The sequence below is a fragment of the Pelophylax lessonae genome, assembly GCF_965119305.1.
Source record: "Pelophylax lessonae genome assembly, chromosome: 1".
Lineage (NCBI taxonomy): Eukaryota > Metazoa > Chordata > Amphibia > Anura > Ranidae > Pelophylax > Pelophylax lessonae.
In genome coordinates this window covers 317,112,169-317,184,257 of record NC_138768.1, presented here as the reverse complement: position 1 = coordinate 317,184,257, position 72,089 = coordinate 317,112,169, and the positions used below count along the sequence as shown (strand labels likewise).

General features: G+C 41.9%; 1 protein-coding gene across 1 annotated transcript; it reads right to left on the bottom strand.

The window, feature by feature from the left end:
- Nucleotides 1–41,041: 41,041 nt before the first annotated feature.
- On the bottom strand, nt 41,042–71,774 carry LOC309545374 (T cell receptor alpha chain MC.7.G5-like; the record flags this gene model as incomplete). The annotated part of the gene is made up of 7 exons (XM_082244547.1): nt 71,637–71,774; nt 71,248–71,549; nt 50,387–50,435; nt 49,652–49,909; nt 44,606–44,677; nt 41,584–41,695; nt 41,042–41,063 (listed from the first exon to the last, which is right to left on the bottom strand). Exons 1-7 carry the CDS (start codon nt 71,677–71,679, stop codon nt 41,042–41,044), a joined length of 858 nt encoding a protein of 285 aa, XP_082100673.1. The 5' UTR covers nt 71,680–71,774.
- Nucleotides 71,775–72,089: the final 315 nt, after the last annotated feature.

Sequence of the window (72,089 nt, the reverse complement as noted above, 5' to 3'; positions counted from 1 at the left end):
ACGAGATGCCCAGAAGGGTCACGGCCAAACACTCACTTCCTCTTTTGTAGCGGCGAACGTGCGTGGAACGTAGTAACGTCATTTTCTGTCGGCAGACAAATGTGTCCTGGCCAAGTTTTGAGCACTTTTCAACAGACAAACAACAAACACGGCAGCCTCGAACATTTGTCGGACGTTCTGTCGGCCGACGATCGGTACGTGTGTGCGGGGCTTAAGGGTTAAGAAAGTGAGATAAGTGCAAAAGGTTGAAACGGCGCTACCTTCCAAGTGATAGAGTGCCAAGTATATAAATAAATAAATAGTGGTACGATTATCTTTTTATCGTAAAAATTAAATAAATATAGATATAAAGTGCACTAGTGATTGGTGGTCAGTGAGGTAACCAATTTTTTTAAAACCCCAGAATAATGTGCAATAATGAGGTGAAAACGTGCTAGTGCAAATAAATCAATGAAAAAAGTTAAATAAATAAACAGTGAATTTTATTTCAAAAGAAAAACTAAATAGTTTACAGTGTAGTTGCACCAGTGATAATGATAGTGGATTATTCATAGATCAATAAGCTCTTCTTGGTAAGAAGTAACCACAAAATCCACTAGGAAATGAACCCAAAGTAAAATTATGAGTGAATGGACAGGTGAAACAAACAGGTATAAAGAATTCCGGTTGCATTCCCCAGTGTGACCACTAGGTGTCGCACCTCTCATACGACCTGCTTTATAATAGATTCCGTGGGACAAAGATATATCCAGGGGTTCCTCCGATGTCATCCCTTCTTAGTTCCTCAGAGATAAAAGAGAAAGGGGACCCCTTGGTATAGTACAAATAGCAATCGGGAATAGCGGAGGTAGTAACTCACAGTTGAAGCTGTCCACGATCAGTAGTAAGAAGAAGCCGGGAAGCTTCTGCGTTCCACGGCCCTAGCTCCAAAAATCCGGAAGTAACATAATGACGTATGACTCCACCCTACGCGTTTCGTCAGAGGACGTCTGCTGGAGCGGCGTCAACGCGTCGGACTCCCGGCTATTAAATAGCTGTACCGTCTCCTAGCGACCATACGGCCTCCCCTGCCGCCATATTGGTACTCACAACTAGAAGCCGGTCAGAGGACATATTGTGCCTCTCTGCAATGCCCGCCTAATTGCGATAATGGAGTGACAGCTATTTCCTCATCATTTCGGGACAGCTTATACCGATCATAGTTAGAGCAAAGATATTCAAAAAGTGATATAAAAATCTTTATTATGAAAAACAAAAAAAGTTAAAAATATTAAAGATATACGGCAATAAAACTTTTTTTTTTTATTTAAAAAATAAAAACCTTTTTTCGGACTCTATGTAAAAATGGGCGTCCCCTCATTGCAATCATTAAAAAGGGGAACAGAGGGGATATCCATACAGCAAGAGTCTAAAATAGGGGAAAAAAACAAAAAGGTTGTATTTAACATTTAATAGACAAAGGGTATTAAAAAGGGTATTAGAGGTTGCACAGAAACAGGTGCTTATTTTTTGCAACATGTTTTTAATGTTCACAAAAAAGGAATCACAAAAAAAAATTTGAACGGATCAATGCCTATTTCATGTCGATGTTGGATGAGAAGGGTTTTGGAAATGTTTATGTTCGGACTCCATTTTGGAGTAAAATTTGGTTTGATGTTTTGATCAGACCAAAGTACATTCCATCTATTTGCATAATGATGTTGGATGAGAAGGTTTGTCAAGAAAAAAACCTAACTTTTCATTCTAGATTCTGCTCATAAATAATATTTATGAAAAACTTAAAGGATGATGAATATACCAAAAACAGGGCTGAAACATTATAAATAGATTCCGTAGGAATGTCAGAAACATGAAAAAGCAGAAAAAATTGTTTTTGACATATGAGTTTGTTGCATGGAAACCACATGTATATTTTATGTATATATTGATGCAAATTTATACTTAAACGGTGAATGTATTAATAACCTTTCACGTCCTATAGGTGATGTTGGACGAGAAGGTCCCAATCATTTGATGGGATGATCAAAAAAAAAAAGGGGGGGGAGGAGTTTACATAATTGAATTCTATGGCAACATACCAAACCTGGGATGCCAATCTTATTATTCTTTCATTGGGATAGCAATTTTTTGAGGGAGAATTTTGTAGACCTGGTTTTATAAAGGGTCATTTCTAGAATTTTTTTAAAAGAATTATGAGAATCATAAAAATCCTTAGAAGCTCATTGTAATTGGTATAGTTTTAAATTCATATGGGAAGATATTACTTTTTAAATAGGAAGAAAAAAAAAATTTTTTTAATTTTTTTTTTTCCATATAGGAGTAAAATGTAAACGGATAGAAAGGCCGAATACCCGGGGACATTTTATTTTAAAAAACATAAAATATCATTGGGATAAAAGGCCTTTTTTTTTATTTTCATATTAGAGGGACTTTCCTGATGGGTGGAGGGTCAGCGGAAGCCATTTTGTGATCATTTGTTTTGTGACTCACTATATTGGTGTGCAGTCCTGGGGGAGCATTTGCAGCTGTGTGGTCTGGCTTGACGTGCTCTTATCAGTGACCAAGCACCCAGCTGGTATATCTGACAGGAACATTTGAGCAGTGCTGCTTTTCGTTTGATTCATAAAATGATTTCATATCAACATGCAGAACTGTATGCTGTTTTGATTTTTAGACAAAGGTTCACTTTAATAATTTAAAGTGGTTGTAAAAACATTTTTTTTTTACTCTAATCCATTCCCTGCATTTAGGTAAAAAATGTCCCAATAGTTGTATTGCCCCTTCACCCCCTTATACTCACCTGAGTCCTCTCTTGATCCAGAACTGGGCCCATGTACAGCAGCACTGCACTCTCTTCCTCTCCTCGTAGGACTCAGTGAGAGCAGTGGGGGCCATTGGCTCCTGCTACTATTAGTCAAATCATGTGAGGAGGGAGTGGAACTGAACCATGCTGTGTATGTCTATGGATGCACACAGCCTGGCTTGGCAGTGAACCCGCAGGTGTGCCACCATAGGAAGTGGCTCCCTGTGTTAGCACTCAGGGAAGTGGAGGAGTGGAGAATGGCAGTAGAGGACACCAGAGGAGGAGGTTCGGGGCCACTCTGCAATACTGATGCACAAAGCAGTAATAGTATACCATGCATAATATTTTAGACAAATAAAAACAAAGTCTTTACAATCACTTTAAGTTGGACAATAATGCAAACTTTCTGCATTGATCGATGGCCTATAGGGGTACAACACTCTAATACTGATATAGTCTCTAGACTCTAGCCTCAGGATTTTATCTCAGTTACTGTGTATGTAAGAAACATTAAAATGAACCACCTTTGTTATATGCATTCAGATCTTTTCTCTGGGCATTCCTAAGAAAGCATACCCAGATGCCACTAGTGAAGCTCTGCTGCAATCCCATTAATGCAAAATAGTATAGTGGTCGGTTGCGTGCTCCCAGCAGCTCAAACTGTAAACACAGGTAGTCTTGAGATCTGTCAGTGGATGTAACGGTAGCAGCTATCTTGTTAGGAGAACTTACCACTGTAGCTGCTTATTTAAAATGATGCTCCTGCCTAAGGGCACCTCCACACTGGTCCGCTTCAAAACTGCCAGTAAAACGCCAATGCGTTAATAGAGCATTTTTGCTGCCATTTTGCAGCGTTTGTGGTGCGGTTTTTGAAGGACACCTGACTCAAAAACTGCACCAAAAACGCATAGCTAGGGCGTTTTTGATGTAGTTTCCATTCATTTCAATGGGGAGGAGCATTTTAGTGGCGTTTTTTTTTAAACTCCCCAAACATGCTGCAAAAATGATGCAAGCAGGATTTTTTTTACATCACAATGGAAGCGCACTGCCCCAGTTTGAACACAGTCATTGATTTTAAAGGAAAGCATTTTTTCTGAGCTTTTAAGCGCAGAAGTGCTTGAAACTGCTGAGCAGGCGGATGACAGCCCTCCGCTCTGTGTACGGAGATGGAGCTGTCAGGTCCCCACTGTCCCCTATGGGGGAATCGGATGAGAATGGTCCGCCTGTCCGTTCTCATTCGATCCCATCCGCTGGATGGATGGAAAACAGGGTTTCCGTCCGTCCGGATTTGACGGACAGGATCGGATGACAGCGGGTGTCAGCGGTCATGTCTCCGCTGACATCTGCTGCCCCATAGGGCTGCATGGAGCATCAGATCAAGGCGGCCTGAAAAACTGACAGGCGGATCTGATCGGACCGTATGTGTGAAAGGGGCCTTAAAGTTGTGAAACAAGTCTTCACAGGGCTGATATCACAATGTGTGTGTGTATGTGTGTGTAGCTGTTGGTGATGTATCATTTTGGGAGGTATGCCTTAGAATTTGATCCCGGGACACACCAATTTCATGACAACTAAGCAAATAGCGGGACTGTCCAGGCAAGTCTGGGAAAGTTGGTAAGTATGAATATACAGGTGCAAGACCTCAAATGGTTAATTAAATACACTGAACTCTATAGTGTCCTCTATAATAAAGAAAGGTACTCAATGTATTGTGTGCAATAACACAAAGATAGTTTAAAAAATGTGACCCAAAAACAAAAGAGCCAAATCTTGTACATATCATAGATACAGTATGTCCCAAAGCAGAGTTCTCCAACAGATTTTAGCTGGAGGCCGGGTTCATGCTAGCTGCAGCCGGGGCTCACAGCAGGGGGTCTGGTGCGTCCCTGTTCTCCATTTCAGGTGCGATTCAGGTCCAAATTGTGGGCTGAATTTGGACCTGAAATGGACCAGGAGAAGCACAGGGCACTTTTCCAGTGTGGACCTCGGCCCCCCAGAGCTGTGTGAACCAGCTCCATTGAAAGCCGGTTACACTCTACTGTCATGCAAATTGGATGTGGGGAAACCTGCATCCAATTTGTATATGTGTGAGCCCAGCTTTAACCTGTTTTGGACCGGAAGGATTTGCCCCTTTAATGACCAAGCCATTTTTTGCGATTCAGCACTGTTTTAATTTAACGGAAAATTGCACAGTCATGCAACAGTGTACTAAAATAAAATTGATGCCATTTTTTACCCACAAATAGAGCTTTCTTTTGGCGGTATTTGATCACCTCTGCGATTTTTATTTTTTGCACTATAAACAGTGGCGGCTGGTGCTCAAAATTTTTTTTGGGGGTGGGGGGGGAGCAGAGATGTATAGTAACGAAGTAGAACTACTTAAGTACTGTACTTAAGTACCGAAATGCGGTATCTGTACTTTCCTAGAGTAGAATTTTTTTCTCCTACTTCTACTTTTACTTCATTACATTTTTTCGATGATTTCGATACTTCTACTCAAGTATTTTTTTTTTGTGCTGCATAGTTACTCGTTACTTTTAAAAAAATTACCACTACCAGAACAGTAGATGGCAGGTTGCATAAAGCTCAAAAAAATGTGTATAATGTCATTTGTAAATCAGCGCATACGAAAATAAAGGCTGTGTATAATAAAAGCTGCTATACCAAATCTTTCCAATAAAAAGAAAATATGAAACAAACAAATAAATTGTGCTACAGAGCTTAAAGTGCATCAATAAACTACTAACAAACACAACTTGGCTGTGCGAATAAAGTGCCTGTGCAATCGATATAATATCATCGTTGCCCCCAGTGCCCTGCCCACACTCCACACAGTATCAAAAATAAAGTGACATGAATGTGCTAAAGCCTAAATGCAGTGAAAATAATTATTCCCACAATGTAACAGTAAATAAATTCAATTCATATAAAATATGACAATAAATCACAATAAAATAAGTTATGAAATAAGTTAGGTCAGGTGCGTGCAACAAGTTGAAGTGTGTAAACCTATCTATAACGAAAAGTCCATAAATTAATTCCAGTGTGCAAATCTAAAGTGTCACTTCACTTGTCAGATGCTTCCACCTCCTTTCGTGCTCGAGTGACCGACCAACACACTTAATGGTGGTGGCACTGGTGGATAGTGTCTGGGTGGCACTGTGGCACTGGCACTGACTGCACTGGTTCAAAAAGCCATATATATTTAATTATTTTAATTCTCAATCTCATAGGTCCTCTCCTCATAAGATATTAATAACTTAAGATTAGGTGATGAACTTCTTGGCGGCCCTGGCAGGATGACGGGGACACCCGCCACTTCTGGAGCTGAGCCGATGTGATTCCCCAACATGTGACAAAGTGACGCTTTTATATATAAAAATGAAATAAAATACACTGACTCACAATTTAGTAGTAGTAGTAGGTAGCGTGTAGCAGTAGGCAGTACAACTCAATTCAATCAATCCCACAGCCTCGCTCGCACCGCGGCCCGTGGAAGCACTGTCATGATCATCAAGTTAAGACCGCACTGGAGGAGCCGTGCTGCCGTCTTCCCACTCGAGGTCTCCACCTCTAAACGTGTTGTGTGTCACTCAGACTCCACCCCTTAGGGCACTTACTGAGAGGAGTTGTGACGCGGGCGGCGGGACGCAGGAGCAGGACTCTGAGCATTTTCTTCGTTATCTCATCTTCTTCTCTATGAGGTGAGTGAGGTGGACCGTGGAGAGGGCCTAATCCTTGCCATGGCAAATGTGCCATTTGAGAATCAAATAATCAATATAAAATATTAATATATTATATACACACGGGTCATGGGTGGCTTTTTTGAACCAAGAAGAGTGAGACTGACGGCTATGATGATTATCCGACCATCCATGGTCCATGGACCATAAGTGTTGAGTTGGTGGTGCGGCCTGTGCTTCCTGCGGCCTGCCTCTGCCTGTGCGGCTGTGCCTGCACTGCAGTGGCCATTGGCAGTGGCACTTGACTTGAGCAAAGCAAATGAGCACTACTAGTGTGAAGGACCGGTGGTGGAAGCATGTTCTGACAAGTTCTTATAATGAAAATAATATAGACAGCTTTTTGAACCAGTGCAGTGCCAGTGCTACTAAGGTGAGAGGCAGAGAGAGAGGCTATCCAGTCCACCACTTTACTTGAGCAGATCACAGAAGAAAGGTGGAAGCATCTGACAGCAAGTGACAAGCACTTCTTAGATTGCACACTGGAATTCAGTTATGGACTTTTCATTATAAAGTTTAGTTTACACACACGCACCTAACTTATTCACAATCACAACTTATTTTATTGTGGTATTGTCATATATATTTTATATGAATTAAATTTACATTGTGGGAATAATTTGCACTGCATTTAGCACAGACATGTCACTTTATTTTTGATACTGTGGGCGATGATTTTGAATACAAGAAGAATATATATATATAATTGCAGGCACTTTATTAGCATTTTTAGCACAGCCACTTTGTTAGTAGTTTTTGATGCATTTTTCACTTTAAGCGTTGTAGGTTTGATGAAGCTGGCCTGGCACATCATCATCAATTGAGCAAATCAAATCAAACCGCGATTAAGAAGATTGCGCATGCTCCTGTTCTGCCTTTTGATCAGCTGAAAAGATGGACGAACCAAAAACACCACCTTCCACCCCTGGCCCTTCAACTTCAAGTGATCTGCCTGGCTGTGAGAGTGAGGAAGCTCAGGAAGGAGACCACCCTTGGCTTTAAAAGGGGAAGGGAGGGACATACTTTATCTGTTTTTGTTTACAAAAAGTTACAGCCTAAGGAATTGTGATTGTCCTTTAGGTTAATCATTTGAAATAATAAAAAACAATATGATGTTCAAACTTTTGACTTCTTTCTTTAATAACTACATAATACAGTACTTCTACTTCTACTTCTACTTTCAGTACTTGAGTAGAATTTTTTTTTCAAAACTACTGGTACTTTTTACTTTTAGTACTTAAGTAGCAATTTTTTTGAAAAAACTACTTGCAATACTTAAGTAAAAAAAATGTTGAATACTTTAGTACTTCCACTTAAGTAACTTTTTCTGCGAGCACTTCCACTTCTACTTAAGTCACTTTTTGATCGAGCACTTGTACTTTTACTCAAGTAGAAATTTTGAGTACTTTATACAAGTCTGGGGGGGAGGGGGCGCAAACAGAAAAATGTAATAGGCATTGTGGTAAAAAATTGCATGACTTTGAGGTCACAAAAGTGTGAAAGGGGCCTTCAGTAATCAAGGTATAGTGTGTCCCCTTTCAATGCAGAGAGACCAGCGTGCCCCCTTTCAATGCACAGTGACCAGCATGCCCCCTTTCAATGCAGAGAGAACAGCATGCCCCCTTTCAACAGTGACCAGCGTGCCCCCTTTCAATGCACTGTGACCAGCGTGCCCCCTTTCAATGCACAGTGACCAGTGTGCCCCCTTTCAATGCACAGTGACCAGCGTGCCCCCTTTCAATGCACAGTGACCAGCGTGCCCCCTTTCAATGCACAGTGACTAGCGTGCCCCCTTCAATTCAATGACCAGCGTGCCCCCTTCAATGCAGTGACCAACGTGCCCCCTTCAATGCAGAGACCAGAGTTCCCCCTTTCAATGCAGAGACCAGCTTGCCCCCTTTCAATGCAGAGACCAGCGTGCCCCATTTCAATGCAGTGACCAGCGTGCCCCCTTTCAATGCAGAGACCAGCTTGCCCCCTTTCAATGCAGAGTGAACAGTGTGCCCCCTTTCAATGCAGAGACCAGTGTGTCCCCTTTCAATGCAGAGACCAGCTTGCCCCCTTTCAATGCAGAATGAACAGTGTGACCCCTTTCAATGCAGTGACCAGCGTGCCCCCTTTCAATGCAGAGTGAACAGTGTGCCCCCTTTCAATGCACAGTGACCAGCGTGCCCCCTTTCAATGCACAGTGACCAGCGTGCCCCCTTCAATGCAGTGACCAGCGTGCCCCCTTCAATGCAGTGACCAACGTGCCCCCTTCAATGCAGAGACCAGAGTGACCCCTTTCAACGCAGAGACCAGCTTGCCCCCTTTCAACGCAGAGACCAGCGTGCCCCATTTCAATGCAGTGACCAGCATGCCCCCTTTCAATGCAGAGACCAGCTTGCCCCATTTCAATGCAGAGACCAGCGTGCCCCCTTTCAATGCAGTGACCAGCGTGCCCCCTTTCAATGCAGAGTGAACAGTGTGCCCCCTTTCAATGCAGAGATCAGCGTGTCTCCTTTCAATGCAGAGTGACCAGCGTGCCCCCTTTCAATGCAGAGTGACCAGCGTGCCCTCTTTCAATGCAGAGTGAACAGTGTGCCCCCTTTCAATGCAGAGATCAGCGTGCCCCCTTTCAATGGAGAGACCAGCGTGCCTCCTTCAATGCAGTGACCAGCGTGCCCCCTTTCAATGCAGAGATCATCGTGCCCTCTTCAATGCAAGACAGGAAGGGAGAGATTGCGTGCTCCTACTAATGAGAAACACCGATCTGACTCTTACTGCAGTCAGTCCTCTCCCCCCACAGTTAGAAAGCACTCCCTAGGGGCACACTTAACCCTCTGTCGCCCCTGATGTTAACCCCTTCCCTGCCAGTGTCATTTATACAGTGACAGTGTGTATTATTTAGCACTGATCACTGTATTAGTGTCACTGGTCCCCAAAAATTGTCACTTAGTGTCAGATTTGTCCGTCGCAATATTGCATTCCCACTAAAAATCGCTGATCGCCACTATTATTAATAAAAACAATGAAAAAAAAAAGTCCATAAATCTATCCTATAGTTTGCAAAAGTTTTGCGCAAACCACTTGATATACGCTTTTTGGGATTTTTTTTACCAAAAATATGTAGCAGAATACAACTTGGCCTAAACTGATGAAGAAATTCGAGTTTTAAATTTTTTTTATTGAGAATGTTTTATAGCAGAATGTAAAAAATATTTTTTTTTTTTTTCAAAATTTTCGGTCTTTTTTTGTTTATAGCGCAAAAAATAAAAACAGCAAAAGTGATCAAATACCACCGAAGGAAAGCTCTATTTGTGGGAAAAAAAGGACATCAATGATATTTGGGTACAGTGTTGCACAACCGCGCAATTGTCAGTTAAAGTAGCACAGTGCTGTATCGCAAAAAATGGCCTGGTCATTAAGGGGTAAAACCTTGTGGGGCTGAAGTGGTTAAGGAGATTCCCCCTCTCTTTTTGTCCTGTTTACAATTATCATGGAAAGTAAAAGAAAATTCCAAATTTTGGGTTGTCCCCCGAAAAGTAATAGAGGGGAAATCTTCCAATGGGGACACTAGTTCTGGTGACCTGGGGGTCCCCAAGGAATTCTCTTATTTGCAGGGATTTCCTCTCACTTCCTGTTTGGCTATGGGACAGGAAGTGAAGGGAAATCTCTGCAATGGGACACAGATGGCGAAAAAAATCTGATGGGTTATAACCCTCCCTTACTCTATTCAAAATGAAGAAAAAAAAAAAAGCTTTGCCTATAGTTTTACTTCAATGCACATAGCAGCAACATCATCGCCAAATAAATGAAAAGAGAGGAAGGTCTTGCAGCTCCATAAAGCAGATAGAAGAGTGGATGATATAACTAGTAAAACAAAAAACAAGAAGAATAGAAAACACCAACACAGCGAAATTAAAGCGGTTGTAAAGCTTCATTTTCCCCCTAATGAAATAAATATGTTATACTTTGCAATGGTTTAGCACAGAGCAGCCATAAACCTGCTTTTCTAAGGTACCCCACTGGCCCTCTCTGCTCCTCCTCTTTTATGAGTGCCCCCATAGCAAGATGTTCCCGAGCTGGACTGTGTGCATCCATAGACACACACAACGTGGCTCACCCCCACCCTCCCGCCTCCCTCCTTACAGGATTTGACTGACAGCAAAAGGTGCCAATGGCTCCCCCTACTGCCAAGTCCCCTGTGAGGAGAGAGTGGGAGCAGCGTTGCTGCAGACAGGCACAGCACTGGATTGAGATTAGGCTCAGGTAAGTGTTTAGGGGGACTGGTAGGAACAGCTATTGAAAAGGCTTTTTTATACTTTAATGCAGAGAATGCATTAAGGTAAAAAAAATAAACCCTTTTGCCTTTAACCACATAACGACCGCCCACCGCAGATATACTGCGGCAGGCAGCCGCTGCTGGGCAAAGTGACATAGGGATACGCCACTCGCTCAGTCGCCTGTGGGGGGCGAGCGCGCGCCGTCGGCTGCGCGCTCCTGCCCCGCTTGTTACCTGGGGATCTAGCGTGGGTCTCACGATCTCCCGCTGCAGAGGGAGAAAGACAGACGGCTGATGTAAACACAGCCGTCTGTCATTCACACTGAAGTAAGCACAGAGGCTATGCGATCCTGCTATATAGGATCGCATGTCTCTGTGGTTACTTCACAAGCCATGCCCCTTGACAGTTAGAATCACGCCCCTAGGGTCACACTTAACCCCTTGATCACCAATAAAGTTAACCCCTTCCCTACCAGTGTCATTTTTACAGTAACAGTGCATATTTATAGCACTAATTACTGTAGTAATGTCACTGGTACTCCCAAAAGTGTCAAAAATGTCAGTCAGGAGTCCGATCTGACCGCCGCAATGTCGCAGTCCCACAAAAAATCGCAGATCGCCACCATTACTAGTAAAAAGCAAAAAAAAATAAAAATGACATAAATCTTTTCCGTAGTTAGTAAACGCAATAACTTTTGCGCAAACCAATCAAAATACGCTTACTACGAATTTTTTTTTCTGAGAATTTCACATAAAAAAATGTGAAAATTTTGTTATTTTTTCTAAATTGTCGCTCTTCTTTTGTTTATAGCGCAAAAAGTAAAAATCGCACAAGTGATCAAATACCACCAAAAGAAAGCTCTGTTTGTGGGAAAAAAGGACGTCAATTTCGTTTGGGTATAGCGTCGCAGGACCGCGCAATTGTCCGTTAAAGTCACATAGTGCCGAATCGCAAAATAGGACCTGGTCTTTGAGCAGCCAAATCCTCCGGGGCTTAAGTGGTTAAAACCACTTTTTAAAACTTTGTTTTTAATTTATTAATTTACACAATGCACACCTTTAATTGAACAAATTACTACTTTTTATTGCACTAAATCAGTGATGGCGAACCTTGGCACCCCAGATGTTTTGGAACTACATTTCCCATGATGCTCAGCTACACTGCAGAGTTCATGAGCATCATGGGAAATGTAATTCCAAAAAATCTGGAGTGCCAAGGTGCTCTCAGTTTTCTGCTTCTGTTATATTAAAGCAGGACTAAACTCTCAAAATCAGAATGATCTAGTTTTAATCTTTATGCTGCTAGCATTAGTAAATAGATAGGATGGTATATTATATTTTCTTGTTTTAAACTTTTTACATTTCTTTAGTTGCTTCCTGGTTTCTGACCTAGTCCAAAAGGATGTCATACATTGCAGGGGACTTCATGGGCATTTTTTTCCCTTTCATCTGGAGGAAATGAGGAAGGGTTTTCTGAGCTAAGCACACCCTCCTGCCTGCATGCCGGTGTTCCGTGAGAAAAACCTACCCCCGTCACTTCCGGTTCACGGCAGTCTGTGTAACGCGAGCAGTTACATTAAAACAGCTGTGCTGCACCATGAGTCCTCTCCGCTCCTGTCCCAGTCACTTCCCTGCTCTCGGCTACTAAATATAAAAGCGGCGGCGGCTGTATGAAAAGATAAATCACGGAGCCGCCAGCCGCTTTTATATTTACTAGCCAAGATCAGGGAAGTGACCGGGACAGGAGCGGAGATGACTCATAGTGCAGCACAGCTATTTTATGTCACCGCCGCGTCGGTAGGTTTTTTTAACGGACACCGAGATCGTTTCAGACTAGTGCGCATGCGCACTACTCTGATCCTCAGCTCTTCCATTAGGTATCCGGGGCTGTGAGCATGCGCACTGCTGCGCTGCTCAGCTGTTCCTGGCCGGAAGTGACGAGGGGTAGGTTTTTCTCACGGGGTAGGTAATTCTCACGTTACACCGGAGCTAAGGACATGGGATCCAGGAAGTAAATGCTACATGATTCACCTGCCCTTACTCAAGATGGTTTGCGGCTAGAAAGGCTAAGGGAGAGTTTTTCAAAGTGATTTCTCAACAAAATCAAGCATGGGGACATGGATAGATGGGTGAATTTGCTTTGAATATTAAAAATGAATTAACCACTTGCCGACCAGCCGCCATAGTTTTACTGTGGCGGGTCGGCTCTGTCCCGCGAAACGGCGTACGTAATGTACATCGCTTTGCAGGACCGCTAGTGGGGGCGCGCACATGCGCCCTTTGGCCACAGGTGGAGCCAATCAGCGGGTCCGGTGGCCATGATTGCCGCCAGGCTCCCGCGATCGCTCCCTGTGGAGACAGAATAACAATCTGCCATTGTAAACACAGCAGACTGCTGTTCTGTCAGTAATGAACACAGGGATCCTGTGTTCCTCTTATTTAGGAACACAGGTCTCTGTGTTCATGCAGCAAGCCCACCCCCCCCACAGTTAGAAAGCACCCCCTAGGGAAACATTTACCCTTTGATCGCCTCTGGTGTTAACCCCTTCCCTGCCAGTGTCATTATTACAGGAACAGTGCATATTTTTAGCACTGATTACTGTAGTAATGTCACTGGTCCCCCCAAAAGTGTTAAAAAATGTCTGTTAGGGGTCTGATCTGTCCGCCGCAATGTCGCAGTCCCGCTAAAAATCGCAGAGGTGATCAAATACCACCAAAAGAAAGCTCTATTTGTGGGAAAAAAGGACATCAATTTTATTTGAGTACAGCGTCGCACGACCGCGCAATTTTCAGTTAAAACAACACAGTGCCGAATCCCAAAAAACGGCCTGGTCATTAAGGGGGTAAAACCTTCCGGTCTCAGTGGTTAAATAGTGTTTTTAGTTTGTGGTGCTCACATACAATTGAGTTTCGCTTTAACCAAGTCACCTACAGCTTAGGCAAAATGAACTATGCATGTGGGTGTTTCAGGTCATTAGGCTCCATGCACACTGGCTTAACCACTTTACCACCGGAGGATTTTGCTGTCTTACGTCCAGGCCACTTTTTGGATTCGGCGCTGTGTGACTTTAACTGACAATTGCGCGGTCGTGCGACGCCGTACCCAAACGAAATTTACTTCCTTTTTTTCCCACAAACAGAGCTTTCTTTTGGTGGTATTTGATCACCTGTGCGATTTTTACTTTTTGCGCTATAAACAAAAAAAGAGCGTTTATTTTGAAAAAATAACAATATTTTTCAAATTTTTTTATTCCCCCCAAAAAAATGTAAAAATCTAATTTTTTAAAAATTTTTGGCCAATTTGTTTTCTGCTACCTATGTTTGGTAAAAAAAATCACAATAAGCGTATTTTGATTGGTTTGCGCAAAAGTTATTGCGTTTACTAACTAAGGGAAAGATTTCTGTCATTTTTGGTGTTTTTTTTTAACGAGTAATGGTGGCGATCTGCGATTTTTTTTGCGGGACTGCGACATTGCGGCGGACAGATCGGACCCTTGACTGACATTTTTGACACTTTTGGGGGTACCAGTGACATTACTGCAGTAATCAGTGCTATAAATATGCACTGTTACTGTAAAAATGACACTGGCAGGGAAGGGGTTAATTATATTGGAGAGGGAGGGGTTAATGTATGCTTGGTGCTTACTGACGTGTGGGGGGGGGAGGTGACTGTGTGACACAGGGACAGATCGCATGTTCAGCTATGCTGAACACTCCGATCTGTCACTCCCTGTCACTTAGGATATCCGCCCGCTCTGTTTACACAGGCGGGCGGATCTCCAAACTAGATTCCCCGACGATCGGGGAAGAGCGGCGGCGATCGCCGCCGCTCCTCCCCTGGCCCGACTCCCGCTGTGAATGAAAACAGCGGGAGCGCGCCTCCGGCGGCGCGCGAGTGCCGCCTACAGGGGGAGGAGTCCAGCGACTTAGGTCTACGTCGCTGGACGATAACGAGCCACTGTGCCGCAGCAGCAGCACAGTGGCCGGAGTTAAAGTGGTTAAAAATTGCTGCTTCTACAGGAGTTTTGTGTTCTGCCTGTAGAAGCAGTTCAATGTTATCCTATGTATCCATGCACATTAGGACGAATAGAGGCATACACTATATTACCAAAAGTATTGGGAAGCCTGCCTTTACACGCACATGAATGAACCTTAATGGCATCCCGGTCTTAGTTCGTAGGGTTCAATATTGAGTTGGCCCACCCTTTGCAGCTATAAAAGATTCAGCTCTTCTGGGAAGGTTGTCCACAAGGTTTAGGAGTGTGTCTATGGAAATGTTTGACTATTCTTCCAGAAGCGCATTTGTGAGGTCAGGCACTGATGTTGGAGGAGAAGGCCTGGCTCAAAGGTGTTCTATCGGGTTGAGGTCAGGACTCTGTGCAGTCCAGTCAAGTTCCTCCACCCCAAACTCGCTCATCCATGTCTTTATGGACCTTACTTTGTGCATTGCATCCGTCCCCCGACACCTCTGCACTGAGAACCAAGTGATCGAACACTGCCGTTCACTCGGCTATGACAGCTCCCCGAGCAGAGAGCTGCTGCCTGTCAGTCAGCCGCTCTCTGATCTGCCCCCTCCTCGCTCACTGGAGCGCTGGGCTGTGGAGGGACGGGAGCTGCTGGCTCAGGCTCTCAGCGGCTTACTGAGAAGCTGAGATGCACTGGAGTGCAAAAAAAAACTTCACGCCTGTGATCCATAGGAGATGTACAGCCAAACCAGCTTTGGCTGTACATCTCCTTTAAGTACATTAAGTCCTCATGCACACAGGGCGTCAGAAAAAATGAGCTGCAGAGCCACTTCTAACGCCGGGAAAAAGCAGCTGTAAAAACGTGCTTTCAGTAGCTTTTCCCATTGGCGTTATTGCACGTTTGACCACGTAGCTTTTAGCAGCGTTTTTTCTGCCTCCATTCAAAATCAATGGTTCCCTATGGGAGCCTATTGATTTGAATGGAAGGCGCATCGCAAATCGAATCAGGATGATCCAACTTGCGGTGCGACTTGCGATGTGAGAATCTTGAGGGGGAACTCAACGCCAAAATGGGAAAAAAACTGTGTGGGGGTCCCCCCCCCAGGTTCCAAACCAGGCCCTTTGGGTCTGGTATGGAATTTGAGGGTAGCCCCATGCCGAAAAAACGGCGTGGGGCCCCCCCCCAAAATCCATATCAAACCCTTATCCGAGCATGCAGCCCAGCAGGCCAGGAAAGGGGAGGGGACGAGCGAGAGGCCCCAACCCCCCTGGTCCATACCAGGCCACACGCCCTCAACATGGGGGGTGTGGGTGCTTTGGGGCAGGGGGCGCTCTGCACCCCCCACCCCAAAGCACCTTGCCCCCCAGGTTGATGAGGACAAGGGCCTCTTCCCGACAACCCTGGCCGGTGGTTGTGGGGGTCTGCAGGCAGGGGGCTCATCGGAATCTGGAAGCCCCCTTTGACAAGGGGGGCCCCCAGGTCCCGGACGCCCTCCCTATGTAAATGGGTATGGGGTACATTGTACCCCTACCCATTCACCGCATAAAAGGCAGTGTATGTAAATAATGACAGGAGACATTTTGAAAAGTTTATTAAAAATCTTCATCCGGTCTTCTCTACTCTGGTCTTCTCCTCTCCGCTCTTCTGGTCTTCTCCCCTCCGCTCTTCTGCTCTTTTGCCCTTCTGCTCTTTTGCCTCCTCTTGTCTTCTTCTTCCTCCGGTCCTCCTCCGACGCTGTCCCCGGTGATTATGCCAGTCTCCGGTCTCTGCAGCTTATTATATAGCCATTACGGCCTCCCGGTGAAGTCATTGGGAGGCCCCGCCTCCTTATGTCACAGACGACGCCTGGCTGTCATTATTTACATACACTGCCTATTTACGACCCCCACGCAGTTTTTTTCCCATTTTGGTGTGGAGTTCTCCCTCAAGATTCTCACAGCGTAAGTCGCACCGCAAGTCAGATCATCCTGATCCGACTTGCGATGCGCCTTCCATTCAAATCAATAGGCTCCAATAGGGAACCATTGATTTTGAATGGAAGAAAAAAAAAAACGTATAACGTGGCTTAACGCACGTTAAGCCACGTTATAGCAATGTTATTCAGCCTTTAGCAGCGTTAGACGTTTTTACAGCTTGACGCTGCAGCTCCAGAACGCACTGGTCCTGTTTTTTTTTTTTTTTGCAGCTATTAAACGCCTATGCCACTTGGAGCTCCTAAAAGCTCTATGTGTGCATAAAGCCATAGAATAACATGGATGGGCGTTCTGCAGCTGCAAAAAAAAAAACGTCTGACGCTTCTAACAGCAGCTGCAAAAACGTCCTGTGTGCATGGGGCCTAATAGTCTGAATTTTTAGTGAGCACAGCCAGCATTGGGAAAACTGTTGGAGGTCTGGGTGACACCTGAATACCATGTGTCTCTCTTTCTCACAGGTTCTGGCACATTAGGTGCACACCCTACTCTAGCAGCTTCCTTTTCCAGGCTTGTATCCCATATGTGACAGCGACACTGGAAAAACAACTGCATCTCAAAGTACACCAGGCACAGCCTGAATTCCAGGGTGCAAATTTAAAGCCAGTTACCAAAAAAGCTGCTTTTCCTGTGTGCCATTGACCACCTCCAGAAGATTTACCCCCTTCATGACAAAGTCATTTTTTGCGATACGGCACTAACAATTACGTGTGGTGGACACATTTACCCTTTGATCACCCCTGGGTTAACCCCTTCCCTGCCAATGTCATTGTTACAGTAACAGCGCATATTTTTAGCACTGATTACTGTAGTAATGTCACTGGTCCCCCCAAAAGTGTAAAAAATGTCAGTTAGGGGTCTGATCTGTCCGCCGCAATGTTGCAGTCCCGCTAAAAATTGCAGATCGCCGCCATTACTAGTAAAAATAAATAAATAAAAATGACATAAATCTTTCACCTAGTTTGTAGATGTGATAACTTTTGCGCAAACCAATCAAAATACGCTTATTGTAAATTTTCTTTTTTTTACAAAAAATATGTAGCCGAATACAAATTGGCCTAAAAGGATAATAAAAAAATTAGATTTTTACATTTTTTTTCTTTGGGGAATGTTATATAGCAGAATGTGAAAATATTGTTTTTTTTTCAGCATTGTCATTTTTTGTTTATAGCGCAAAAATTAAAAATTACAGAGGTGATCAATCACCACCAAAAGAAAGCTCTATTTGTGGGGAAAAAGGGACATCAATTTTATTTCGGTGTAGTGTCGCACGACCGTGCAATTTTCCGTTAAAGTAACACAGTGCCGAATCGCAAAAAATGGCCTGCTCATTAAGGGGGAAAAATCTTCTGGTCAGAACTCAGAACTCAGAAATCAGAACTGGTTAAATTGAAAAAAAATGTGACCAGCGCAAAGAGCAATGAAAAGCACAAGTGCCAAGCTTTGCTGCAAAATGATCCATGCACGTACAGTATAATAACCTCTGTATGCGGTTCACTGAAGCTTTTAACAGAATAAGGCTTTTTTTTTTTTTTTACAGTGTCCTTTAGTGACTGTTAAGCATACATGATATGGTAAGATAGATCCAACAAATTTGGAGAAAATCATAGCTCTATTCTAAGCACACATTTCTATGCACACTTCCTTTAACGGTAAATCCTGCAAGTCATAGCTTGTGTGTGTGCGGATTGCAGATGCATAGTAAAGTCCGTGTAAATGCAGTTTTCTTGTTGGTTCAATAGCAATGTGCAATCGTTAATCCTTATCCATTAGTAAACTAATCTCAATGTATCTTATTTTCATGTACGGTATGCTAGGTGACTATCCCCTGTTTCAGGAAATCTACTGACAAATCAGAGATTAACAGATGTAACTTGGCACCCCTAGGCAGAAAAAAAGGAGATTGTTCAACATGTGAAAAATAAGTGGATATGAAAATAAAGTCAATCATTTCCAAAATGCCATCTACAGCGGGTAAAATAAGTATTGAACACGTCACCATTTTTCTAGGTAAATATCTTTCTAAAGGTGCAATCCATACATGCAAATAAACCCCCAAAAAAATAATAAGTTCAAACATGAAGTTATGTGTGATAAAATGGAATGACACAGGCAAAAAGTATTGAACACACTAACTGAAATGTATTTAATACTTGGTACAAAATCCTTTGTTGGTAATGACAGCTTCAAGACGCCTCCTGTATGGAGAAACTAGTCATATGCATTGCTCAGGAGTGACTTTTGTCCATTCTTCCACACAAAACAGTCTTCAAATCTTGAAGGTTCCATGGGTGATGTCAGTGACACTGGTGATGTCAGTCCCCCCCCCACAGCATTAGTTAGTGTCAGAGTGTCCACCGCACTATTGCAGTTCCATTATAAGTCGCTGATCGCCACCATTAGTAGGATAAAGTTTGTGTAATGAAAGCATTCACAAATCTATTTCTTGCTGCGCCACTAGCCTCTTGCTTCTCAAAGAAGTTTACAGAGCTAGAGTTAACATATCAGGATTGTTTTACTCTCTCCTTAGATTTATTGTAGAACGTATTTCGTGATAGTGATCATTTATCCAGTTATTATAGCAGGTAGATCATTACACCTAATAGCCAGTCTAAAAACTGTTCTGCATAAACAACTTGATGGGTAAAAGTTGCTTCTGTAGCTCTTGCCTTCTGGATAACCTATTCTGGCCTCCAAAATGCATGTACACAAAGAAGTACATGTCATCTGTTTCTCTGCCACTAGATGGCAGCAAATGATACATACTGAGTATCATCATCCCATGCTTGACTTTTACATGACCATATTGCAATTTGTATTTCTTCCATTTTTGCAAATTAGATTATGAACACTGATCTTTAATAAACATTTTTATTTAAAGGAATTATCCTGATTTACAGATCCTCATAGTTGACCTAGGGTAGGATTTTCCCAAATTATGTAATCTATGGTTAGATAAATCACTCATGTTTCTTGCCTTGCAGTAGCTGTAGATGATTAAAGTGGTAATAAACTTGAGCATGTTTAAAAAAAAAAAAAAACCCTGCAAGGTAAAGGCATAATGTGCTACTATGCATTGCATACTAACACCTTATGAAAACAGAAAAAAGCCAGATGTTTCTAGAATAACATGTAAATGGGAAGCGTTAAACCCTGGCCCCTGCTCCCAAACTCATAAGACCAATGAGGGAAAAACATAAAAATCAATAAAGGGTGCGCTATTCCGGTGAATGGATGGAGATGGATTTTATTATGGATTAGGACAATCTGATGCCATAAAACAAAGTTTCATAAGCCCTTGCAGGGAGATAGAAATGTGCCCATGAAACATTGTGACTCACAGCTTCTGTGATGTCCTCTGCTAAACCAGATGAAATGGATGGCTGCCTCTGTCCCTGGAGCTCCTGGGGGCGAGCAGTAAGCCCGACGGGTGCTGGCTCCCCTCCCGGAACTAGGAGATGCAGTGCAGGGCTGATCTGTGCCAATCAAGGGGAACACCAGGAGTGGGCGGAAGTGCTCCACTACAGAGTCTGCATATGGGCAGACAGCAGCAAATTGCCAGACGGACTGTGGCCGGTCACGTAGCAGCAGGATAGTAAATAAGATGAATGAGTGATAAGAGAAAATGCCTGAGCTTGACCAGGACAGACTACATGTTTCAGGGATGAACCCCTTCATCAGGTCACAACCTTTTGAAATACTTACATTAGAACAAAGCCCTCCAGCAGGGCGCTCCTACCACTGACAGAGCTTCCATTTTTTGCCGGTCTTCTGGGGTTTGCGTGTTCCGGTCGCCTGAAGGGCTGAGCCGCGATGATGTTACTCCCACGTACGGCACACAGCTCTGAAGGAACAGCATGGGTATGCTGTTTCTTCAGAACACATGCGTCAACGGCTGCATGCTGTGTGAATATCTCCTGTAACACCCTCCTAGATAGGTGCTAGAGAGTGAGTATAGTTTTTGGCTCTGTCTGCCTATCAGAGGAGCAGCAGGTAAATTCTATATTTCTCTCTGCTTAACAGGGAGACGGATCTGTGAGTTAGGTCTGCTCAATGTGCTCAGTGTGTGATTCATGTGGTCTGAGGGAGTGTTCCCACTGATCCAATGGGGAGGCACATTGGATAGTGGAGGAAACCTGGACAATGAGTACACAGGCTTTTATACAGCCCCAGGGATTGGCACAGACTGCTGTCTCTGTACATTGTGGGGTGTAGTGTAAAAAGCCAGGAGCATATGTGCTCGAGGTCTTTGGCTGGTGAGCAGAGTCCTGGAAGAAGGGTGGCGGCTGCCTCTTCTTCTGCAGCAGTTGGAGTATGGTCACAGGCAGTTGGCCTGGTGAGCCAGAGGTGTGGAGATGAACCCAGAGGTCCAGGAGAGTAGGGATGATCGAACGGTTCGGGTCCACCATCGGTTCAGCCCGAACATTGGGTGTTCGAGGTTCGGCCGAATTTAGAACTTTTTGCCCAAAAAGTTCGGAATTCGGCAACCAGAACCGACCAAAATGCAATGCTTCAGGAAAAGCCTGCGATTGGACCAGAACCATTAGCAAAAGCCAATTGAGGGGGCAGGAGAATGCTAGGAATGTGATTGGAGTGACTAGGGGGTCCCTAGACCAATCATTAGTAAATACGCCCCCCAGTATATAAGATCGCCCCCGTGAAATTCCTAGCATTCTTGTACGGGACATGGAAGAGAGTGGAATGCTGTTCTATTCTAATGTGTTACAAAGTGTCATTTAGCTATTTTTTGTGTGAGGAAAGGGATATCTAGTGTAGTTAGAGTGCTCCTTTACACTTAAGTTAGCTTCAAAAATTTAGTTTCTGTAGGGAAAATCTTAAGTGTAAGGGGACCGTAGTGTAGTGTAGGGTTAACTGACAGTAACTGACAGTGACTGCTATGGAAGGGTGACAAAACCCTTCCATAGCAGGGTGACCGCTATAGAGAAATGATCATTTCTCTGAGTTGCTTTGGGACAGGAATATGGCTTCTCACCAGCAAGCATTTTTTATGCTGCAGGGGTTGCCACTGCCAGTGCTTTTTTGAGGACATGTTTGATGTCAGACATGACATCTGAACATGTGTATAGGGGGTATATATACACATATATGTCTGTATATATACCCCCTAGACATATATAGGTGTGATAGTAGCAGAAATATATGCTTGCGCTAATGAAATCATTTACAGTAATATATTTCTGCTACTATCACACCTATATATGGCTAGGTGTCTATATACATATAATTATGTGTGTATATATACCACTATACACAAGTTCAGATGTTTTGCCTGCCTCAAAAGAACCCAAAAAAAAATGACAAAAAAACGCTAGCGTCAAAAAAATAAATGCCCAGGTGTGTTTTTGCTGGCATTTTTTGGGCGGTTTTGGAGGCAGGCAAAAAATCTGAACTTGTGTATAGTGGTGTATATACACACATACATATATTTATATACACACCTAGACATATATAGGTGTGATAGTAGCAGAAATATATGCTTGCGCTAATGAAATCATTTACAGTAATATATTTCTGCTACTATCACACCTATATATGGCTAGGTGTCTATATACATATAATTATGTGTGTATATATACCACTATACACAAGTTCAGATGTTTTGCCTGCCTCAAAAGAACCCCAAAAAATGCCAAAAAAACGCTAGCGTCAAAAAAAAAAATGCCCAGGTCTGTTTTTGCTGGCATTTTTTGGGGGTTTTTGGAGGCAGGCAAAACATCTGAACTTGTGCACAGTACCACTATACACAAGTTCAGATGTTTTTCCTGACTGCAAAGAACCCAAAAAAAATGCCTTCTATTAAACCGGCAAGGTGTGAAAACCGAGAAGAGAAGCCAACCCCCTGAGCTGAAAGTGTTCTAATACAAACAATCCTTTTTTTTTATGGTTCTGGACATGCTACAGAGCTGAAACTTCACAGGTACACCTTTTAGACCCCCCAGATACGAAATCACACTAAAAAAAGTTCTTAAAAATTGTTATTTTTGATAAAAAAGCCAAAGATTTTTTTATTTTTTTTTTCTTTGGATTTCAGATATGGGGGGGTCTAAAAAGTGTACATGTGAAGTTTCAGCTCTGTAGCATGTCCAGAACCATAAAAAAAAGATTGTTTGTATTAGAACACTTTCAGCTCAGGGGGTTGGCTTCTCTTCTCGGTTTTCACACCTTGCCGGTTTAATAGAAGGCATTTTTTTGGGTTCTTTGCCGTCAGGAAAAACATCTGAACTTGTGTATAGTGGTACTGTGCACAAGTTCTGATGTTTTGCCTGCCTCCAAAAACCCCCAAAAAATGCCAGCAAAAACACACCTGGGCATTTATTTTTTTGACGCTAGCGTTTTTTTGTCATTTTTTTGGGTTCTTTTGAGGCAGGCAAAACATCTGAACTTGTGTATAGTGGTATATATACACACATAATTATATGTATATAGACACCTAGCCATATATAGGTGTGATAGTAGCAGAAATATATTACTGTAAATGATTTCATCAGCGCAAGCATATATTTCTGCTACTATAAATCTCTCTTTTTTTTTTTTCAATAATTTGCTTTTTTATCAAAAATGACAATTTTTAAGAACTTTTTTTGTGTGATTAATAGTTAATGGGGCATGACCCAGAACCCTAGGGAGTTTTTAGGGGCATTTATTGGGTTTTAGGGCTTAAAAATTGTGTTTTTTGATTACTGAAGTTCGGGTCCCATTGATTTCAATGGGGTTCTGAAATCCGGGCCGAACTTTCGGGAAGTTCGGATGTTCTGGCCGAACCGAACTTTTCAAAAGTTCGATCATCCTTACAGGAGAGCTGACTGAAGGAGTTGAGGCACTGGAAAACCTTAAAAGCAGTATCGTGAGTACAAAGGATCGTGCCTAAGGGCCTGACAAGGAAGGGGGCCACTCCGAAGTAGAGTAGTCAGTGGATGGGTGTCAGCTGGTGGATAGAAAAGGGGGTACAAGGTGTGTTCCCTGAAGATAATTACTAAAAGGAACAGTATCTCAGATTAATCTAGTGGCAGGATGAAGCTGCGGCCTAGCTGCGTTCTCAGATAGATGACCTCAGCAGTTGTGAATAGTTCAAGTGTTGGAGTATCCCACTTATCCCTTCTCCCATCCCAATATAAAAAAAACAACAACAAAAACAACAACCCCTAGACTGTTCATTGACTGAGCCAAGAAAGTAAAGTGTTAAGATTCTGCATGCAGTTGCTACGGGTAACCCAGGGGAATCCCTCAAGGGGGTAGTGCTACACTCCTAAACACCACAAGTTTAGGAGATATTCACTGTACCTACAGGTAAGCCTTTTTATAGGCTTACCTGTAGGTACATGTACAAAAAAGTAGTTTACTACCACTTTAAGTAGAACTAAAGTTACGCTGTCAAAAACTGTGAGCAGGGAGGCTCTTTTCTGCAGAAGAGACATGCAATGCCTCTTCCACAATAAAATACACTTACCTACCTGCTGACAGCATTCTCCAGCACCTAAATTGAGCTGTGTACATGCAGCTCAGCTTACATCGCCGGCAGGGTCCTTGTGTCCCGGGGTGACTGATTCCTGCACATGAGCAGGAGTGACTTCTTCCAATGCTGGCCAGTGAAGGCAGAAGTGGATCAGCATCCAGAAGAAGATGACGGCGTCGCCAAAGGACATTGACTGTTGAAGAAAAGGTATGTCTAGCTCCACTTTAAAGTGGTTGTAAACCCTCACATATACTTAGTGAAGTGACTGGCCTCCGGTGATACACAGAGATTAAACAAATCCTCCTACATAACTTGTAACTTTTTTCTGCAGTCTTCTCTTCTCTACATCTGTTCAAAGTGCAGAATTTATAAAGCTTGTCTGTGCTGTCAGGGGCAGAGAGCTGAAATTACACACTGCAGAGCTCAGAGAGGAGATCTCTGAGAGCTGATTGGAGAGATAGGACACACCCCCTTTACACAGCACACAGGGACAGAGCTGGAGGTCCCTCCCTCTGTCCAGGCATACAGGCAGACCAGGCTCCAGGCACACACTATGTACCAGCAGGATCAGGGTTCATCTTCCCCATTGTTCCCGAACTTACACACCCTAGGACTCAACTCCATCAGTGCAGTGGAAATTGCTAAGCACAGACATGGCAGTGGCCTACATGAATCCCTCTGGCCCTCCTGTTTCTATAAGTGGTCTTAAAGATATGGTTATATCAGCCAATCAAAGTCCTCTTTAGCTCTGCTCTAACTGTGCTGGGAGGGAAGTAACAAGCTGAGCCTGGGGATGGAATGATCTACTGTGCAACTTAAAGTGTCCACCAGCGGGCACCACATATTTAACATTAAAAACAATGCTGCAAGAATGAGGGTAGTTGGGAACACCAAAAAAGCCTAAGGTGAGTAGAAACAGCTCAAGGAACTATAATATGGACCCTTGCCAGATGTAAGAATTTGATTAATAGATCAGATCACCAGACTCTAACTGTAAGGTGGACTGAATAGGTTTTGAATAAACTTTATAAAAATAAAATGATTTATTGTATTCTATTTAATTAATCTATTTAACAAAAAAACAAAAACTGTATCTGCAACAATACTAGATTCATTTTCTTTTCGGAAATAAGGATTTTTTTAGGCCTGTATAACAATTAGTTCCCTTTTCACTTACAATAATGACTCTGTCACCTTGTCTAGCCAAGAATAGATCGGGTGTCTTGGCAGACCAATGCATAGGGGTATTTTTCCTAAAACTGGTGCACTCAGAAACTGGTGCAGCTGTGCATTGTAGCCAATCAGCTTCTAACATCAGCTTATTCAATTAAGCTTTGGCAATAAAACCTGGAAGCTTATTGGTTACTATGCAGAGCTGGACCAGATTTTGCACTCTCCAGTTTTAGTAATAAAAAAACACTATCTCAAGTGTATTTAATGCCCATGTCTAATTGTGAAATTGTGTCTTATACTTAATGATCCCAAACTATCTCTTCTGAATCAGAATTAAATAACTTATAGGGTGCAGGGTCGTGAGGATATAATACACACATAGCAGAGATATGAAAATTGCAATGCAATGGTCAGGAATATGTTTTAAACATAATGAAGTGGTATATAAAATGTAGAGTGCAGAGGTTTAACGTTTTTTTATCTCATCTTCTAAAGATGCATTGCATAAGCAAACCTACTTAGACCATTTTATTTTTCCAACTATTGAGCACCATGGTCAAGAAAAACGAAAAGAAAATCTAGGGGCAGTATAGGGGCAGTCCAGCGATGGACAGTTCAGATCAGAAGAACATTGGGAGATGTATTGCACATATAGTTTTCTACTATTTCAGCAAAAATTTTTGGATTACCAAATAAAGCAGCAGATTCCCAAAACTTTAGTTGTTTATTTTGAGAAAAAACATTTTAGATTTGAAAACTGAAAAGCTAAATTAAGCAAAGATTACATATAATCATTATTTGCATTGACTACCACACAGGAATTAATAAAGTAATGGGAGAAAACTGGCTCACATACTCATTCATTTGATGTTTGACATCTGGCTAAAACTAATAGCAACATAATTGCCAACCTGTTATAGATTCTGCCTGCATCAATGACTTGCGGTGGAAATCTGACTATGTTATATTAAACAATTTCCTCCATTTTATTCCGACCATGCCTGCAACCTTGATACATTAAAATTATTAAATGCTGAAGAGGGAGGGAGGGAGGGCATTGTAACTGGTTAACATTTGGCTCTGCTTTGTACAGCAAAAAGTTGTTGAAGGACATAGAAAAGGTTTCCTACTTCTGTCACACTGGAGAGGTAGAAGTTTTCCATTCAAAGACTGTCAAGTTTTATTCAATGTAAAAGCAATTATTTTGTAGATGGCATGAAAGTCACAACACAATTAGCTATTTTAGGTCACAATGGCAATATTTTCCATATGAAGGTGGTTGTGGAATAATCTACATCTAGAGGAGCAGAAGTGGGAACTAAACACCACCAACTCACCCATAATAAAGCCCAGAAGGACTGGATTGAGGAAATAATTTTTGAATCTAAAAATCTAAATTTTTTAAAAGAAATCTTGAGTGACATCTTGGATGACACATCTGGAAAAAGACAATTCACTAGGACACCAAGAAGAGAAGAATTTACTAAAAGCATTGCCAACGCTTTACAACTAGAGAATTCAGAGTTAATGTATTGCTACACATCAGGTTTCTCCCAAATTAACTCACAAATATAGGGATATTTACTTTTTTGAGTCAGAATTTTTTATGTGGTTGCTATCACTAAGGTGAGTTTTCATTTGATTAATGTGGACTTGCCCAAATACAAGATCACATATGATGCAGAGCATGTCCTAAACAGCTTAATCAAATCTGGTATTTTTGTCTGGCTTCCCCAATGACATCATACACATAAGTGCCTACTCTGAATGCCAACTCCAAATGCCCCACATTGTCTTTTTTGTTTTGTACCAAGGTAATGCTAAAATAACCAATTTCCTATGTTACTGCTTTCCATGTGCCATTCTGCTATGAATGTTCCCATGTATGTATATTAAGGCTCCTTGATTATTATTGGGCCTTTTTTGTCCTTTTGCTTCTTACATGTACGTACTTTATGTAAAACTTAATTAAACACCGTTAAAAACAATTAGAAAATGAAAAAAGATTTTCCTAAATAAGTGCTAATATCCAAAAGATCATGAATGAGTTTAAGGATTTAAGTTTAAAGAAAATTTTAAAACAGCATCCTACTATTCAACGGTTGCCTTGGTGTTGGAATTAAAGAGCAAGTCTAACATTAGCTTGAACTGTCTTGTGCAAGCTGATTCATTCATCAGTCCTTCAAAAAAGGACCAGTAACTGGATCTGATTTACTCTTGTTAACCGTTCTATAATTGTTGGGAATTTATCTGTTTTCCAATATTTTGGTATTGACCCCTTAGCTGCATAAAACAAAAAAAGGACCAGATTTCTTCAAACTTCTTTCAAATGAATGTTTTCCAAACCTACTGTACACAATTTTGAACAACAATGATGTTTGGTAGCACATACTGTATGTGGAAGCATTGATAAAAATGAATAAAAATATGTATGAAAAAAAAAGTATTTTTCTTCACCTTAAATTTATGAGGAACCACTAGACAAGATGTCTCACAGGTTCTTCTTTGCTTTATCGTCTGAGACTGGCAACTACAGAGATTAAGGTGGATATTTTTGCTCTGGTTAAGGAAGTAGCTCAGCCCCCAATTGCCAATAACATATATGAACATTTTACAAAGATGTACAGGTTTTTAATATCCTACTAGGGGATCCTTGACTACATAGGCTACTTTCTGGGAAAAGGTGAACTTAGAATTTAAGTTCTTAACATTGATATACGTTAAGCAAACTACACCCTTTGATGGGTTTTTTTTCTGGCATGTTTTTAACTAAAAGCACAAACATATCACTTGTCAACAGGTTTGACATTTCTTCCTCTGCTAAGTAAGAACGAAGAACTTGGCCACCCACAAGTTTTACTAGGTTTTACTTTCCTTTATTCAAGCTATATAGTCCAACCACAGCTCAGAGCAGAACTTGCTCAGCAGAAAACCTCAGCACAAAGCCTGCAGCATATCACTCACTTAATACTAATGTTTCTACGGTGACCTCCCGCTAAATACAGCCATCTGCTTTTCCTGTGGTAAATACATGAAGCATTTTTTATCAAAATGGTGTAGCTCTACCCCCACAGAAGCTGCTTGGTAATTTGGGTTCTCGATTCTGCGCCTCAACTCCAACGCCCCTCCAACACACCTGGTTGAATGAAAGTTACTGCAAGAACTTATAAGAGCAAAATCCTTTCGCCCTTAACCACTTCAGCTGCGGAAGGTTTTACCCCCTTCCTGACCAGAGCACTTTTTGCAATTTGGCACTGTGCTGCTTTACCTGGTAATTGCGCGGTCATACAATGCTGTACCCAAACAAAATTCACGTTCTTTTTCCCCCCACAAACAGAGCTTTCTTTTGGTGGTGTTTGATCACCACTGAGATTTTCATTTTTTGCAATATAATATTTTCAAATTTTTGTTTTAAAAAAAATCCAATAAACTTAACTTTTGTCATACATTTGGCCAAAATGTATTCAGCCACATGTCTAGGGGAAAAAAAATTGAAAAGCGCATATTTTTTGGTTTGCGCAAAAGGTATAGCGTCTACAAACTATTGTACATTTACTTGAATTTACGTAGCTTTTAGCTTATGACTGCCTATGTCATTTCTTGAGATGCTAAAATGGCAGGGCAGTACAACCCCCCTCCCCCTGCCCCAAATTACCTCTTTTTAGAAAGTAGACACCCCAAGGAATTTGCTGAGAGGCATGTTGAGCCCATTGAATATTTCATTTTTTTGTCAAAAGTGATTGGAAAATGACAAAAAAATAAAAAAAAATTTACACAAAAGTATCACTGAAATTATATATTTCTCACACATGTCATAAGTATATGTGGAATTACACTCCAAAATACATTTTGCTGCTTCTACTGAGTGCGGAGATACCCCATGTGTAAGACTTTTTGGCAGTCTAGCCATGTAAAGGACCCCAAAAACCAATCACCTCCTTCAGGCTTTCTAAGGGCTTAAATTGTTGATTTTACTCCTCACTACCTATCACAACTTAGGAGGCCCTTAGAAAGCCTGAAGGCGGTGATTGGTTTTCTGGGTCCTGTACACAGCTAGGCTCCCAAAAAGCCTCACACATGTGGGATCCCTGTACTCAGAAGCAGCAGAATGTATTTTGGGGTGTAAATCCACATCTACTTATGTATGAGCAATATATAATTTAGTGACAACTTTGTGTTTAAAAATATAAAAATAATAAAAATATAAAATATTCCATGGACTCACCATGCCTCTCAGCAAATAGCCTGGGGTGTCTACTTTCCAAAAAGGGGTCATTTGGGGGTGGGGGGTTGAACTGCCCTGGCATTTTATGCCAAATATTAGAAGCTTATGCCACATATTACCCACTCTTCTAACCACTTGAAGGCCAAATCCTTTTTGACACTTTTTGTTTACATGAAAAAATAAATTTTTCTTGCCAGAAAATTACTTTGAACTCCCAAACATAAACATTTTATATTTTTTTAAAGCAGAGGCCCTACAGATTAAAATGGTGGATGTTGCAATTTTTTTTCACACAGTATTTGCGCAGTGATTTTACAAACGCAATTTTTTTGGGAAATGAACAGTTTTTTGAATTTTAATGCACAAAAACACGCTATATTGCCCAAATGTTTAGTGAAATCTAAAAGATGATCTCATGCCGAGTACATATATACCAAGCATGACATGCTTTAAAATTGCGTACGCCTGTGCAGCAGCGACAAACTTTATACATTTTTAAAAAACTTTAAAAGCCTTTACAGGTTACCACTTTAGATTTACAGGGGAGGTCTACTGCGAAAAATACTGTCCTTAATCTGACATGTGCGGTGATACCTCACATGCATGTTGCAAATGCTGTTTACATATGACACGAGAACGATGCTTACACTCGCCTTTGCGCATGAGAACGGGGGGACAGGGTGCTTTAATTTATTTATTTTTTTTAATAATTTATTTTGCATTTTTAGTTTATTTTGACACTGTCCGTTTTGTTTTGTTTTTTTTTTATTTTTTTTTTTAATCATTTTTATTGTTATTATTGCTTTGATATAAGTGAATATACCTAAAAAGGTATATCCCTCATGCCACTAAAAGATATAAATGCGAACTAAACCGTGATCTCCTATATAAATGTGAGAAAATGCAGCAGCGGAGGACAAGGAGATAAATGAAAAAGATAATTAGCCTCTACATAGAGGGACTACCTTCAGCGCCTGCCTAATTAAAAAATATACATAGAGACTCAATGCAACACATTAGATAATACATAAATTCATGTAAAGTGCATATGTGCATAAATAAACAGTGATAATAATAGATGTGCTCCATGTCTATTAAATAAATATGAATAAAAATCTTAAATAAATAAGTGTTATAATTAGTGGTTTATAAGTCTGTAAAACGACCAATAGAATAGTCCAGTGCAAACTTGGTAAAGTATCTTTTGCAAATGGAAAAAAGTTCTGTGCAAAATAAAGTGCTGGTCCTACAAGTAATCTTCCCCACCAGCCACGTGATGACTAGACTTCACTGACAGAATAAATCCAAAGGTGGTTATGAATGGGCCACTCACCAGATGTTGTTGGTCTTGACTGCTGTATTGCATCAAGACCATGCAGTGCTTAGGTGGTCACCCTGACCAGGAATGGTATCTTACATCCAGTGTAGTCACTTCGACCAGGGACAGCAAACTGTGTATAATCTCTCCAGCTAAGGTGGAACGCACGTAGTGATGTCACGAGAAGAGAGTGGAATGCAAGCCAGTTGCCCTGAATATGTATAGCCTGTTACCCTGTTGTAGAGTTTATACATCTTGACCCCATATCTTGCACGCTTGATGGGGAGACGGCCAGAAAACGTAATCAGGGACTCGTCAATGCCGACATCTTGTTGGGGGATAAACAAGACTGCGAATATTTGATTGAAGTGGCTTACAAGGGGCCGATTTTTGTGGAGCCGGTCATATCCAGGGTCACCTCGAGGACGACAGAGTTCATTGTCACTGAAGTGCATGAACCACATTATTTGCTCATATCGATCCCTGGCCATAGAAGCAGAGAACATGGGCATATGATGAATTAGGTTCAGTGTACCAATATGACCGCAACTCTTTTTAGTAATGCCCATGTTGAGGGATGGTCCAAGAAAGGTTTTAAATTCAGGAACCGTTATAGGTTTCCAGCCAAATTGTCAGGCAAGGGTCAAATTTGGGTTTGTAGCGATAAATTGATTAGCATACAAATTGCTTTGGTCCACAATAGATCCGTACAGATCTTCCGTGAAAAACAGCTCAAAAAAATCAAGGGGAGTAAAATTGGCACCAGCTTGAACTGCACTTATGGGACTCGCCACATCACCAAGTGATACTGCAGTGCTAGATTGTCTATGACCAGGGTGTACTAGGCCGCTAGTGCTCGCCAGTTCACCAGGAGGTAGAGCAGGACTAGTACCGACACTCTGCTGCATATGAGAATCATGCAGTTGTTGCACCTCAGCAACAGAAGAACGGGGTCGGGTACACCTGACCTTAGCAGGGACCATTTCTCTGTCCTCAGAGCTGTCTGTCAGGCTGCCGCTGCTCTCTACAGGTTCATGTACTGAGCCTGATTCTGACAGTAAGAACTCCTCATTGCTCTCATCTGTCATGCTTATTATCCTGTAGGCCTCTTCACTAGTGTACCTTTCGTTTGACATTTTGGCCAATAAATTTACAGGTATCTAGTGTGACTCACAGGTAAAAAAGCACCTGGTTGTCGAGGACTGTTTGAACCTCTACAAAAAACAAATAACTGCTAGTGCTAGCAGAGATGAGGCCTGACTCTGCTAAGGCTGCGGTTTTGTGTGCTGTGTTTTGGAAGTGACAGAGATCTACTGATACTGCAATTCTTGGGGGGGGGGGAGGGGCTAAACGAAAGTGCTGGCAGGGGTCAGGGCTGATCCTACTAATGCTGGGTTTTTGGGAACACTAAACTATTGGGGACGCTAGTATATCTCTGATTGGTTCAAAGATATTGATCCATTCAGACACTATACTAGCAATGGAGATATATAGTGTGTGTGTGTTAGTGTTACTGGCAATCAAAGGGTTAAAATCCGATGCTATCTGGGATTGACCCTAACTGACGCTAACTGGTGTCACCCATGACACTAATACAGTGATCAGAAAAAAAGATCTGTATACTTTACTAGTGACACTGTGACAGGGAGTGAAAGGGTTAACCGGGGGGTGATCAGAGGGTTAAAACTTTATTAGAAAATATGTGGTAAGACCCTGACGCTATACTAAGACTGACATTGACGCTAACTAGCATCACCTGTGACACTAATACAGTGATCAGTAACCTATCTGTATACTGTATATAGTGACACTGTGACAGGGCAGTGAAGGGGTTAACTGGGGGTGATCAAGGGGTAAACCTTTATTAGGGGATATATGGTGGGCACCCTAAACCTATCTGGGACTTCTGCTGGCGCTAACTGGCGTCACAAGTGACAATAATACAGTGATCAGTAAATTATCTGTATACTTTATATAGTGACACTGTGACAGGGAGTGAAAGGGTTAACTGGGGGGTGATCTTGGAGTGATCAGGGGGTTAAATGTGTGCCTATGTGTACTGGTGTCAGTGTAGTACTTGTGTACTCACTTTGATGCTTTCTTCTCTCACACTGGAAATAGACATAAGACTGTATAGTGGTAAATAAACTCAATCTATTGGTAAGGGTTAGAATAAATGGTGGTTTGAGCATAAATGAGGACACAGAAGGTAGATTCAGACACAGTCTGCTTGATAGTATAATCAATATGCCAAGGTAACTTAGAATAGAGTTCTGTACCACTAGAATAGAATTAACGTGTGATTCAACAAAGCCAGCAATAAACACTGCAATGTAAATAATAATACTATAACTTATTTGGAGTGCACTCTAGGAGAATCTCTAGGATATAGTACAATGTCCTCTTAGAGGTACCTTTTAACATAAGCAATAGGTAAAGGTCTCTGTGTAGCACCTGTAAAGGGGCAGTATTTAGTCCTATCTCTTCAGCTGGCTAACATTGAGGCCCATTTGTACTGTTGGTGCCAGTGGCGGCCTGTGCATAGGGGGCGCCAGGGCGCCGCCCCCCCTAAAAGAAAGGAAAAAAAAATTACAAAAAGAACAATAAAGTTTAAAAAAAAAAAAAAAAACGCGTTCGCCGTGGTGGCTAGGGGGCTAGGGGGGGGGTGGGGTTTACGACCCAGAAGAGGCGCCGATTGGCTGCCTTCTGGGGGCGTAACCTGGGCGCAGGTCATTGCGCTAGGACACCCCCACTTTCGTGATATCCTGGCTGTGATTGGTCCAGTCTCCAGCCTGGACCAATCATCATCCAGGACATCCCGCTGACGTCGCAATGGGGGCAGTGCCGGTGCGTGCATCAGTCACTCACCGTCACCGCCCGGTCACCTTCCCTTTTCCGCAGAGAGGAGTCTCGAGGAGAGGAGAAGCCGGGGCTGCTCACCTTTCCGCCGGTCCCGCCGCCCGCCACAGAGAAGAGGACAGGCCGAGAGGGAGAAGCCGCTCACCTTCCCACCGCCGCAGAAGAGGACGAAGTATCGAGGAGGGGAGAAGCCGCCGCCGGGAGCCGAGCCGCCGCCAGGTAAGTGCATTGGATTGAAGGGAGCACGCACGCTGGTCTCTGCATTGATTGGGGGACAATGCTGTGGCACTCTGCAATCATTGGGGACAATGCTGTGGCACTCTGCAATCATTGGGGGACAATGCTGTGGCACTCTGCAATCATTGGGGACAATGCTGTGGCACTCTGCAATCATTGGGGGACAATGCTGTGGCACTCTGCAATCATTGGGGACAATGCTGTGGCACTCTGCAATCATTGGGGACAATGCTGTGGCGCTCTGCAATCATTGGGGACAATGCTGTGGCACTCTGCAGTGATTGGGGACAATGCTGTGGCACACTGCAGTGATTGGGGACAATGCTGTGGCGCTCTGCAGTGATTGGGGACAATGCTGTGGCGCTGTGCAATGATTGGGGACAATGCTGTGGCACTCTGCATTCATTGGGGACAATTCTATGGCGCTCTGCAATGATTGGGGATAGTGCTGTGGCGCTCTGCAATGATTGGGCACAATGCTGTGGCACTCTGCAGTGATTGGGGACAATGCTGTGGCGCTCTGCAGTGATTGGGGACAGTGCTGTGGCGCTCTGCATTGAAAGGGGCTCGCACGCTGAACTCTGCATTGATGGGGGCACGGAACAGTGTTCATTGCATTGAAGGGGGCACATCACAGTTGCATTGAAGGGGGCACGCACACTGAACTCTGCATTTTGGGGGCACAGCACAGTGTTCATTGCATTGAAGGGGGCACAGAACAGTGTTTATTGCATTGAAGGGGTCACAGCACAGTGTTTATTGCACTGAAGGGGCCACAGCACAGTGCTTATTGCATTGAAGGGGGCACAGCACATTGTTCATTGCATTGAAGGGGGCACAGCACAGTTGCATTGAAGGGGGCATGCACGCTGAACTCTGCATTGTGGGGGCACAGCACAGTGTTCATTGCATTGAAGGGGGCACAGCACAGTGTTTATTGCATTGAAGGGGGCATAGCACAGTGTTCATTGCATTGAAGGGGGCACAGCACAGTGTTCATTGCATTGAAGGGGGCACGCACGCTGATCTCTGCATTAAAGGGGGCACGCACACTGGTCACTACAATGAAGGGGGCATGTACGCTGGTCTCTGCATTGAAAGGGGGCATGTACGCGGGTCACTGCATTGAAAGGGGGCATGTACGCTGGTCACTGCATTGAAAGGGGGCATGTACGCTGGTCTCTGCATTGAAAGGGGGCATATACCATCTCCTGTACCATGACCTGTGACATGTCTATACCATATCTGTGCCATGCCTACACCATATCTGTGCCATGCCTATACCATCTCCTGTACCATCACCTGTGCCATGCCTGTACCATCACCTATGCCATGCCTATACCATCACCTGTGCCATGCCTGTACCATGACTTCAAAGTCACGCAATTTTTTACTGCGTTTTTTGCAATACCTATCACATTTTTCTTTTTGCGCCCCCCCAAAAATTTTGAGCACCAGCCGCCACTGGTTGGTGCACATGAGTACATTCCCAGTCACACCTGCAGGTTGCAAATAAGGCTACTAGATGGGTGTATGGTCAGTTCCTAAAGGGCTCAGTCTCTTTCTCTAGCAGCAGATACTAATCCCCCACAGCAGCAGCTCACCAGTCCCAGTAGTATTTCAGCTTACACACAGGGATTAATCCACTCTCTGCTCTGCACACAGGTGACTCTGGCTATCGGCACTCCCGAACTCAGCACTTCGGATCCTGCTCTGGCGGCCGATATGCAGCAGTGATGTGTACACTGGACAGCGATGTGCACTCCCTCACAGCAAGAGCGCTGCTGGGTAAAGGAGGTAAAAGAAAACTGCTTTTTGAAAGCAGTAGCATGTTTTATATGAGTATGGGCAAATCTAGGGAAGCAAAGATGCCTAGATTCCCCACATACAGATTTCTTAGTATGTAAAAAAGAATTCTATAAATTCAGGGTATTAAAGAAATACTGACAACATGGGTGATATATGTAATTTATTAGATTATCCATTATTATACTTGGAATAAACATTTAGGCATTGCTTTTGAGGCATACAAAACAGTAATAATAGGAAACAATCTACATAATAACAAAAGCAAGCCACATCAAATATATTGTCTGTTCAGATTTATACTGGGATAAAGGAAGATAACTAAACAGTTTTCCAGACTAAAAAAAAGTGGAGTAGAGAGACAGTGAAGAGGTTTACGTAGTTAAAATATTCCATAGAATTTGCTTCTGAAGCTGGATAGACATCAGAAATGTTCAAGCAGGTGTATTAAATCTTATCTGCCAGAAACTGCAAAAAGAAAACAGCAGTCAGGATTTTTTGGGTTCTCTGTCTTATACTGGGAAGCAGTAACCATTGTACATAGAAGCTATTGATGCATTTCAACCATTCCTAAATGGGGCCTTCACTGTAACCTCCCTTGTGCCCCTCTGGTGGATAATTTATTTTTGTCTGCTGACACTACTGATAATCCATTTTCCTCATACTAACATACAGATGCTCTTGATACACACAACTGAGTACTTCAAGCACAATTACCCTCTGTAAATATACTGTATCTGTACCAGATCAATAGAAAGGAATATCTAATTATGTTTATTAGAAAACTAAAATGTCATATAATGAAGCACAACAGTACAAACAAGCACATTGACACAAAGTCAAAGCACATAAAAAAAAAAAAAAAAAAAAAAAAAAGGGGGCACATCCACCACTTATTCAGCCAAGTATTACTGCTGAGGGATTTAATAAGTGTCTTGGACTGTATTGACCTGGGTCAGTTCATACAGTCTAAGTGCACATAATAGGAACTATGGCAACTAAATAACACAAATGGGACAAATAATATGTAGTTGGGTCTCTAAATAAACCAGACCTGTGCAAGATATGGGTGATGTTCACATGTTGAAGTGTTTCGTTATATTTTGATAAGCTTACTTTTTAAACTTTTGAGATTTTGCTTCATATGATCAATCATATAATGCTAAAAGTATCCTGTCTGTAATCACCACATTTTCTTCAGCCACTGCTCCTCGGAAGTGGCCATTGGGATGCAGGCCACACTTTATTCCCTCTCCCAAATACCAATTGTTGGCAAAAATTTGGCCGCGCCACATTTATTGGTGTTACATAATTGAATAACAGCATCATACTGATAAATAATTTTTTAATAATTAAACATACAAATTTTATCAAATGCAAATCAGATAGCTCAGTCATTAAGGACGTGAACTCAAATAGAATAAATATGACAACAAGTCCCCCCTTTGAAAAAAAGGGTGACAATACCACATAACGTGCCTTTCAAAGGGGGAGTAGGGGTAGGGGAGCTTGTTGCCCATACACTGACCAACTGGCAAAAAGCCCAGAGCAGAACTCCTTTATATAATGAGCCCCACTAGTTCTAGAATCTTCTACTGTACCATGTGACCTTCTGGAATTTTCTCCTTGGTCACATGGTACCTGTTTTCCCACCTAAACCTTGTTTAAAAATGTAATGGAACAGTAACCTTTTTTTTTTTTTTAATTAGAGGGAAGGGCTGCCACATGTCCATGTTGTTGGGCCCAAATAGTTGTGCCCTCCTTAATCAATCTTGATGTTTTTCTATTTTTTCCTGTCAGATGGAATCCCCTGTTTAATGTCATTACACCACTTTCATACATATCTGGAGGTATAAGCTTCTTGATGCAGGAACATAACTTTATACATACGTAAATTGTATGTAGGGAGTGGAGGCATGTGCTGGTCTACACACAGAAAGGGTGCAGTCCAAGCATCAGGCCTGGGGGTTTAAATGTGCCACATATACTAACAAAGGAAATTATTTTCACACTTCCAAACCGTGTAAAAGGTAACAAATATAATTTTATTGGGTTTATGTTGACAACAATAGGAAATGTAAGAATAAAATGTGGTACAGCAATCATAAATACATATTATTACATTACATAAAGCCCCAAAGTGTCCGGGCTACATAGATAGAATGAAGAACTGGAACTACGCGTTTCGCATGAGATGCTTCCTCAGGTTCCAGCAAGGTAGAAATAACAATATGTTCTATGAAATAAGCAACATATACATTAATTTATAAATAAACAAAGATATATGTTAATATTATTTATACATATGGAATATATAGAATTTTAAAAGAAAATTGCCAACTTTACACTGTTTAGATCTTATCAATATATCAAAAATTATTTATCTCTATAAGATTAAAAAAATATTTTATACCTTTATTCTGACCAGTCTTATATCAATGAATATTTATTTCATATTTTCTAAACTCTATATTCTAGAAAAAACTCAATTAATGTTATTTCTTTTTAGTTAATATACTCAAAATAATAAAAGAAAAAAGAAAAAATATATTATTTTGAGTATATTAACTAAAAAGAAATAACATTAATTGAGTTTTTTCTAGAATATAGAGTTTAGAAAATATGAAATAAATATTCATTGATATAAGACTGGTCAGAATAAAGGTATAAAATATTTTTTTAATCTTATAGAGATAAATAATTTTTGATATATTGATAAGATCTAAACAGTGTAAAGTTGGCAATTTTCTTTTAAAATTCTATATATTCCATATGTATAAATAATATTAACATATATCTTTGTTTATTTATAAATTAATGTATATGTTGCTTATTTCATAGAACATATTGTTATTTCTACCTTGCTGGAACCTGAGGAAGCATCTCATGCGAAACGCGTAGTTCCAGCTCTTCATTCTATCTATGTAGCCCGGACACTTTGGGGCTTTATGTAATGTAATAATATGTATTTATGATTGCTGTACCACATTTTATTCTTACATTTCCTATTGTTGTCAACATAAACCCAATAAAATTATATTTGTTACCTTTTACACGGTTTGGAAGTGTGAAAATAATTTCCTTTGTTAGTATATGTGGCACATTTAAACCCCCAGGCCTGATGCTTGGACTGCACCCTTTCTGTGTGTAGACCAGCACATGCCTCCACTCCCTACATACAATTTTTGTTCTTTTTGGGGGAGGTGCCAATAGACGATTATATAAATAACCACTGTGTCCCCCACCACAATTCCTTTATACATACGTACTTTCATATTTTGGAATGTAATTGCCCACCCATCCATCTCCACTACATTTCAAGCTGGTGATGAGTGACCATTCATGCGCATGAGCAATATGGTTTTTAAATCCTGAATTTCCTAGTTGCTCCCCATGCAGCTGTAATATGGGTGGAGCTTGTCACTTCACCAGTTCTGCTAATGACAGACCAACTTTCCCACCACTGGTATCTTGAACAGGTCATTGGTTTATTCAGGGACTGACTGCATATTATAGGATCTATTTGTAATATTTTGTTGCAGTGGTTCCTATGATGTGATAGTGCACTTAAAAAGGAACTTCACTCCCCCCCCTCTTACCTGGTATTCTAGGTTGTCTTAGATTCAAGTTCCCACCCTCCCAGGGAATCCAGCATTGTCCTGCTTTGAGGTGCTACAGCCTGGGTCCTGCATTGGCATCTTCTTCTAAGACGTCATCGGGAACCTGGCTGTCTCTACAGGGTTCAGGTAGCTGCCCCTCCAATAATGCTCACCACCAACCACTGAAAGCCCCTGCAGCCTCCAGGGATATGAGATGGGGATATCCCAGAATGTTTCAGGGAAACAACATCATTCTCTCCTAGACAAGAATGATGACCAGGAGGCAGGGTGGACTAAAAGAAAAGTTAAAAACTAAACAAATTAATATGCTGTTTTAGATTGGGAAGGAGGAGTGCAGTGATGCTTAGTCCATCTATTGAATGAAAGTTTGCTTTAACATGAATTGACCCGGGTCTATACAGTATAGGAATCCTATTGAGTCCCTAAGCAGCTGCAATACTTGGCTGATTATGAACTGGTAGATAGGCCATATGAGGGTGATTTTAACATTGTGTCAGTTTGCCAGTTTGTACTGTTGCGCCTAATTATACGACATTATGATTTTCTAATAAAAGTATATATAAACATCTATCTAAATCAGTCTTTTTCAACCAGGGTGCCTTGAGGATTCTTCAGAGGTGCCTCAGCAAAATGGCTAAAAATTACTTAAAAATTGTATATTAGGCGGTGGGTGGATGAAGCTTGCCTTTTAGTTACACAAAGCCACATTCATTGTGCACGATAATGACCTTCTAGCTGCCGACCAGCTAACTACCAATGACATCATCAGTTGATAAGGAGGATGTCAGTTGCTTGCATAGCATGCTTATTTGACCCTCCCTTGCCTCTCTCCATCAGTTTTAGGGTCACATTAGCTGGGTGATGGAGAAAAACTGAAGAAGAGAAACATTAGAATACTAGTCAGTATCAACTTGCACCTATAACGTTGGGTGTCCTACATGTGTGAATGTTGCTGCAATATCTAAAGCTATTAGAAAAGTTTTTACATTTTAGAATGGGGTGCCTCAAGACAGTCCATAATTTTAAAGGGTGCCTCGAGAATGTCCATCATTTTAAAGGGTGCCTTGACTGAAAAAAGGTTTGAGGTGCTACAGCCTGGGTCCTGCATTGGCATCTTCTTCTCAGACGTCATCGGGAACCTGGCTGTCTCTACAGGGTTCAGGTAGCTGCCCCTCCAATGATGCTCACCACCAGCCACTGGAAGCCCCTGCAGCCTCCAGGGATATGAGATGGGGATATCCCAGAATGTTTCAGGGAAACAACATCATTCTCTCCTAGACAAGAATGATGACCAGGAGGCAGGGTGGACTAAAAGAAAAATTAAAAACTAAACAAATTAACATGCTGTTTTAGATTGGGAAGGAGGAGTGCAGTGATGCTCAGTCCATCTATTGAATGAAAATTCGCTTTAACATGAATTGACCCGGGTCAATACAGTATAGGAATCCTATTGAGTCCCTAAGCAGCTGCAATACTTGGCTGATTATGACATGGTAGATAGGGCCATATGGGGGTGATGGGGGATGTCAGTTGCTTGCATAGCATGCTTGTTTGACACTCCCTTGCCTCTATCTATCAGGGTCACATTAGCTGGGTGATGGAGAAAAACTGAAGAAGAGAAACATTAGAATACTAGTCAGTATTAACTTGCACCTCTAACGTTGGGTGTCCTACATGTGTGAATGTTGCTGCAATATCTAAAGCTATTAGAAAAGTTCTTACATTTTAGGAAGGGGTGCCTCAAGACAGTCCATAATTTTAAAGGGTGCCTCGAGAATGTCCATCATTTTAAAGGGTGCCTTGACTGAAAAAAGGTTGAGAAACACTGATCTAAATCACAGTAGTGTGTAACTTTGCTTGAAGTACTGGTTTGTTGTGCTCTCTCTTCTGCATGCTCAGCAGTGTGGGTTCTTCTTTTCTAGGGATACATGCACATGAAGACATCATCAGACTATGCCTGTGATCATGTCATTTCTGTATTATGATCAACAGAGAGAATTCCTACTAGCATTTGTTCTGAGTCTTGAGATGTATATTTTCATACTTGCACCCTGTGGCTTTGGGCATTTACATAATTGTGGAACATCTCAAATAATTTATGTAGCTAGTAAATGAAACCACGACTTACTTTAAGAAGAACTTTAAACTCAGGATCAGGTTGAAGACCACAATTTTAGTAAAAAGCACTCTCATCACCAGGACCGTTATAGAGAGCACATTAACCCTTTCAATGCTCTGAGCTGGAAGAAAGAAACATGCCTATTGAGTAAAGTGATTGTAATGTCAATTCAAATTGTTGATGTTAGTGTTGGGACAAAGTGAGCAACATATGTAGAATAGATGTACTGTACATGTAAAGTACCACCATAAGGTGTAAACATTTTTTTTTTTCAGCATGATAGAAGCATTATGATTAGGAGCATAGTAAATTGTAAAATCAGTTAGTTGGAAGCTGCTCAAGCTCCAGTTTAAAATGTTCAAAAAGTTCATCAAGAATAGGATAGAGTTCTTCATTTACTTTCTGTCAGCAAAGTGTTTCAGAATGGAATTGCTTCTAATGGTCATTGGAAGGCGTCACCTTAGGACTATGCTACATTGGAAATTTGCCACTTACAGTGCCCTCCCAGGCCAGCAGCAGAAACACTGGAGTTCATTTATCACTTTCCCCTAATAGATGTCACTCTAAACTGTAAAATCTCTGCTAGTGATGGTGCCGCGGTGGGTCAACATCCTACAGATTTGGGCAACACCATAGGAGAAGGTCACTTGCGTGATTTTGATGCTGATGGTTTATCACCACTGATGGTGACTGAAACACTAGTGCAGGGGTGTTTAATCTGTGGCTGGCAATGTGGACCAAGAGTGTTAAGCATGCAGCCTGGGGAATGTCTAGAGCAGGGGTCTTTAAACTATGTGCAAAAGAAAGAGACTCACTGCTCACGGTGATCCAGAAGCCTGATGACCTACAACGGTGCACGCCCCAGCTCGCCTCCGTGGATAATCAATAATGAAAAGAAATGGCTGCACTCCAGATGAGGTTAAAATCCAGGTTTATTACTGGACATCCCAGTGTGACAAAAGGTGACAAGGTAGACGCGTTTCACACACTAGTATGTGTGCTTAATCATTACCACCATGATTAAGCACACATACTAGTGTGTGAAATGCGTCTACCATGCCACCTTTTGTCACACTGGGATGTCCAGTAATAAACCTGGATTTCGACCTCATCTGGATTGCAGCCATTTCTTTTCATTATTCATTATTCTTCAAACTATGGCCCTCCAGTTGTTCAGGAACTACAATTCCCATCATGCCTTGCCATGTCTGTGAATGTCAGAGTTTTACAATGCCTCATGGGATGTGTAGTTCGACAACACCTGGAGGGCCGTAGTTTGAGGATCCCTGGTCTAGAGGGATGCCGTGCATGTACAGCAGCCATGGCACCAGCACGGACAATTCAGGCACATTCATGTCTGGAGGGATGCCAGTGTTTGCAAAAGCCACAGAGGCAGGCATTGACAACAAGCCAGGCACAGGCACGTCTGGAAGGATGCCCGGGCTGCCTTGTTTGCAAAAGCACCAGCAGCAGTGAATGCAGGGACTCCCAATAGTGCCAGACAAGTAAATGCCATATGGCTGGATCTAGGGAGGTTCCGTGCCCTTCAGATTCCAGTTGGGCTACCCCGAAGCCCCTCATCCACCATGTTCTTGGCAGAATCATAATTTTAACTTACCATCTGGTCTCTTTATGTCAATGAGATTGCTTTACACATATAATGCTGCAGTCCACAGTACCAGTGTAAGTTTCTATATTGGGGGTGTTTGACAATTGTTTGCACATTTAGCTCTGTTGCCTACATATTTTCATATTCTTGTATTTGTGTTTTCTAGTAATAACCAAGGATTCAGCTAAAGTAAAAAAAAAAAAAAAAACAAAACCCACTGCTTTGATTAAAAAAAAAAGTTTGGGTATAGTAAGACCTGTGTTGAAATACAATTCAAAATGAATGGGTGCCTTAAAAGAGAAGTTTGGGTATTAAAAAAAACAAACAGTCATACTCACCTAGGTGGATGCAGCATTGGTCTGATGCTGCATCTGTCTCCAGTGCCTCTAAGGCTGGGAACTGAGCAATGAAAGACCGCTGATCACTCAGTTCTCGGTCTTCAGTGAGCCTATCAGTCACCAATTGTGTGCTCACTGGGGCAGCGCTGGGCTGTGGTGGGTGGGGGGGGGGGGGGGGTGTGTGAGAGTGGCTGGCTCAGTCTCTTAGGGACTCGCTGAGAGGCTGAGCCAGCTACCAGTCCAGACATCTGGGTGGATCACAAAATAAAGTTGGTTGATCCAGAGCCTGGACCAGCGGAATGATGTCAGCTGATAGCAGACTTTAATGCACAAGGAGAAGTAGGTCCAAAAGAGCTTTGGCCCTACTTTTTCTTTAAAGCAGTATGAAACCCAAATGAAAATAATTTTTTTATATTGCACCCTACCATTTCTTTAAAGTATTGTCTACATTAGTTTTCTTTTTTAGGCTTTCTTTCTTTTATTTTTACCTGGTTATCTGGCCAGTAAGTCTGTTGTTTTTCAACAGAACAAGCTGTCCTGCATATGTAGCAGTTACATGGTTGAGACAAACCGTTTATTGCTGAAAGGGGTGCGTACAATGATAAACTTTTATTTATGAATGTAAAATCTTTATCAAGTAAGGAAAAAACTGTTTGTTACAACTGTTTATAAAGTGCTAGCTAGAGTTTAGCTTCAGTTTGTAGTGTATTTAAATCTGCTAGTGCATCTAACATCACCCTCCCCCCAGATTAATAATGCTGCTGTCCAAAGATACCCCTTTGCTCCTTTATCCAGAGTGGAGGCACTCTAATACAGGAGGTGTGTTAATGGCCAGATCACCTATTGGAAACAGAGGGAAAAAAAGCCTGAAAAAAGAAAAGTAATGCAGTGACCACATCAAATGATTGGTGAGCTGCAATATCATGTATTAATAATTATTATTATAATATATTATTAGAGTCCCTCAAAAAGAGCTTTTTTCACAAATAGTTTCCCTACCCTGACACTAATCTGAAACATTAAACAACATTATATTTTCTTCATTCATTTTGTTAAATGTAATGAGTGAGAAGGTAATACTAACCAGGAGTGTCACTTGTCCCCTCACACTCCGTGACTTCTGAAGCTTGTTTGCCACCAAACTGATTGTAATCATCTGTCACAAAACAGCAAAATACCTTTATTAGACTTTTTTACACTACACAGGCAAAATCTTATCATTCGGGTAATTAGCGCTACTAAAATTGTTAGCGAATAACCCCAATCAATTGCAAAACAGATTAAATAAATTGTTTTCTCTGCTATAGTAATGATTTCTTGCACGCTATGCAAATAGTTGCTACCATATTCTACTTCTGTAGTTTACATCATACGGTGGCAGTTGTTCCATCTGCTTGGTGATCAAATAGTTAGCAATTTTACTTGCTTAACTTCGCTCCTTAAAAAAACAATAATCACTCATGTGGCTCTAGCCTAGGTGTAACATGTTACATTATTATGTTAGGAATTAATATATAATAATATTAATATACACTGCTCAAAAAAATTAAAGGAACGCTTTTTAATCAGAGTACAGCATCAAGTCAATTAAACTCCAGGGATATTGACCTGGTCGGTTAAGTAGCAGAGGGGGTTGTTAATCAGTTTCAGCTGCTTTGTTGTTAATGAAATTGAATGAAATGAAATTAACAACAGGTGCACTAGATGGGCAACAATGAAACAACCCCAAAAACAGAAATGGTTTTACAGGTGGAGGCCACTGAAATTTTTTTTTAACTTCAAATTTTTTCTGCCTGTTTTGCATTTGGCTAGGGTCAGTGTCACTACTGATAGCATGAGGCGATACCTGGACCCTTTAGAGGTTGCGCAGGCAGTACAACGCCTTCAGGATGGCACATCAATACGTACCATTGCCAGAAGGTTTGCTGTGATTCCAAGCACACTCTCAAGAGCATGGAGGAGATTCCAGGAGACAGGCCGTTACTCTAGGAGAGCTGGACAGAGCCATATAAGGTCCTTAACCCCAAATGACCTCCAGTAGCCCATTGGTGTGAATGTCTCTGACCAAACAATCAGAAACAGACTTCATGATGGTGGCCTGAGGGCCAACGTCCTCTAGTGGGCCCTGTGCTCACTGCCCGACACCATGGAGCTCGATTGGCATTTGCCATTAAACACCAGAATTGGCAGGTCCCCCACTGGCACCCTGTGCTTTTCACAGATGAGAGCAGGGTCTGGAGAAGCCATGGAGAACGTTATGCTGTCTGTAACATCGTTCAGCATGACCGGTTTGGTGGTGGGTCAGTGATGGTCTGAGGGCGCATATCCATGGAGGGACGCACAGACTTCTACAGGCTTGACAATTGCACCCTGACTGCCATTAGGTATCGGGATGGCATTTGGCTAGGGTCAGTGTCACTACTGATAGCATGAGGTAATACCTGGACCATTTAGAGGTTGCACAGGCAGTACAACGCCTTCAGGATGTCACATCAATACATACCATTGCCAGAAGGTTTGCTGTGATTCCCAGCACACTCTCAAGAGCATGGAGGAGATTCCAGGAGACAGGCAGTTACTCTAGGAGAGCTGGACAGGGCCATAGAAGGTCCTCAACCCATCAACAGGACTGGTATCTGTTCCTTTGTGCACGGAGGAACAGGATGAACACTGCCAGAGCCCTACAAAATGACCTCCAGCAGGCCACGGGTGTGAATGTCTCTGACCAATTAACCAGAAACAGACTTCATGAGGATGGCTCGAGGGCTCAACGTCCTCTAGTGGACCCTGTGCCCACTGTCCAGCACTGGGGAGCTCGATTGGCATTCGGCATTGAACACCAGAATTGGCAGGTCCGCCACTGGCGCCCTGTGCTTTTCACAGATGAGAGCAGGTTCACCCCGAGCACATGTGACAGACGTGAAAGGGTCTGGTGAAGCCATGGAGAACATTATGCTGCCTGTAATATCGTTCAGCACGACCGATTTGGTGGTGGGTCTGTGGAGGCATATCCAGACCTCTACAGGCTAGACAATGGCACCCTGACTGCCATTAGGAATCAGGATGAAGTCCTTGCATCCATTGTCAAACCCTACGCTGGTGCAGTGGATCCTGTGTTCCTCCTGGTGCGCGACAATGCCGGCCTTATGTGGCAAGAGTATGCAGCCAGTTCCTGGAGGATGAAGGAATTGATACCATTGAATGGCCCCCATGCTCGCCTTACCTAAATCCAATAGAACACCTCTGGGACATTATGTTTTGGTCCATCTGCTGCCAGGTGGCACCTCAGTCTGTTCAGGAGCTCAGTGATGCCCTGGTCCAGATCTGGGAGGAAATACCTCAGGACACCCTCTGTCTTCTCATTAGGAGCATGCCCCAAAGTTGTCAGGCATGCATACAAGCACGTGGGGCCATACAAACTACTGAGTACCATTTTGAGTTGCTGAAAGGAAATTTCAGCAAAATTAACTAGCTTGCTGCATCATTTTTTCACTTTGATTTTCGGGATGTCTTTGAATTCAGCCCTCTGTAGGCTGATCATTTTCATTTCCATCAAACAATGTGGCATCCTTTCATTCCTAACACATTACCCAATCCATATAAGTATAGATATCCAGCATGATATTTTTCCCCATTGAGATCTGATGTGTTTTTAAACTGTTCCTTTAATTTTTTTTATAGGAAAGTGTATTTAAAAGGGACAGAGCTACCACCTGTCCAGTCTGCCCTGCCTGCGCATAGGCTGTCTCTGTCTGTAATGAATTCCAGGGTCTCAGAAGCCAGGCACCTTCCCGTGCCTTTCCATGGAATAAAAGTACACCTGCTTCCAGGCTTGAACTATAGGTGGACTGATCTCCTAAATATGTTGACATTGCTCTGGTGCCATTGTCATTAAGAACAGTTGGCAACAGAACCAGCATCTACTTTGCAGATAATGCTTGAGATAACTAACCACAGGAAAAAAAGCAATGTAAAAGGGCATTTCTTCCACTGACATAAATGTAAAGGGTCCCCACTGATGACAATATAAGGGACCCTTCTCCCACTGAACAAGCAATGTAAATGGGGGAACTTGACCCTCTGCCCAGCATTGTAAGGGGGCTCTTGCCTTGCTGACCTACGCAATAAGGTTATACTTCTCACTATGCCCACCAATTTAAGAAAAGTGCTTCTCCCACTGACCAATAATGTATGGGGCCCTTCTACAATTGACTGCCAGTGTAAGGGTGTTCTTCTTCTCCCACTGAACACCTATGTAAAGGGGCATGTCTATTGATCACCAATGTTAGGTGGCCCTTCTCCCACTGACAACCCATCTATGAAGGCCCATCTCCCTCTGACCATAGGGCAAGATTTAGATCTTGGTGGGGGGCGGAGCACTTCAGGTTCTTGAGATACCTCATACACAGAGTTGGTTTACATTCTGTATGAAAATAACTTATTTTTAAAATGCATGACACAATGTCATTCTGAGGTTATGTATGCTCACACAAATGCAGTTATAGTGCTATGTGTAGTTCGCTTGAGCTGCCAGAATTCATTTTTAAAAGTGATACAATATACCAATCCAGAGTAAAAACTTTTACAGACGATGGCCGGCAAAATATTACTTCTCAAGATACATTTAATAAAAGAAAGTCATTTTTTTTTATTATTAATATATACATTTTAATGTTATATTCTATAATAATTTATAGTACTTTTTATATTGTTTTATTTTTTTTATAGAGGGGGGCCCATTCCTTCAAGGGGCCCCGAGCAGTTTCCCCTTTTGACTCCCTGTAAATCCAGCACTGTCTGACCACCCGTTTAAGTAAGCCTTTCTCCCACTAGCCACCGATGTGGGGCAGGTATTCCACTGAACACTGATGTATTGAAGCCCCTTTTTTAACTGGATATCAATGTAATGGGGGCTTCTTCTCCCATAGGCCACCATTTTAGGAGGACCCTTTACTCACTAACCGGTAATGAAAGGGGAAACTTTTCTTACCGAACAACAAAGTAAGGGAGCTATTCTTCATTTGAACACCAAAGTAATGGTACCCTTCTTCCACAGAACCACAATGTAAAAAGGGTGTTTATACTGACCATCAACGTAAATTAGAATTCTACTCTGACCACAAATGGGGCCATTTACACTTACAACCAACATTTTAAGTACATTTACACTGAGCTCCAATGTAAAGGAACCTTTAACGCTGATAATTAGTGTAACAGGGTATTCTTATTTGATCACAAGTATATTGGGAGTTCATACACTGACCACCAAAGCAAAAAGGGCAGTTATATTGACCAATAAAAAACAAGGATGGGAAGAGGGCAGAATTTGTTGAATGAAGTAGGAGGAGAGTCATATCATTAAAGGGGGTACTGGTGACAGAATATGTGGCTGCACATTAGGAAGGTTAGCTGTTTCTAAATATGAGGGAGCTTCACATTACAGTCCTAATAGACTTCTGAATGGGGTTGCACATTAGGATTGGTAGCGATGACTGAGTTTGAGGGTGCTGCACATTACGAGGATTTTTAGAAGATACACGAGAAAGATGGTGGCCATGGAATATGAGGGGAACTAGTGATAGATAATAACGGCTGGGGATAAACTGCTCTGTCATATATGATGTTGTTGTGGTGTCATATAATTTGATGCTCTTAGTTAACATAAAATGTTTTTGCAACATGTTTTGTTGTTGATCTAATGTAATATTGCAAAATAATATATTTTTGATGGGTGATATGTGCCGTTTTGATGTGATGTCATTTAGAGCTGCTGTATTGTTATTGCAGCCTCAACCTTGCAACCATTATTATTATTTACTGTAGTGGCATAATACAGTGTAATGTGTTTGTCACCGGGTAATATAATTACTGGGTACTGGGTATTATATTTAAGAGAGATTTATTTTACTATTTTCTCCTAAAATGTTCAAACCACAGTTGGAATGTTGTCCACGTGGGTTGTTTTCCCTGAAATAAGCACTTAACTGTTACAAAATAATTTCTGCACTGAAGCCTCTTGCTGACTTTGTTTGCCTCTGACTACTCATTAGGCTTGGTTTATCAATTACTCTATACAGTTCTAATAATCTGTAGATCACACAGCAGATGAATAAAACTATTGAATTGTTACCTTTCAAGTCCAGGTTTGTCACCCATTTTTCAAGGTGTTTGACCTTGCATTGAAAGTTGCTTGACTCAGTGGCATCGACAAGTGCAGTGCTGTAAAGTCCCTTCTTGGTAAGCACTGAAGGAATCTCCTTTTGTTGGTTAGTACTATTACCAAATTCAATGCCACTTGGGTAGTAATCCATCACCAAACACGCTGTAGAAGGGAATTTCTCTTTAGGCATCAACATAAGCACTGTTGGAGCTTTGGTATTTTTGACATCTTGAACAAGGTGACAAAAAGAATATTATTTTCTATATTTGTCGATTTCTACCCGCTTCCGACATTCCACCAAGCTTGTATAAAACTATTTCACCTGCTTCTTACAGTTCCTTACTTTTCCCATTTATTAATCCTAGTTTCTAATATTTAGTAAGTTAATTTGAACAAACAGTCATAAAATTGGCTGCTTAGGTATAATATAATGTCTTTTTTTCCCTACAACTTAAAATTCTAAAATATTACAGCATGGAAATATAAATATTTAAAATACACCAAATGTGCAAACTTTCAGACTGGGCACATTGTATGTTCATAATCATTAATTATGTGTAGTAAAATGTGTTTTAAATCTACCTTAAGAAGTAATCATACAGATTATATAAGTAATGTTATATTTATGTATTATAGTAATATTTTACATTCATTTATGTTAGTCATTCAAACCTATGAAATGAACAGAAAAAAAAAAACACTTACCTGGCTTAATTGTGAGTTTTGTGCCTTGTCCAAAGGTTAGAGCTACCGTCTCCCTCACACAGCTGCACATCACCCACCAAAAACTCTAATGTTAACCCTATTCACTCTAAACCTGTAATTTCCCTACTGCTGTAGATATAGGTGACACTCATTTAAAATAATTTGCAACATAAATTTTAATTTAATAGTTTCAAATACACAGAATTAAATTGTCTTGACTCTATCTATAGTATATATGACCTGTATATGACATTAGATTGCACATATCATAGCATGGTAACACAAATATTGTTTAAAATACACACATATATACAATAGGTATTTTCTCACCTGGTTCCACTGTCAGTTTTGTACCTGATCCAAATACCAGAGATCCTGTTTTTTGCCCTCCCACATGCACAATGCATTACAGCTTTGTTAAAAGAACAAGGTAAAGCAATATGCAAATATCACACAACCCAATGTATAGGCAATATATTACTAACTGCTAACTATAGCTAGATTCATACAACATTATTAATGTTGCGAAATTCACATTCAGAATAGTGCTTAATACCTAAACAGAGTAATACATATAGCCAGAACCGTACAGATGAATATACTTTAATCAATAATTACACTAATTACTAAATATTTGCTTCCACTAGATCAGTAGATCTTTGAGTAATTTGTAGGAAAGAGTGTTTGTGTACATGTGTCAACTACATTCATATGGACAGTTTTTCTTTGACCATGTGATGGTTTTCAATTTATAATATAAATACAGATATCATTTAGGGCATGAAGTAGAGTATCCAGCACTGGGGTGGTGTTTCTATTGGTGGAGTCATGGCCTATGTGGTGTAGAGCTCTAGCTGCCTTGCTGCATCACACTGTCCTCTACATGTGGACAGGGCAACTTTGTGGCAGTATTTTAAAGGGACTAGGCAAAAAGGTCTTCTAGTTCAAGTATGCAAAACCTATATTTAACAGTTTGAGGAGTGCTCAATTAAACAGGTCTCCATAGGCAGTGTCACAAGTATAGTATAAATCCAGTAAGTCTTTATTGAACTCAACAGAAGGTCACAATAACAGTCAAAAATATTCAGAGGTCCAGCAGTCCCCCTACAGAAAGGCTTTAATACTGACGTAGCACACTACAGGTAGGTGCTAGGTAATGGTATAGTGGGCCTTGTCTGCCTAACAGCAGGGCTGTAATTTGTGTAGTTAGGGTGTCAGGGCTTCCAGGTATGCCTGCTGAAGGGAGACATATCCCCACTGGCTCCTGTGAGAGGCTTCTCATAGGGCAGTGTGGGAAGCCCAATCAGGGGACACATCCAGGCTTGTAACTATCCCAGAAAGCAGATTATGCTGCAAAGGATTCTGGGAGTGGGTATACGTTTGGGGGAAGTGCGTGACATGGTGTCTTTGGCGGGAGTAGAGTCCCAGGAGTGAGGGAACGGCTGTCTCTCCTCCTGTCTGAGGAAGAAGAGCTCAGGGTGTTGCCTGCAGATCCAGAGAATGCTGAGCTAAACTGAGGGGATCTGGTGTGCCGAGAACCTGCGGAGAGTCAGAGGGGTCCAGTCCCAGGAAAGCCTACACAGGTTGTGAGTACTGAGGATTGCCCCTGGGGGTCTGCCTGAAGTTAGAGGGGACCACTCCAGTGGAGGTTCGGGGATCCAGTGCCAGCTAGTGGTGTAAGGGGGTCCCTAGGTTGAGGACCCTGAAGTGACAGAGGGGGTACATAGTCAGTGGACCAAGAAGAGTTCAAGGTTAAAGGGGGTGCCTGCAGTTGGGCCCTGAATTGTACAGAGTGTGCCAGTTGGAAGTTGCAGCTTTTCAGAATTCTACAACATGCTACCTCAAGCCACTGTAAGGCGGGAGGGAAGTATTCAGGGACTTTGCAGTACAGCAGTGTCAACAGTTCTACAATTCACAGTCCTGGATCTTCTGGACTTCAAGTCGAGGATTCAGTACTTCTATTGAGTGACAGAGTGCTCTCAGAGTTAGTGAGCGTTGGCTGGCACCGACTAGCATCAAGGAAGCTCCAATGGGCATTTTTCAGGAACAAAGTCCCAAGTGTATATAGTTGAAGCCTAAAGGAGTATCCCACTCATTCCCTTCTCCCATCCCCTTTAAATCAAATAAAACAACAAACAAAGATGCCATAGTTGTCGATGTCTCAGTGTTCACACCCAGGGTCTCAGCTCACATGGGCTGGAGAGGTAACCGGTACCGATGGCAGACCCACATCAGGCCACAGGCCTGGAAAACCTGCTACACTGATAATAAACAGGGAGATTATGAGACAACATGGACAGTGCTTGTTAGGGTTTCAAGGTATTTTTGGAGAGAAAGTCCCACTCTGTAACAGGTCTGCACAAGTAAGGTAAAGCATTATATTATGTATAGCATTGCTTTCTTTTATGGTCCTATTTATTTATGACTTTATTTCCTTACACAAGCTTTCAGCTGTATCACATAGCCTTTAATGAAGTGCACTTAATAAAGACTATGGGATATAGCCAAAAGATTGTTTAATAAAATAAAATAAAATAAAATAATTCAATAATGTAAGTGCATAGAAGCTAGGTGTGCTGTAGTTTTCTGTGAAATGTGGGATTTGGGGTGAAACAGAGCAGGTGTTTTCACATTATTCAGCTGGCAGCGGTAAGCCATGCACATGAAAGGCACACTAAGGAACAGTCCAATAAAATATCCTGCACTTTTATAAAGCATGGCAGCAAACAATCACAGTTTTAATGCAGGTGGGCATTGTACAGCACGTCCATAGCATAAAATAAGCAAAACTTGCTCTTCCAAGCCGCTAGCAGGGAGCCCCTAATGAGACCCCTAACACATACAGAGCCCTGACCATCAGTAAGCTCACATATATACTGTAAAGACAAGTGCACAGCTGAGACTAATAACAAAGTCTGGCTACCAGTTTTACCAACTCAAAGCCCTTCAAAACCCCTGGGATCCAGGACCCATAGCAGAACATAGAACAAAGTTTGTTTCCTCCATAGCAGACAGAGCCACTCACCATGTGTAGCTTGGTGCATTAAACACCATCCACAATCCCGCCCGTCAGTGTTTCACATACCCTCCCTTCTGTTCAGACCTCTATAAAGGAGTACATCTTGCCAAAATACAGTGGACACATAAACCATCAACATTTTCTTGTTGGGTACTTGAACTGTGTTCTACTTAAAGTGGTTCTAAAGGCAAAAGCTTCAGTGTGCAGTAGCCCCCCTAATACTTACCTGAGCCCCATCTCGATTCTGCGATGTTGAATGAGAGCCTTGGCTGTTCAGCACTCTCCCTCCTGATTAGCTGAGACATTCAATGCCGCTGCTGTCAATTAAAGTCATTACCAACACTTCTATCAATTAGACCCATCAACACTCGAGCAAACAAGAGAGGCGCTGTCTTAAAGGGACAGCTACGTCACATTGCACCACAGATGTTCCCCACAAGAACGGTGCCCCAGGCGTCCATATAACCACCCATCCCAAGCAGGAATTATGTGGCACAGCAAGAATCTGCATGACAGACAGATTATAATAAAAGAACGGTGAAACATAGGACCCTTCCAGCATGCATCAAAACATAATTGCAAGCATATCAAACAACCCAAATACAGGGATACAAGACAATAACTATATTTTTGTTTAGAAAATGACATGCAATTTAATGGCATGCCAATACTGAAATCTATGCTTTTAATAGCCAGGTATTGAAAAGCAGAACAAACTTCAAAAGTCTTCAAACTATGGCCCTCCAGTTGTTTGGGAACTACAGTTCCCATCATGCCTAGTCATGTCTGCTCTGTGAATGTCAGAGTTTTACAATGTCTCATGGGATATGTAGTTCCGCAACATCTGGAGGGCCGTAGTTTGAGGATCCTTGGTGTAAAGCCTAAAGCCCCATTAAATCCAGGATGTTTGGTCACAGATAGGTTAAAGATCCACTTCGTTTTACACTGTAACAATAATTCATCCACATCACCCCCCCCCCCCATCATGTTTGGGAATATGCTCTAGAGTGAAGAATTTCATTTTATTTTGTTTACATCAAAACTGTGGTACAGGCCCACGCAAAAACGTATGAGGGTTTCCATCTTTTTTTGGAGATTAGAGAAACATGGTCACGAATGCGATGAAAAAAGGGTCTTTTTGTCTTCCCAATAGAAAACACTCCAGAGTCACATCTCATATAGTAGACAACCCCCACAGATGACAATTGGCAAAGAACCTGGGCCTGTACACCTGACGATTAGGTAAGGTTATTTGCTGTGCATTCCAAATATACTGGCAGAAGGTGCATCTACCGCATTTGGTGGTGCCCACAATTCTGAAACTTTGATGTTTGTTTTGGGTATGATAATGGCTGTGAACCCACTGGTCCCTCAGTATGCTCTCTAGCTTTAGGTGATTTCAGGGTGGTTTTTACATATTTTGAGACAACATCATCCGTCACATGGAGATGCCAGAACTTCTCCATAATTTGGCGGACTTGTTTATGCTGCCCCAAATAGAGAGTAAAGTAGTTTTACACTAGAAGGGCTCGATTTGATTTTCTGATTGTGTATCAATGCCTCTCTACTCTAATTATTTGCCTTATGATATGCCTTCTTTAGGCAATATTTGCTGTACCGTCGGTCCCTAAGGTGATTGTGCAGTGCTTTGGCTTCCCTTTCAAAATCTTCCTGCATTTAACAGTTCCTCCTTATGCCGGGAATACTAACTATAGGGAATGCTGGATACTAGTGAGACAGTATGAGCGCTGGTGGCATAGAGGATAGTATTGCCTGAGGATGGCTTTCTGTATAGGGTAGAACCTAAACTGCCATCTGGATTAACAGAAATTGATGACCTGCTGATGGTAGGCAATTGTAAATTTGAGGTTATATTCATTAGTTCTTAACATTTCCAAAAATGTGTTCGACTCATTCAGGGAGTCAATCCAGACGATAAAAATATAATTAATGAATCTTCTCCAGATGAGTACCTTGCTTAGTACCTCCTGTAAATCATCTCTAGAAAAGAGGTCATGCTCCCACCCCCCAGGTACAGGTTTGCATACGATGGGACACAACGAGTCCCCATCACAACACACTGCACCTGAAGGTACTGGGAGCATCTGAACATGAAGATATTGTTTGTCAGCACAAAACGCAATAAATCCAAAATGAAGCGATTATCTGTGCCTGTTGTGGTTCCTTGATGCGATAGGAATCCCTCTACAACCTGCACCCCCCATTCATTGGGGATAAAGTTGTAGAGGGGCCTCCACATCAATGACCATCAACCAAGCCCCCTCAGGAATAAGGATGATCGAACTTTTGAAAAGTTTGGTTCGACCAGAACACCCGAATTTCCCAAAAGTTCGGTTCGGATTTCAGAACCCCATTGAAATCAATGGGACCCGAACTTCGGTAATCAAAAAACACAATTTTTAAGCCCTAAAACCCAATTAATGCCCCTAAAAAGTGCCTAGGGTTCTGGGTCATGCCCCATTAACTATTAATCACACAAAAAAAGTTCTTAAAAATTGTCATTTTTGATAAAAAAGCCAATTATTGAAAAAATTTAAAAAAAAAGAGAGATTTTTTGATTTTTACTTTGGATTTAGTATCTGGGGGGTCTAAAAGGTGTGCGTGTGAAGTTTCAGCTCTGTAGCATGTCCAGAACCATGAAAAAAAAAAAGATAATTTTTCAGTAGAACAGGGATGTGGGTCGGGACCCTCCTTTAACTTTAACACTTATATGATCTTTTTTTCTGGTTCTGGACATGCTACAGAGCTGAAACTTCACAGGAACACCTTTTAGACCCCCCAGACACAAAATCACACAAAAAAAGTTCTTAAAAATTGTCATTTTTGATAAAAAAAGCCAATTATTGAAAAATTAAAAAAAAAGAGAGATTTTTTGATTTTTACTTTGGATTTAGTATCTGGGGGGTCTAAAAAGTGTACATGTGAAGTTTCAGCTCTGTAGCATGTCCAGAACCATGAAAAAAAAGATTGTTTGTATTAGAAAACTTTCAGCACAGGATGTTGGCTCCTTGCCGGTTTAATAGAAGGCATTTTTTTGGGTTCTTTGCAGTCAGGAAAAACATCTGAACTTGTGTATAGTGGTACTGTGCACAAGTTCTGATGTTTTGCCTGCCTCCAAAAACCCCCAAAAAATGCCAGCAAAAACACACCTGGGCATTTTTTTTTTTTTGACGCTAGCGTTTTTTTTGGCATTTTTTGGGGTTCTTTTGAGGCAGGCAAAACATCTGAACTTGTGTATAGTGGTGTATATACACACATCCATATATTTATATACACACCTAGACATATATAGGTGTGATAGTAGCAGAAATATGTGCTTGCGCTAATGAAATCATTTACAGTAATATATTTCTGCTACTATCACACCTATATATGTCTAGGTGTGTATATAAATATATGTATGTGTGTATATATACCACTATACACAAGTTCAGATGTTTTGCCTGCCTCAAAAGAACCCAAAAAAAATGCCAAAAAAACGATAGCGTCAAAAAAAAAAATGCCCAGGTGTGTTTTTGCTGGCATTTTTTGGGGGGTTTTGGAGGCAGGCAAAACATCTGAACTTGTGCACAGTACCACTATACACAAGTTCAGATGTTTTTTCTGACTGCAAAGAACCCAAAAAAATGCCTGCTTTGAAACCGGCAAGGTGTGGAGAGAAGCTAACCCCCTGAGCTGAAAGTTTTCTAATACATACAATCCTTTTTTTTTCTGGTTCTGGACATGCTACAGAGCTGAACCTTCACAGGTACACCTTTTAGACCCCCCAGACACAAAATCACACAATAAAAGTTCTCAAAAATTGTAATTTTTGATAGTAAAGCCAATTATTGAAAAAATTAAAAAAAAAAAAGAGATTTTTTGATTTTTACTTTGGATTTCAGATCTGGGGGGGTCTAAAAAGTGTACATGTGAAGTTTCAGCTCTGTAGCATGTCCAGAACCATAAAAAGAAAGATCGTTTGTATTAGAAAACTTTCTGACAGGGGGTTGGCTTCGCTGCTGTAACACCTTGCCGGTTTAATAGAAGGCATTTTTTTGAGTTCTTTGCAGTCAGGAAAAACATCTGAACTTGTGTATAGTGGTACTGTGCACAAGTTCTGATGTTTCGCCTGCCTCCAAAAACCCCCAAAAAATGCCAGCAAAAACACACCTGAGCATTTTTTTTTTTGACGCTAGCGTTTTTTTTTTGGCATTTTTTGGGGTTCTTTTGAGGCAGGCAAAACATCTGAACTTGTGTATAGTGGTATATATACACACATACATATATTTATATACACACCTAGACATATATAGGTGTGATAGTAGCAGAAATATATTACTGTAAATGATTTCATTAGCGCAAGCATATATTTCTGCTACTATCACACCTAAATATGTCTAGGTGTGTATATAAATATATGGATGTGTGTATATACACCACTATACACAAGTTCAGATGTTTTGCCTGCCTCCAAAACCCCCCCAAAAATGCCAGCAAAAACACACCTGGGCATTTTTTTTTTGACGCTAGCATTTTTTTGGGTTCTTTTGAGGCAGGCAAAACATCTGAACATGTGTATAGGGGGTATATATACACATATATGTCTGAATATATACCCCTAGACATATATAGGTGTGATAGTAGCAGAAATATATTACTGTAAATGATTTCATTAGCGCAAGCATTTATTTCTGCTACTATCACACCTATATATGTCTAGGGGTATATATTCACACATATATGTCTATATATACCCCCTATACACATGTTCAGATGTCATGTCTGACATCAAACATGTCCTCAAAAAAGCACTGGCAGTGGCAGCCCCTGCAGCATAAAAAATGCTTGGCTGGTGAGAAGCCATATGGGTGTGCCGAAGCTATTCAGAGAAATGATCTTTTCTCTATAGCGGTCACCCTGCTATGGAAGGGTTTTGTCACCGTGCCATAGCAGTCACTGCCAGTTAACCCTACACTACACTACGGTCCCCTTACACTTAACACTTTCCCTACAGAAACCCAATTTTTGAAGCTAACTTAAGTGTAAAGGAGCACTCTAACTACACTAGATATTCCTTTCCTCACACTAAAAATAGCTAAATGACACTTTTAAAGTAAAATTAACAGAACTGCTTCCACTCTCTTCCATGTCCAGTATAACAATGCTAGGAATATGGCGGGGGCGAACTTATATACTGGGGGGCGTATTCACTAATGATTGGTCTAGGGACCCCCTAGTCACTCCAATCACATTCCTAGCATTCTCCTGCCCCCTCAATTGGCTTTTGCTAATGGTTCTGGTCCAATCACGGGCTTTTAAAGCCCATTTCCTGAAGCATTGCATTTTGGGCGGTTCTGGTTGCCGAATTCCGAACTTTTTGGGCAAAAAGTTCTAAATTCGGCCGAACCTCGAACACCCAATGTTCGGGCCGAACCGATGGTCGACCCGAACCGTTCGATCATCCCTACTCAGGAACACATACATTGTCCAAAGCTCAAAGCAGGTCCATAGTATCGTGGATGCATTCATTGTCAGAAACAATGGGTCTGCCAGGCAGTTGAATCAGGCTTTTGTGGATTTTGGCAAGGCATATAAGGTGGGAGTTCTAGGTGTTTTAATGTTTAGAACTTCAAAGGTTTTTTGTAATGATATTTCTAGCCTGGGCATTGGCAATGAGATTTCTATACTTCATAGTCATCCTATCAATAAACAGCTCAGATATACTTCTATACCAAAAATATATCCTTGTATTATGGAAATGAGAGCCAGACAGTCTGGGAGACTCCAGCCCTATATATAATATATAAATCTGAAATGTCCTTGATGGGCAAAGATGGACTTTTTAAATGGTAACTCTTATAAACCAACCCCTAATATCACACAGATATAGTTTGTTTAAAAAATGATAAAAAGCATTTATTAGTTATTAAATCCAATATTGCATACATAAACATAGCAAAACAAGGGCCATATAAAGCCCATAATACACTATACACAGAGTGACATCAGGCGTAGGTATTACATCTAATCATGCAGAAAATGCCAACATGTTTTGCGGTATTTACATCCCGCTTCTTTCAATGCTTTTAGTTGTCCACCTGTAATCCACAAATGTCAAAGGTAGCGGTGGATGTTAGAGGAGAGACCGAACAATATATACACATCCCAAACCGCGGGCGTGCAAGCACTCACGCTGGCCAGAGACATACTGTAGCTAGAGCTTCAATATGGTAGATATATACAGTAATGTCCCTGACCAAAAATGAATCAAAAGTCAGGGCAAGTAGCATCCCATAATGTTAACAGCGTGTTCCACCGCAGTGGGATGTCTGGGTCTCCCGGGCCCTACCGATCCAACAATTCTATACCATTCTTTGTTGTTTATGTAGCACTGATATTCTCCTATGTTGATGTGTGTCTGTATACTTTAATAAAACGTCCATGGACATTGCTATGTTTGAGTAGTTGGAGCCATCTAGTGACCAAATACTGGTAATGCAGATATGTTGTTTTTTTCTGAAAGAGACAGGAAGTGACTGTTGGTTTTGGGAGGTTTGGTGATCTACCCATGAACACCTTCTTGTTCAGGGCATGCTGGGTAGGGGATAAAAGGGGCCGGAGCAGCCATTTTAGGTCTCTTGGAATCGTGTGGCCTGCCTGAGAGGACCTGTGGGGAGATGGTGGCCAGATTGCAGAGACCCAGAGACACTCATCCGAGCATCGGAGGACGGGATCGACCCAGTGGGGCTGAACGGAGCGATTGGTCCAGCTGACGAAGAAGCAAGTTTCAGTCACCAGACAAAAGCCACCACACAGAGCCTCTATCCAGTGGGTGAGCGGGTCACGGCCCACAGTTTGTTAAATCTCACATGCAGTTAGACTCATATACAGGCCTCACTGGAAATTATAGTTCCACGAAGGAGCAGAGCAACTGATACTGAGAAGGTTTGAGGCCTATCTACCTTGATGTCTCAAGAAATGTTAAAATAGTTGTTACAGCTACACCAGAAGCATTTTCACTTCAATTTAATTCACCAAAACTGTGGATTACAAATCACAAGGAGCCACTTTAGCTAGCAAAGAAAAGAAGATCCAGGACAAAGTACTCCAAAAAGTGAGATCTCACACATAGCTTATAAAGTAGGGGGAGCTCCCAGGTATAGACATATATATATATGTATACTGTTTCTTTCTAATTGTTTATATTGAAATCCATTGTGCTGTTGTCTTATCCTGGAGTGACAATACAGGTATTTTGTACTATCTTACATTGTGTTGTATTGAATTGCATCACAGCTGTGCCAAGGGGATTGAGCCAAGTTAGTGGGGTTTATTGGTAGAGTGCAGGCCCAGATCAAACCAGCAGCCATTTCGGGGGTCAGTGCTACATTTAGTATGTCCATACCCATCCGCTCATATTGAGTGGTATTCATAACAAGTTTCCACTCTTGTTGGATGGTTTATTTTGCAATCATTTTTATTGAATTTTTCGTGAAAAATAGAACATCGAAGGTATAGAAAATAATACTGTTAACATAGGTACAACAGTCACAATTGTCCTACTGCAATTACAGAATAAAAAGGTAGAAAATTGACATTCAAAGCGTAGGCAGCCGCTATGCACCGCAGCCTGGGGAGAGTAGGAAGTCTCTGAACAGTTCCACATGAAACAGAACAATATCAAACGAGAACAAGCATTGGGAATGCAAACAACATAGTACAATGAGGAATAGGGGCAAAAAATGTGGGAAGTAATAAAAAAGGGGAGAACCCCCCCCCCCAACATCAGCCCCACAGACAGCCCACTGCCGTGTCCCAAGTCCAAGGCCGCCAATGTAATTGCATGTAGGTTTCGTATATGAGAATTTGCAATTGGGCTAACGGTTCATACCCATGAGGTCAAAGAAATAGGAGCAAAGTAGAATAGCGAGAAAGAAAAAGAAGAGAAAAAGTAGTAGGGAGAGAAAAAGAAAAAAAAAGGGGAAAGGAAAAAAGGACCCCGCCCCGCGCCCCACGTCCCCGAAATCTCGGAGACCCAGGCTCCACTAATTGCTACTAGTAAGATAGCGGAGCCACGGCTCCCATACTTTATCAAACTGTTTCATTTTGTCATTCAGCATGGCCGACATACGTTCATTGAGCATAATCCACGTAAGTTTATGTCAGAGCTGTGCGAACGGCAGGACAGGAGATCTCCAAGATCGTGCAAGCATTATTTTTGCAGCTATAAAAATAAACGTAATAAGCCTTCTCTGAGCCCCCGTGTTGGCAGCCACCTTCAGGCCTAATAAAGCCTGTTGTGGGGATTTAGTCAGATTAATTTGCGTAAGGGTGTAGATAAAAATATACACCCTTATCCAGTAGCGGCGTGCCTTAGGGCATTGCCACCAGATATGGAACATAGTTCCTTCCTGACAGCAGCCACAGCACAAGGGAGATGCGCCAGGTACATATTTCTAAATTCGCATCGATACCATATACCAGCGCAGCAATACTTTGTAGTTTGCTTCAATAATTGAAGTATTAACCACTTAAGCCCCGGAAGATTTTACCCCCTTCCTGACCAGGGCTTTTTTTGCGATTCGGCACTGCGTGATTTTAACGGACAATTGCGCGGTCGTGCAACGCTGTACCTAAATGAATTTGACGTCCTTTTTTTCCCACAAACAGAGCTTTCTTTTGGTGGTATTTGATCACCTGTGCGATTTCTGATCACCTGTGCGGACATCGGGTCCGCCGGTCACATGCGCTGACTTCCCAGGGAATGACCCGGGGCGGGTGCACGCCTCCGCGGGCTCGCGCTCGCCCGCTATTGGCTCACAAGGAAGTGACAGGCTAGTGACGTATATATACGTCACTTTGCCTGGCCGGGGCTGACCGCCGCCGTACATAGTCGTGCTGCGGTCGGCAACCGGTTAATTAGCGATCTGGAGGCGTCCTGAGCCATAAGTCGCCAGTCGACCAGCTCAATGCTTTCTTGTATGTCGGCCTCCCACTGAACCATATATGACAACTTCACAGAAGAATCAGACAATATATTGTAAAGTACGGAGATATAGCCGTGGAGTTTGTCATATTTCCGACAGAGATATTCCATGGGAGTCATAGTCGTGATATCAGAAAGCTGGGATAGAGTGCGTAGGTAGTGCACAATTTGGTAAAAGCGATAAAATTCAGACATAGGTAAGGCGCATTTCTCAATCAGTGTCTGTCTTGTCAGAATGCCCCTATGATCGCAAAAGTCCGCTATTCGTATGAGCCCCTTATTTGTCCACCACATGAAAGGTCTGGGAGAGAGACCCGGGGGGAACCCGCTATTGTTGAGCACAGGAGCTATGGGGGTGTGAAGCGATTTAAAGTTATGGGCCTTGGACAATCTGTCCCAGACTGCCAATGAATGGGACAGGGCCGGGCATAATATGGGGGGGGGGGGCGCTGTTTAGGCGGTTGCCACAATAAATGAGATATCTGTTTGTCTGAAACAGAGCGCGCCTCCAGCTGCATCCAAATAGGATGGGGCAGTTTGAGTGAAATTTCGCCAATTGGGCCAGTTGTGCAGCATAGTAGTACTTTATTAAATCTGGCACCCCCAGGCCACCCCTGCTTCTGGGAGTCAAAAGCGTTTGTCTGTTCACCCTAGGTCTCTTGTTCCCCCAGATAAAGGATAACAGTTTGCTCTGAAACCTCTGTATATCATTTCTATGTAAAGCAATAGGCAATGTGCAAAACAAATATAAAACCTTAGGTAGGATATTCATTTTCACTGAGTGTAGTCTGCCAAATCACGACGGAGGGTGGATCAGCCATCTGTCCATGTCAGCCAGCAGCCGAGCAAAAAGGGGCGGATAGTTGCTGGTGTATAGTGTATGGAAGGACGGTGTCAATTGTATTCCTAAGTAAGGTAACGTTTTGGTCTGCCAGATAAATTTATAGGACTGTTGCAAAACGGTAACCGTTGAACCCTCTAGAGAAACATTCATCCCCTGCGATTTAGCCTGATTGGTTTTCAGGCCTGATATACGCGCGAATTGGTGGAGCAGTGCAAGAAGGTTCGGAAGAGTCGTGATCGGCGAGGAAATCAAAGCCAGGATGTCATCCGCGAATATAATGCATTTGTGCTCTGATCCCCCACAGATCACACCCTTGATGTCAACCGAAGTGCGGATCTTGATTGCCAGTGGTTCTAAGGCCGACACAAAGAGTAGGGGAGACAAGGGACAACCCTGTCGAGTTCCCCTACCAATGGTTATCGGACCTGATGCATAGCCCTTCAACATAAGTTTAGCCGTGGGGAAGCTATAGAGAGCCCTCAACAGGGTAAGAAAGGCCGCGCCAAAGCCATATCTTGCTAATATATCAAATAGGTAATCCCACGAGAGGGAATCAAATGCCTTATGAATGTCTAATGAGAGAAGCATGCTCTTTCGAGGGCCCCCCCCCCATCCCAGTCCGAGTGGATAGCCGAAATGATGTCCAGCACCCGCCTAGTTTGGTCAGAAGTCTGGCGTCCCGGGACAAACCCAGCCTGATCAGGGTGGATATAACAAGATAGGAAAGAGCCAAGTCTAGTTGCCATAATTTTGGTTAAAACTTTTAAGTCCGAGTTTATTAACGATATCGGGCGATAATTCTCGCATGTACTGTGGTCTTTTCCCTTGTTGGATTGTTTAATAACAATCCTTTGTTTTTTGGAGACTGGAAACAGCTGACTGTTGAATACGACTCAGATTTGAGGTACATTAATCTCAAATCTGAGTCGTATTTAACAGTCAATCTCTCCATTTGGATTTCTCTAGTTACCTATTGTGCAAATGCATAAATGTTGGGATTTCCTTTCAATAAAGGAAATGCCTGGGATTTAGGTTTATAAAGTCACCCGGGGATGTAACCACCAAGCTGTCCCTCTCACTGGCATCTAATGGTGGGTCATCCATAGAATGCATTAAGGTGAAAAACTTTAAGGCTTTAGAACCACTTTAAGCCTGCAAACTGGAATGTTTTACAATAGCTAATAAAACACCAGTCTTTGGATTTTTATTCCCTTAATTGCTGCTAAAATAAAGTAGCTACAAACCCAATCAGGCCACGTTAGTGGGTTTTATGATTGGCTCAATAAAAAGGGTATCTGTTTTGCCTGGCTCTGTTTAGATGATAGTTAATATGGTAATCAATTGTTAAGATGTTCTGCAGTGTTTCATCTTTGTACTGATAATAACGTTTGGGATGCTGCTGAAAGGTTGTATATAGGAGATGCATTCCTGCAGGTGTTCTGTCTAGGGGGAGTACAGAATATGTGCAGACAGAATTAGATTTCAATCTAACTTGGGTCACACACTGCCAATGTTTAACAGAATAACTGTAACCTGGTGTTGCGAACTCAGTTTTGAGGGCACCAAGACCTCATTACTGCCATGAAAAGTACCTGAATTTCTGGGCATTTATGGAGCAGGCTTAATGTTATGTGTACATTGTCGTCTACTTGATGATTTGATGTGGAACACACCTGGTCCCAATGTATTAAGTTGCTAAAGTGAGTGTTATCTGAATTTCCAAGCAGAAAGATACACCAATTAGCCATAATATTATGACCACTGATAGGTAAAGTGAATAACATTAATTATCTCATTATAATGACACCTGAAAGTGGGTGGGATAAATTAGACAAAAAATGAACATGTTGTCCTTGAAGCTGATGTGTTTAAAGCAGAAAAAAAGGGCAAGCATAAGGATTTGAGCGACATTGAGAAGGGACAAATTGTAATGGCTAGAGTACTGCGTCAGAGCACATCCAAAACTGCAACTCTTGTGTTCTGTTCCCGGTCTGGAGTGGTCCGGACCTGCCTGCCAAAAGTGGTCCAAGGAAGAAAAAAGGGGAACAGGTGATAGGGTCATAGGCAACCAAAGCTCATTGATACACGTGGGAAGCAAAGGCTGTTCCCTGTAGTTTGGTCCAATAGAGGAGCTACTGTAGCTCACTTGAAAAATTGAATGCTGGTTCTGATAGAAAGGTGTCCGAACACACAGTACATTGCCAGTCAGGCTGCACCAACCGGCCCATGTCCACAGCCAAAAGTGCCTACAATGGGCAAATAAGCATCAGAACTGGACCATAGAGCAAAGGAAGACATAGCCTGGTCTGATGAATCACATTTTCTTTTTTATTATGTTGATGGCTGGGTGCATGTTCGTTGCTTACCTGGGGAAGAGATTGCACCAGGATGCACTATGGGAAGAAGGAAAGCTGGTGTAAGCAGAGATCTGCCACTGACGGCTTGGTGCCAGATACCACAGCATACTCAGGGCTGTTCAGGCTGCATAAGAGGAACCTACTCCATATTAGGTGGGTGGTCATGTTATGATGGCTGGTCAAAATGTTATGACTGATTGGTGTATATTGGATGATAGCAAGGATATAGTGATGAGGCTATATGAGGACCATAAATACTACTTATAGGCAGTGTGCAACTAAGTGATGCGTGATGTGTTTGATAAGTTGGTAAAGTACAGACAGTTAGTGGAGGGACAAGTTTTGCATTGATTCAGTGAGTGTTACATTACCAGCATAACAATAATAAAAGTTTTGCATGTCAATTTCTGTAGACTGCAGTTAGTTTTTCCATTTTATTCAAACAAGGCTGATTGCAGCCCATCTACCAGATTACTATCACATACATAACACACTTTTCGGGATATGTCAGAATTCCAAAACAAAGGGGCAGAACATCTACAACAGTTTTGATTTCAATTGAAATGATATATTTCATTAAATCTACTGCATTTATTATTTTTACCATGTCATGATTCATTGAAGCAACTTTTTAATGATTATTATAAACCTAAAAAGGATTGCAGATTTATTAGCAGAACCCTAGAGTAGCACTTACAGGAAGAAGTCACCTTCATGGATAATATATACAGCCCATGCAAGAAGACAACTCATTCATAGCACAGTCCTTTGTGAGCTTATAAAGCAGGATCTGATAAATTGTGCCCTATCTGAATATGAAGTAAGAAGGAAAGACCCAGGGGAACCACTGATCTTTCATTTGAGACCCTTTGGTCTAGTATGTCTAATGGCATAGGTATGCTAGATCTTCCATCCTTTCTCTACTTTAGGTGTTAGTTAGCCAGGAAGACATAATGGTTCACCTAGCTACATTTAATGAAAGCTAGAGGTTAGATTACTTTTGGTGTCTTATCAGCCGCATAATGTAAAATAAACCATGATTCTCATTCTGTGCATTATGAGAGAAAGACATGGGCCAGAGGCCCTGTCTATTGTACAGCAGAGGCTGTGTGTTCCTGAAGGGAAAGACTGAAGGTTGGGTTTATAAGAAATGAATGGTGGTATGAGCCAGTAAGTGCTGTTTGTGTTTCTGAACTAAAGTATTAGTCAGGAGGGTTGAACTTAACGATGTTGTGAGTTACACCACATAGAATACAATGTAAATGCATTACTTGTGTAAAATGTGTTATAAACCTATTACAGTAATTTATTGGGCCGATTGTGTTAGTTGGGTACCTAGGCTAGCTGTGTTGGACTTACAAACAAATTGGACCTACAAACGTGCTCTCGGAACAGAGCTTGTTCTTATGTAGGGGACTTACTGTACTTATGTTCATCTGCTGACACTAAAAGTTGGCAGGAGACCTAAAATAATGATTCAGACATGTTTTAGATTTCTACCTCATTTCCTGCTACTACTGCTTGCTAATTCTTCTTCTACTTCTTACAACAACAATACTGTACAGTTCTTAAAGTGGTTCTAAAGGCTCAAGATTTTTTACCTTCATGAATTCGTTGCATGGAGGTAAAAAACCTTTTCTGTGCAACAGTCTCCCCAGCCCCCCCCCCTAATACTTACCTGAGCCCCATCTTGATCCAGTGGTTTGCACGAGAGCGTCAGAGAACGAGCCTGCTTGGGTTCCCCCATTGCAAGCTTCTTGCTGTGGGGGCATTCGGCAGGAGAGAGTGGCCAAGAGCGCTGGCAAGGGATCCGAGAAGAAGAGGATTGGGACTGCTTTGTTCAAAACCACTACAGAGAACAGGTAAGTATGACATGTTTGTTATTTAAAAAGATAAAAGGAAAGTCTTTAATATCACATTAGAACAATATAACATTAATTAGTAAGGATATTCGCCTAGGGCCCCATGCACACCGCTGCTTCTAATCTAAAGGTTTTACAGGCTTTTGGCATTTTTTTGCCTAAGTGCTAGGTGCATTTAGCACTTAAGTGTTTATTTATCTCATTGGCCAGAGTTTGAATTTATGGCTATTGAAATAAACACCCAAACACTTTTTAACTTGTCTAAACTGGTTTGAAAAAATGCAGCTTAGGTGAGTTTTTAACTCTGATTTTCTCCTGTCAAGTGTGCATGAAGCCTAATGGGAGACTTCCAGACACTGTAGCTTTTCCTGCTAAAAAAGATATTTGAACAAAATCTTTGAAAACTTTCCCATACCTATTGGCTACTTTGATTTTTTAAAACCTCTCATCACCCCCCTTGATCCCTCCTAACATTCCGGTGTAGCGATACCCCTGTAGGAGCCGCTGATTAATGTGGTCGTCTCCCACCCTGCAAAGGCAGGCATTTCCACTCACTCCAAAGTCAAGAAGCAGTCCTTGCAGCTTTATTTGGTTTTTTAATTTTTTTTATTTAGGGGATTTGGACTTGGATAGGGAAAAGGATAATATGGGATGCCCATTTGATCAGCAAAACTTGTTAGGGACTTGAACTATACTGCTCAAAATAATTAAAGAAACACTTTGAAAACACATCAATGGGGGAAAATATCATGCAGGATATCTATACTGATATGGACTGGGTAATGTGTTAGGAACGAAAGGATGCCAGATCGTTTGATGGAAAGGAAAATGATCAACCTACAGAGGGCTGAAATTCAAGACACCCTGAAAATCAAAGTGAAAAATGATGCAGCAGACTAGTCTATTTTTCTGAAATTTCAAAATGGTACTCAGTAGTTTGTATGGTCCCCATGTGCTTGTATGCATGCCTGACAACGTCGGTGCATGCTCCTAATGAGATAATGATGGTGTCCTGGGGTATTTCCTCTCAGATCTGAACCAGGGAATCACTGAGCTCCTGAACAGACTGAGGTACAACCTCGCGTTGTCAGATGGGCCAAAACATAATGTCCCAGCGGTGTTCTATTGGATTTTGATCAAAAGAAGATGTGTTGGGCGCTTGTGCCGACAAGGTGGGGCCTGCACTGGGATATGGATGGAAAAAGGGGGGGGGGGGAATTCCAGGTAGTGCAAAGTTCCAGTGTTGACACGGAGGGCAGCGCTGTAGGCAGACAGAAGCCAAAAATCCCGCTGGCACATAAGAGAAGAGAGGACAGGCGCCACTCAGTGAGACAATAAAGGTTTATTGCACAGTAGTATTCATAACAAACTTACATTAAAGCAAGGTGAATGGCTCTTAAACCCCTTCTATGGCGTGGTACTTCCGCCCTCCAGCCGAGCCAGCAGCCGGGAGATGACGCAACCTCGGGGGAGTCCAATGGGGGAGCAGGATCAAGCCAAGCCGGAAGTACCACGCCATAGAAGGGGTTTAGGAGCCATTAGGAGAAGCCTTCACCTTGCTTTAATGTAAGTTTGTTATGAATACTGTGATATAAACCTTTATTGTCTCACTGAGTGGTGCCTGTCCTCTCTTCTCTTATTGGATTTTGATCAGGCGAGCATGGGGGGCCATTCAGTTGTATCAAATCCTTCATCCTCCAAGAGCTGGTTGCATACTCTCGCCACATAAGCCCGGGCATTGTCATGCACCAGGAGGAACTTGGGACCCACTGCACCAGCATAGGGTCTGAAATGGGTCCAAGGATTTCATCCTGATACCTAATGACAGTCAGGGTGCAATTGTCAAGCCTGTAGAGGTCTGTGCGTTCCTCCATGGATATGACTCCCCAGACCATCACTGACCCACCACCAAACCGGTCATGCTGAACGATGTTACAGGCAGCATAACGTTCTCCATGGCTTCTCCAGACCCTTTCAGGTCTGTCACATGTGCTCAACGTGAACCTGCTCTCATCTGTGAAAAGCACGTGTGGGACCTGCCAATTCTGATGTTTAATGGCAAATGCCAATCGAGCTCTATGGTGTTGGGCTGTGAGCACAGGGCCCACTAGAGGACATTGGGCCCTCAGGCCACCATCATGAAGTCTGTTTCTGATTGTTTGGTCAGAGACATTCACACCAATGGGCTGCTGGAGGTCATTTTGGGTTAAGGACCTTATATGGCTCTGTTCAGCTCTCCTAGAGTAATTGCCTGACTCCTGGAATCTCCTCCAAGCTCTTGAGACTGTGCTAGGAGACACAGAAAACCTTCTGGCAATGGTACGTATTGATGTGCCATCCTGGAGGAGTTGGAATGCCTGTGCAACCTCTATAGGGTCAAGGTATCGCCTCATGCTACCAGTAGTGACACTGACCCCTAGCCAAATACAAAACTAGTGAAAAACAGCCAGAAAAGATGAGTAGGGAAAACAAATATCAGTGGCTTTCCACCTGTAAAACCATTCCTGTTTTTGAGGTTCTCATTGTTGCCCATCTAGTGTACCTGTTGTTCATTTCATTACCACCAAAGCAACTGAAACTGATTAACAACCCCCTCTGCTACTTAACTGACCATATCAATATCCCAGGAGTTTAATTGACTTGATGATATATTCTGAATAAAAAGTGTTCCTTTGGTTTTTTTGTAACTATTTTTATAGTTATTAGTGTTTTCATATTTTTATAGTTATTAGTGTTTTTTAACTATATAGAGAACAAATTTACCATGCGTAGTGTGGTCAGTTTTTAATGGGAAAGCAGAGGGACTGGCAGGAACCAGGTATTTCTTTACTCAAATGGTACATCTCCCTAAATTTAAGAAGAGGATTTTAGGCATTTGTAAACTCCAACTCCTGACAGCATTTTGCACATAAGACTCTCCCCAGAAGTATATGAAGCAATGATGAAGTGTTGAATCACACTTATACAAAGCATTTTAATCTACTTTACTCATTATTATAAGTTAGGTGGGACTATAAAGGTAAAAAGCTATTTGGTTAAAAATTTACACAAAGGCCATGGGATTGAAGTTATTAATGAGCGCAACATGTATCTGTAACCCCTGACCGATTCTAGGACAATATCCCCCCGCACAATATCCCCCCCTGGACAACATTCCCCCAGACAATATCCCCCCTGGACAACATCCCCCCGGACAATGTCCTCCCTGGACAATATCCCCCTAGACAATATCCCCCCTCTAACCCTAACCCTAAACCTAACCCTCTAACCCTAACCCTAACCCTATGTCCAGGGGGATGTTTTCCGGGGGGATATTGTCCGGGGGATGTTGTCCCGGGGGGATATTATCCGGGGGGATGTTGTCCCGGGGGGATTATGTCCAGGGGGATGTTTTCCAGGGGGATATTGTCCCGGGGGATAATGTCTGGGGGGATATTGTCCGGGGGGGATATTGTCCTGATACCCCCCTGACCAGTATACCTGTTTTGGACTGATGTCTCAGTAAGTAGTAAAACAATGATAAGAACGCTAGGCTTTTTAAGGTCACAAGAAAAGTCAGTAACTGCACCTTCCTTAAACACAAAACTTTAAAATTACAACCAATTTTTTGCAGTATAAACTACTTTATCTACATTTGAAATAAAAGACATAGTATAACATACGTAACACTCAACACAGCAGACTAGGCTTACCTAGCTGCCTACAATTCACTGTTAAATAACATCTGAGTCATTTATTGGCCTTCCTTGTAGTAAGGTTTTTGTGCACCTGTTTAACTGCATTTGATCACTGTGAGCCTTAGGACACAGTAATAAACGCCCAAGTCTTCTGCTGTAACTGGTGATATTTTAAGGGAGAACAATCTTTCCTGTCGTAAGAAAGTTGCAAAGAAACGATGTCTGAACCTAGGCATCAAATCATCAGGCGTAGACTGGTCATGTTGTATAAATGTTATGGATTTGCTTGGCTCTTGAAGGTACCACATAAGAGATGGATACCCTCCACTGTAAGTGCAATTGAAGGTCACTGATTCTCCTTCTTTACTATGTAAATCATTTGTCGATTGGGTTACCGTTTGACCTGTTGTAAGATCTATAAAAACACATTATGTCAACTTATTTCTGTAGTTACATTGTGATATAACCTTCTAATTTTCAAATAATTAAATATAGACCATACCCCAGAATAACATTTCTAGAAATAAAGCATGGATTATCTTCATTGTGCCACCACTTCACCTATTCTTTACGGATTCTGATCTAAGGTGTGTGTGTGTGCACAGCTGTAAGTCATCCACAAAACAAGAGATGTAGGCAGTCACAGATGCTTTTAAGATGTTAGATGTGTGTGACAAAGTTCCTTTTTACTGACTACACCTTAAACCTATGTGGCTAATATGACACACCCCACTTTAGCAGTTTCCAAGTGATTTACTCATTTTTTGTCTAGAAACATACTTAATATGAGCTTAGGTTTTTTTTTTTAATAAAACACATACAAAGTTCTGTTTTTTTGTCTGTATGCTCAACTTTTGGCTAAGGTATGTAATATTCCAGCTTGCTCATGCATTAATAAATGAGTTGCAGTATACTGAAAAGGCTACTATGCAAAAAAGAAGCCCTCACAGACTCT